Genomic DNA, 58,064 nt, shown 5'->3' with positions numbered 1-58,064 from the left:
GACATACAAATAACCATAATAATTTTACAGCTGATATATGCACTAAAATTCACTATAAATATAATTTAGCATAATAATAAAAAGTAGAGAAATAAATCGTTCACAATCGACGTAAAAATCATTTTAAAATCTCATTATGCATTTATATTTTATACATATTAACATGCTTCATGCATGAAAATGCAACTTAAAAAAACACTTTCATGAAAGAGGAACGGTACAGCTAGTAAACACATAAGTGCATGGATGGAGGCATGGGGAATCATATGTTGAGTGAGATAACTTCTATAATAAAGAAGAAGAAGAAAAGCTTATTTGTGCAATCATGTATGCGTCACACGTATGGATGCATTGTGAAATGATGAGTGTAAATGCATGGTTGGTGGGTGGGTGCACGTACCTTTTAAAATAATAAAAAAAAGTGAAACCCCAAAACCAAACATCAAAAGGGCTGAAAGTTGAAGGTCAAACAATGATTACAATTTACATGTTTTTATTTGAAAAAAAAGACTGCTTTCTTCCTCATTTCACTTTATCTCTAATCCCTTTTAGAAAACTAAATCCATTAAAGATAAAAAAGATTTGATAAAGTTTCATACATTTTAAATAAAGTTCAAGTTGAAGCTTTGTCGATAGAAATATATATATATATATATTTAAAAAGTTATATTAGAAAAAGAGTGGTTGGCAATTTTAAATTTAACTAGAATTTATGACTAATGATTAGGGATGGATATGGGTCAGGGTGGGTCGGGTTTTTGGTCCATCCGACCCGACTCGAGAACAAGAAATATTCCACCCGAGATCCGACCAAAACAAGATTCCACCCGACCCGAACCTGACCCGATATATAACTTAAAAACCCAACCCGACCCGACCAAAAATAATAAAAAATATTATTTTTATTCAATAAAAATAGTGACTTAATCGAAAAATATATATAGAGGGATATTATTGTAATTATTTCTAATATATAAGGTAAAATTATATTTTTTTTCGGGTCGGTCAGGTATTTTTTACCATAAACCCGAACCTAACCCGAACATCACATTAAAAAAACCCAACCCGAACCCATTTTTTTAAAAACTCAACCCAATCGAGTCAGGTCGGATCGAAACCCGTCGAATTCGGGTCTCATGCCCATCCACTAATGATGAGCTTAACTTAGAACTGCCATATTATTATATATATATATATATATATGAAGTTTATAATGGCATAATTTTCTTCCAACGGTTTTATGACTAATGATGAGCTTATTAACTTAGAACTGTCATTTAATCATAAATATACAACACTGCAATGATTACACCATATAATATAACTAATTAATTTTAAAAATTTTTTTAATTATCAATATTCGATCTATTAAACGATTAATGTGAATTAAATATTATAAAGATTTATTATAAGTGGATCCTCCCGATTTAATTATAAAGACTCATTATTGATCCATAAGTTTATTTAAAGAATATAATATTTTATGTTTGATAGGAAATCATTTTTCTTATAGTAATAGCCACAACATATTTTATGTTTGAAAAAGAAGATTAGGATTTGAACTTCAAACCGAGCAAAAGAAGAGTCAACCAGCAGAAGCCATGGACTTAAACTTCTGTCCGAATCAGACAAGCTTAAGAACTCAGAAGAAAACAGATTAAAAACATACTAAAATGAAGGAAAAGAACAGCATCGTTGTTTGTTGTTAAACAAAACGATGCACCAGTTATCGATGGGAACTGACAGACATGCCTGTGGTTGAATTGGAAGAAAAGAGAGTGGGGGCTTCGTTTATTGTGTTGTTTAACCTAAAACCAACAAAATCCCACCAACTTCGAAGACGTTAATGGAGATTTAGGTGGTGTTTGATTTTGTAGAGGTAAAAAGTCTGCAGTCTGCGGGCCTTATCTGTAGCAGAAGAGATGAACCAAAAGTCTGCAGTCTGCAAGAAGAAGACTGTTTGTTTTTTAACGTCTGCAGACTGCTAAAATGAACTGAAATATAAATAAACTGATTTTTTAAATTTAAAAGAGTTTTGCAATACTGAGATTTAAATAATTTTAGTTTTACAATACTGAAATTTAAATAATCTATACAACTACAATAATAAATTATTTAAAATAAATCAATCCATATTTTAAAATAAATCAATCCATACTAATAAATTATTTAAAATAAATCAATCCATAAAACTACAATAATAAATCAATCCATATTTTAAAATAAATCAATCTATACAAATAAATTATTTAAAATAAATCAGTCTATACTAATAAATTATTTAAAATAAATCAATCCATATTTTAAAATAAATCAATCCATACTAATAAATTATTTAAAATAAATCAATCCATATTTTAAAATAAATCAATCCATACTAATAAATTATTTAAAATAAATTATTTTAAAATAAATCAATCCATATTTTATAATAATTTATTTTAAAATAATTTATTTTAAAATAATTAAAATAAATTATTTTATAATAAATTATTTTAAAATAAATTATTTTAAAATAAATAACCTTATTAAATTATTTAAAATTATTTTAATAAATAACTATATTTTATAATTGTTCTTTAAGATGTTTGAAGACCTTTGAAGACATAAAACCAAGTTTGCACCAAGAAGAGCTCGCACAGACGTTTGAAGAGCTTCTGTATTCTAAAAAACAAACAGTCTGCGAAACCTAATGTCTGCGCGTGGTCTGCGCGACGCAGACATAAGTGGTTTGAAGAGGTTGCACAGTGAAAACAAACACCACCTTAGTGCACTAAAATTTTAGACATGTTTTTGAAAAACATGAGGGACTAGAAGATGCTCCGTCTCTTCAGGATTCAGGGTTTTGTAATGTAAATTAAACATGATCCGTGGTATCTTCTCTAGATTAGTGTCATTAACTCGAAGGTCAACCAACACCTTGAAAAAGAACCTCTCAACCATTAAAAGATAAAATTATATCGTCATAAAAATAGAATTTGTACCCTTTAAGGACAATGGCATGGCATGTAAGTTATGGTTGAAAATTTCTTTTAAAGGATTTGATGTGTTCGAGTCTTCTAAACATCCTTTGTTCTCTAAATACACATCAATTCTTTAATTAGGACCGTAAAAGAGTTGAATTAAGTTCGAGTATTGTTGAGCTTCACTTGACTTAAAAAATTTAAAATTGAATTCGACTCGACTAAAAAACTTGCGAGTTTAAAATTGTTAAGCTCACGAGCTTAAAATGTTCAAGTTTAACTCGAGGTAAAAAACTTAAGCTCTAAACATTTTCAGACTTAACATGATTGAAGTTTAAACTTGAGCTCGAATCTAAAACTTAAGTACATGAAAGTCTTTTGTTGTATTTAAAACAACATATAAATGTTAATATTATTTGTAATTTAATTTAAAATTTAAAAGTTTATATATTATTTTTTTAAGTTATTCACGAACTTTTTGAGTCGGATATCAAGTAGCTGGTTTCGATTTGTTAAGAATTCGAGTCAAGTTCGAGCTCGAGTTTGAGTCGATTCCATTCAATTCGAGTGTTAACCGTAGACCGAATCAATATCAAAGAACTCATAATCTATCTCGTCTCACTTATAACCCTACTCATCAAGTCTTCTAAATCTTCTAGAATCATAAATTAAGTTTTTATTATCGTCAAACTTTTAATTGGATCATCACTTGACATCTTGATATCGAGAAATAAATTACGATAAACATTCTACTAATGATAATGATAAGAGCAAAACAACACGGAGTTATCTGTTGGTTTCTCAGCTCTTCTTCATATGTTGTTGTCTATTACATTGAGACAAGGAATCATCTTGTCCAATTTGAAAATTGGTAGACATTCTAGTCCAACATTTCTTATGAATTTATGAGCAGGACGAGAAGCCTGAGTTTTTGTGCTTGGGGTTTTCGATGCCATGGTCTTGGTTTACTTAGTAGGTTTCCAAAGCATTATCAATACATTTCACTCCAAAAAAAAGCTTCTCTTGCTGGTTTCATCTCATTATCATATTATCTCGTTCAACAAACTTCAGTTCGAATCAATTTTTTTGCTCTATTTGTATTTATTTAAGCATCGATATTTGAATTATCGACCGATCAATTTAGACTATATATTATAAAAATTCATTATGGGATAATCCTCTCAATCCCCGGTTAAAAATCTGGCCTAGGATAGGTCTACTTTAAAACTCACTTATATGTCACACTTGAAATATTTTGTATCTTCTAATTGATACGAAATAAATTATTTTATTTGATTCAATTAATTAATGTAACAATTCAATATTTTATATGTTTAACAACTTTTATAATATCATATAATTATTTAAATCTAGGTCTATAATTTATAATTTACATGTAAAGTTCAAAAATTCAAATTATCATTGAAAGAAAAATTATTAAAATTAAAATTAAAATATAATTATATTTCAAAGTTAAAATAAATATTTTAAAAAGTAATTTAGAATGTTAATGTGAAATAATTTAAAATATTAAGAATTTAGAATGTTATGGTGACAAAATTTAAGAAATCAGAAATTTAGAATGTTAGAGTGAAATAATTGAAAATTATAATAAAAATAATAAAATATATAATATATAATATATATATATATATATATATATAATAAATTGGCTACTAGGTCAGCGAGTATCCAGTTAAGCAAGATTTTATGACCCGGGTCTGACCCAGAACCCAAAAAATTTTGCGGGTCAGGTACTCAACTCAAAAATAGAATATTTTCAATACCTGATATCTTTTAACTGGACCGGAGGGTCCATGGGTCGAATTAACCGAGTTGAGTATTTTTGAACACACCTACATAAATCTACAAAGATAATAATAATTAAATCAAGTTAATAAACTTACCTTTTATGAATCAACTAAACCATCGAAATACATATGAGTAATTAATCATATAAAAATTATACCATGATAATGATTACTATTCTCCGATTATTTAATACAAAAAAAAACAAACTTGCCTCAAAATCTTTGAGGACTAAATTCATAGGTTAAAAATATATTTTTATGAGAGTTAAAAAATAAGAGTGATGTTCTCTTTCGGTCATCTTAGCGTTGATGATCACCTAGCACTTCATTATTGTGTAAACAATGTATTGTTTACTAACATCAAATACTCAACTAGATGACCGAAAGAGAACATCAAACACTTTAAAATAAGAGTGAAAAATAAATTGAGAGTACAAAAATATATATTTACCAACAACTAGGTGAGTAAACAATAAGAGCGAGTTCAACATCAAAAAGGATGATAATTTCATTAGCCCTTATTGTTTACTAGCTTGGGAAAATATTCTCTTATGGCCACCCTAGTGTTGATGATATTGTCGATCATTACCTTGGTTATGACTAGTAGCAGATTCAGAAATTTAAGAGTGGGGTTCAAAATTTTAATTTTCTTTTCTTTAAAATAATGGGTATGCAAAATTGTATTTTTTTCTTCCTTAACACATTAAACTAAATTTAACCACATTTCCAAAATAATGGGGATGCACTTGGCCCCTATGGGGGCTTAGTGCATAGGGACCAAGTGCATCCACCACTGGTTGTGACACACTAAATACTTTAAAAATTTTATAGCTCATCAAAGCTTATCGTAATGCCAACATTCGTGAATTCAATATGCTACTTACTTAGGCATTGTTTATATTATTTCATTTTCTGCTCTTTTTTATTGAATAAGATTATGTATATGGTGCACGATTGATTTGTATCAGGTGACGAGTCAGTTAGAAGTTGGAAAGAGGCGTGGTGAAGATCTTAACCAGATGAACAAATTAAGCAAACCAAATATGTAAACATCTTATTCGATGTCTTTTATGTGACGCTCTAAATTTCGGACTAGTAGTTTTTGGTTTGTCCGAGAGGCATATGGACCTTGTATAATTTATAATTAAAGTCATTGGGCCATGTTTGGGCTTAACTGGGTTGAACTTGGGCCCATTTAGCCATAAAAAGGAGAATTTTAAAAATGAGACAAAATGCGAAGGACTAAAAGTGAAATTAGACCATTGAAGAAAAACAAACTGATTTTTGGAGTTTTATACCTAGTTTGGGCCTGGGTTCTCCCACTTGGTCTTCTCTTCTTCCTTTCTTCCTTCCTTTTTCATCTTTCTTCTCCATACCAAGTGCCTAACTTGTGGTAAGTGTTGGGGTTCTCCTTATTCCTTAGGTTTCTTACTCCCTATGATAATCCATGCATCTCTGGTTAGTGAAAAGAGAGAGAAATCAACCAAATCTTTGAGCTGTTATAATTTATTATCTTTTGCATAAATTAAATTAGTTCCTTCTATGTAAACATATATGGAAGCAACATACCATACAATAAATATGTAACTGTTGCCAAAATATCTACATTGTCTTAGTTCATTTAGGTGTGTAATGCCTAAAATTTTGAAGTTTGAGACTCAATTGAAAAAAATTGTAAAATTTATGTGATTTAATAGAATTTAATATGGTGACTTAATTAAATGAATTGGTGAAAATTTAGGGATTAAATTGAATGCAAGTTGAAATTATATTTCTGTTTTGAAAAGAATAAAAGTTTATGGACATTTTTTTTCAATTATTTCATTTTCTTTGTCTGGTAAAAATAAGGGAAAAAATAGATTAATATGAGCTGTGCCTTCAGAGAGGCTCGAAGGCGTTACCCTCTATTATTCTGCAACCATGTAAAGGATAAACTTTAAAAAATTATTATTAGGTGAGCTAAAAACCTATGTACGAATAGAAATTTTCAACCTAAAGACTCATATCCAAGAGGAAAAAGAAAGTTGCATCGCCGACTCCTCCCGCGCCATCTCCCTATACACCACATCCCTTCCCACGAGGTTAGTAAAACGTGATAAGTAAGCGAAGAAGAAAATTTTTTTAGACGTTTTTTGAAAGGTGGAGATAAATATACAGTTTCTTGAGGTAATTCGAAAAGTACAGTAATATGCCAGATTCTTGAAAGATCTTTGCACAACCATAATGAGACCGAGAATGAAAAGGTAAACTTAGGCGAGAACATCTAAGTTGTTTTTCAAAGTCTTGAAAATGTTTTGGTAATGGTAAATGAGTTAATTTTTCCAGCGGATTTCTATGTCATCGACACTAAAAACGGCTGAACTAACACTTCATTTGAAATCCTTCTTGGTCGCCCATTCTTAAGCACTCCATATACCAAAATTGACGTTGAGAGTGAAATTCTTACTATAAAATTTGATGGTGAGGTTGTCAAGTTTGATGCTTACAAAGCAATGAAGTATACAAATAATGTTGTAAGCATTAATTTCGTTGATGTTATTGAACCTTTGATAGATGATTTTTTGAAACTAATTTTTGTAGTGAATTAGAAAATTACGATAAAAAATAATCGAGATAGAAAATATTTTTCTATTCAATCTAATTTGTACCTTACTCCGTCCGAATCTTAACTTTTACCTTCAATTTTGCGAGCACCACAAATTGAGCTAGAGTAATTACCAGACCATCTTAAATACGTATTTTTAGGAGATAACACCACTCTCCCATTTATTATCTCAAATAAGCTTTCAAAGGATGAGGAAGAGGACTTAGTGATGGTTTTGCACGCCTACAAGGAAGCAATCGGATGGACTATAGCCAACATTAAAGGGCTTAGTCCATGACATACATGCATAAGATTCAAATTAAAGAAGGCGCAAAACCATCTCAAGAGGGCCAAAGGCGTTTGAATCTTCTAATGATGGAAAAAAGAAATTCGAAAACTCTTAGACGCCGACATCATGTACCCGATATCAGTAATTGGGTAAGTCCGATCCATTTGGTTCCTAAGAAAACTAGAGTGACATTAATTGAAAATTTTGAAGGTGAATCAGTTCCACACGAGTTCAAAACGGGTAGACAGTTTGCATCGATTACAGGAAGTTGAACTCACTTACTCGAAAAAGATCATTTTCCACTTCCTTCATTGATCAGATAATAGAACGATTAATGATAAATCTTACTATTGTTGTTTAAATGGTTTTTTCAGGTTTCTTCCAAATCCTAGTGACGTCAGAAGATCAAAAAAAAATGATGTTATATGTTCTTCGTACTTTCGCTTATCGACGAATGTCGTTCGGGCTTTGTAAAACCCCTGTTACGTTCTAGAGATGTATGCTTAGCATATTTTTCGATTATGTAGAGAAGAAATTAAAGTTTTCATAGACGATTTTACGGTATACAATAATTTTTTATAAATATCTGAATTTAACTAATTCGTTGAGTCATTTACGAAAAAAAAATTTAAAAAGATTGGTTCGTGATATGTAAGTTAATTTATTAATTTGGTTCACAAAACTATTATCTATGTTAGATTTGGATAATTATGATCTTCTTGTAAGATTATTGATCGCTTGTTGAATGTTTATATATATATGGAATAATTGAATTTTATAAAACAATTTATGATATGTAAGTATACAAATGGTCCGACTATAAGATATTGCTTTATTGAGTTCATCGATTAATGAAAATTACAAAATGATCCTCTGACTATAGGGAGTTGTTTTATTGAGTCATTCGACTATTAAAAGTTACAAAATGGTCACCCAACTATTCATTATATTCCAAAGTCATCCTTTTACGTTAAAAAATTTAAGATCATCTAAGTTGGACATTAACATGTTGACTAAGATATGATAGTCGTTTGTGATTATGAGATTGGATTTTATCATATCTCAATCAACAAGTTAACTTACAGCTCAGACCGTCGTCAAATTTTTAACAGAAAATAATGAGTTTGGAACATAAAGAATAGTTGGATGACCGCTTTGTAACTTTTAATAGTCCAGAGACTCAACAAATAACCTCCCTATAGTCGAAGGACCATTTTATAACTTTAATAGTTATGGGACTTAATAAAGCAATATCCTATAGTCAAGGGACCATTCATGTACTTTACCCAAAAAATTAATAAATTTTTAGATTATGATTATAGAATGTAAGATTTAATGTATATAATATATCAAGTAGGGACTTTTAAATTTATGTTTCACATATAATTAAAAGTTACGATCATCTAAGTTGGACGTTAACATGTTTACTAAGATATATTCGTTTGAGATTATGAGATTGTATTTTATCTCAATCAATATGTTAACTTACAACTCATACCGTCGTCAAATTTTTAACGGAAAATGATGAGTTTAGAACATAATGAATAGTTAGGTGACCGTTTTGTAACTTTTAATAGTCCAGAGACTCAACAAAGAACCTCCCTATAGTCGAAGTTACGATCATCTAAGTTGGACGTTAACATGTTTCTAAGATATGATATTCGTTTGATTAGAATTGTATTTTATCATCTCAATCAATAGTTAACTTACACTCATACCGTCGTCAATTTTAACGAAAATGATGAGTTTAGAACATAATGAATAGTTAGGTGACCGTTTTGTAACTTTTAATAGTCCAGAGACTCAACAAAGAACCTCCCTATAGTCGAAGGACCATTTTATAACTTTTAATAGTCAGGGGACTTAATAAAGCAATATCTATAATCAAGGGACCATTCATTTTTTTTTCCAAAAAATTAATAATTTTTAGATTATGATTATAGAATGTAAATTTAATGTATATATATATCAGTAGGGACTTTTAAATTTATGTTTCACATATAATTAAAAGAACTATCCTATAGACAAGGCAAAGAAGAGAGAAAGAAAAGGGTATATTGAAATTCATAAATAATCATCGGCTGTTAGTGATTTCCTAAAGTTGGCAACAAGGCCTACCTTTTGGCGTCCCTAGCGTCAATACTGTTATCGATCGTTATCTCGGTCGCAACCCGTCGGAAAGTTCGATAATCGCGAGGCTCACCGTGAGTCTGATGCCATCAGCTCAACATGGAGCATGCACAGGTTTAATTATATCTTTCATTCCGCTTTGTTTAATTGAATAAGATTATGAATTGCTCACAAGTAGTTCGTCAGGTGTATGGGCCAATTAGAAGGCCGAAAGAAGTGTTGTAGCTCAAGAAAATAGAGAAACAAACCAACAGCAATACTGGTTCCAGTCACCAGTTAGCAATTGATCTCTCTCAACTCGGGCAACTCAAATCTGCCATGTATGGGCTGAAAAACAATGTGGAAGAACATAAGGCAGCTATTCTGAATACGAATCACCATAAGTTTTTCTTAGGGAATTCAAGCCGAGGGCTGATTCATGATTATAACAACAATATGATGGCTGGGGCATACAATCCTGTACAAGAATACAGTATCAATCCTGCAGACGGATATAGTGTAAACTTTCAGGAAAACGATATCCTTGATCTTCTTGAATTTCGTCCTCAAGGATTTCAAGGTGAATTTTTTTAGTTAATTGTTGTGTTAAACAAAGAAAAGTAGCAACAACCACAAGGGTTTCTCTATGATTATTTCTATGTATTTGGTGTTTTAGTTAAGTTTTTGCATATAAATTTATTGATTTAGTTCACATATTATTATTCTATTAATTTTTTTATTAATCTGGACTGGGTAAGCTTGGGTAAGTACAAAGTAGTATATTCAAAAGCTTTCGACATTGAACGCTCATACCCCAGCATTTACTGTGCTCGAATATGAGTCCCTCAAGTATAATTATTTTTGATAGAATATTTGTAGTTTATCAGGTACGAAACTGCAATAAAATGGTTGGTGAATGAAATAAAATAAATTTAATTTGGGTGTATAATAACAGTAAATGGCAGTAAATTGTTATTGGCTGTTTGGTGAATTGATGGCATTCCCATGTATTAACCTTATCATTATTATAAAGCTTATCCTATTACATTTCAGCCTTATAAAGTACATCCACCTATAATTAGATTTTAATACTTTGAACTGTTCAAATTAATTGTATTATGCTTGAATTAAATTATTATTTTTATTAATAATTAAATTATTTATATATATATATGCTTTCACTTATCATTTTCTTTATCTCATCTTTTTCACTCTAAAACCATCAAACAGAAGAAACAACAAGAGAGGGTGATTGGTATTTTAGGACTCAATTGAAAACGATTGTAAAAGTTCACGAGATTTAATTGAATTAAATATGGTGCCTAATTATAAGGAATTGATGAAAAATTGTGGATTGAATTGAATGTGGGTTGCAAAGAGATATTTGTTTTGAAAAGCCTTAAATTTTAAAGACCTATGATCAATTTTACCATTCTTCCTTCTCGAAATATGAATAATATGTGTTGTTATTGTGTTGTGGAAGCAACAGGTTTGTGGCGGTTCGAAGTCATCGACGAATAAACTTTTGACGGGTGCAGTTGTTCCTCCACCTCCGACGGTTGCTGGTGATGATGGATCGGAGGTTAAGAATGAAGAATTTGAGGTGTTTATGGCTCAGAACAGCACACTTGCGTCATGGCTGTTGTCCACAGCCCGTCGTTATTGTCGCATTTAGTGGGTGTCGATTCTACTGCTCAGGTGTGGTCGTTGGTAAACAAAATCTTGCCTGCAAGAGTGTCATGGCTATCATGAATCTCCATTACCAGCTCAAAGCCATTCGTCAAGGAGAGCTGGGGATGTGTGAGTATATATATCAGGTAAAGGAGATCGACGATGCGTTGGCTGTTGCGGAACACAGCTATCGGATAGAACAAAATTGCAACTGATAATTGAGAAAATAAAAATGAAGATAAGAAGACACAATTTTATGTGAAAACCCCCTAAATAATAGATAAAACCACGGGCAACGGTAGAAAGAATTTCACTATGAGAAAATAGGAATTACAACTTTTCTCGATCTACCAAGGAGAAAACAATGATAATTCTCTCTATAAAAAGGAGAAAACAACTCTCAAGAAAACTCTAAATTCTCTAGTATTGGGAGAAAGCTAGAATGATTTGGGATGGTTTTGAAGCTAAATGAGCTAGGGTATTTATACTTGAAGCTTAAGGACTAATTTGTAAATACCCTAAATTACAATGACTAAAATTGAGATTTTACCATTTTCCAAAATTCAACAAAAAACCAACCTTTTGATAATTTTTTTGGTGGAATTTTTTATTATCACATTTCGGTGCTTGCCAAGACTTTTCAACATTGGCGTCTTCTAGTAGGCTAGTTGCTGAGCTTGCGCATATTGCTACAATCCTGAATTGTTTGGCTGTTGAATGTCGGTCGATCGTGACGGTTTCATCTTCTAAAAGAGATACGTTGACTCTCGAGGGTGTTGTTTTCATTCTTATTGATGCGAAAACTCAGCAGAAGAATTATCTGTGTTTGGATAATTTTACTATTTCTCTTAATGTTTCACAAGTCAAGAATATTGGTTCTAACCAAGTTGCTCAGCAATCTCAGTTCAAGTTGGAGCGATCTACGTCCTATGGTGGTGCCGAAGGCGTGGGCGTGGCAAGATCCAACGCCAACTGTGTGGTAAGAATGGACATCTGGTCAGTTGGTGTTGGCAGGGATTTAAATAGCGGTCCGCGACCGTAATAGCGCCTGCGATATATCGGTAGCGGTGCCCTCCGAAACCGTTATTATATGACCGTGAAATCTGCAATCCCCGCAATAGTGCATGTTATGTCCGTAATCGCGACAAATGCTACACGACTACGATCACTATTTGAATCCTTGGGTGTTGGTATCGTTTCGATAAGACGTTTGCTGGCTCGTAGTTCAAGGAAAGAGAAGGCACATGCTACAAATATATGTATTCGTATAATGCTTGTTCTTTTGTAGGGAAATCAAGCACTCATGTTTTAGTAGAAAATGAGCGTGAATCATTCAATCCTGCTGATGTGGCAGTTGTGAATATGCCATTGTTGTTTGTTGATTCGGGAGCCTCTCATCCGTTATTGCTGATGAAAACGATTAACACTACTATGAGCTAAATTATTTTCAGTGATAAACTTTTAGTTTGTTTTAATTGTTAGTGTGACACTAAGATAATTAACTCAACCCTCGAATTGTTTTCATGGACAGGTCGTAGATCGAGAGTTCGAGGAAGTAGGTAGATCAAGGTCCAGACCCAGTGCAGATTCAAAGTACGTCTCCGTAATTTTTGAAGGACATGTATATTTTATAAACCCTATTATTTAGTTAAGTAGTAATTTTATTAAGAGTTGGTCTGTAATATTTTAATTGTAAATATTAGTTTGGGAGTTCCCTAATATAAAGTTTTAAATTATATTATTTTATGAATGTTTATTTGTGTAAATGATAGTTTTATAGTACAATAAAAGAGTAAGATATTGGTCAGTCACTTTGGTGGTTTCGTGTGGTATCCTACATCAGTTGATTGTGTGTCGTATTGGTTTAGGGTGTTACAAAATCAGTCTACTCCAGTTGTGGTGCAGGAAATTGTGCCTCAAAATTTATCTGGTGTTGGTTTGCAACCCTCGACTCTTGTTGTGGATGAAGTTCAGGCTACAAATAATGGTAGTTTCGCTTCTGGTTTAGTAGTAGGTGAGTTAAATTAGTTGGATGGGTTTGTTTCATGCGCTTATCCTGCTCCTTCTTTACTTGGAGCTGATCACGACATTCCTATAGATACTTTGGAAGTTCCTGAGGTTAGGCACGAGATTGGGCCTTCAGTTGGGCATCCGATGATCGCTCACAGTAAACGATGAATCTTCAAGCTGATAACCTTTCTTGCTCAAAAGTAGTTGGTTGATGAAGAACCAAGCTTGGTTACTCAGGCTCTTCAACGTCCACTATAGAAGGAGGAAATGCTTATAGAATATGATGCACAATTGTATAAAACAGCGCATGGGTGCTAGAACCACTACCAACATGTCGTACTGTCGTTGGGTGTAAGTGGTTGTTTACAGCAAAACGATATGCAGATGGATCAGTTGCGAGGTACAAGGCTCGTCTTGTTCTCAAATTCCTTACTATGATTTTAAGGACATGTTTAGCTCGGTAGTTAAGACTGTTGGAAGTCAAGAAGTGTGGCTTCTTTGCACCGAATTCAATAAGATGAATGGTTTTCAAAAATGGGGGCATCGAATTCGGTGCCCCAATTTTTAATTATAATTAAATAGGATTAATTATAAGATTAGTCCCTTAGCTTCAACTATAAATACCTTAGCCCATTTAGCTTCAAAATCATCCCAAAATCTTCCACTTCTCTCTCAAGGGTGTTTTGTAAACACCTGTAATTTTATATCTTAGTAAAAGATATGCAGCAGTCCGGAGACGTAAGCATAATTGGCTGAACTCCGTTATCAATTTTTCGGGTATTATTTTTCTGCTTTTATTTCACATTCTCACTAATCTGGTTATAGGGAAATTACTTGTTACTCGGTTTATTCCCCAACAACTGGTATCAGAGCTTTTGGTTGTGAATTTTGTCAATTTTGTGAGGTTACTATTTATTACTGTTCACTCGAATAGTAAATTTTGTGAATAGTGAAATTTTGTCAGTGATACGAATTATCGACGGAGGTGTTCTATACGGTGGTTCGCAAGAATTTTCAGAACGATCCAAACGAATCCAGATTCGAGTGGGAGCGATGGCTGCAGACGAAGGGAAAGTGAAAATTGAAAAGTTCGATGGTGCGGACTTTGGCTTTTGGAAGATGCAGATTGAAGAATTTTTGTACCAGAAAAATCTATATCAACCCCTCTCAGGAAAGCAACCAGAGGGCATGAAGAATGAAGATTGGGCTCTTCTCGATAGACAAGCCCTCGGAGTTATCCGACTGACGTTATCCCGCAATGTTGCTTTCAACATAGCAAAGGAAAAGACCACGGCAGGTCTTATGGCGACTCTCCAGTATGTATGAGAAGCCATCAGCCTCAACAAAGTTCACTTGATGAGGCGATTATTCAATTTGCGGATGGCGGAAGGGGCATCAATGGCTCAATACCTAAATGAACTCAACACTATCACAACCCAATTGAGTTCCGTGGAAATTGAATTCGATGATGAAATTCGAGCTTTAATTCTCTTATCATCTCTACCAGACAGTTGGAATGCTACTGTTATAGCAGTCAGCAGCTCGTCAGGAAACAGCAAATTAAAATCCGACGATGTTAGAGATCTGGTCTTGAGTGAAGAAATTCGACGAAGAGAATCAGGTGAAGCATCAACCTCCTCAGCCTTGCACACGGAGTCTAGAGGGAGAACTTCATAAAGAAATTCAAATCGTGGCAGATCAAAATCCAGAAGGGGAAAATCAATAACGGGAAAGAAAGATTTTACATGTTATAACTGCGGCAAGAAGGGTCACTTTAAAAGAGATTGCCGAGCACTGAAGAAAAATACCGGCGCACAGGATTCTGCTAACGTGACAGAGGAGATAGGTGATGCCATGATTCTAAGCGTCAACAGTCCGATTGAATCATGGATCTTGGATTCAGGGGCATCTTTTCACTCCACCCCATGCCAAGAAATCATGGAGAACTATGTCAGTGGTGTTTTTGGGAAGGTTCATCTAGCTGATGATGAAACCTTGAAGATCGTCGGAAGAGGAGAGATACGACTAAAGTTGCCAAACCAGACCACCTGGACGCTGAAAGGTATGAGACATATTCCTGGTCTCAAAAGAAATTTGATTTCTGTTGGACAGCTTGATGGAGAAGGATATAACATAACTTTTTCAGACTATGAATGGAAGATTACCAAAGGAGCACTCGTCATTGCTCGTGGTAAGAAAACTGGTACTCTCTATGTAACCTCAAATTTAGAGAATATCATTGCAGCCGCAGATGCTGATGGAAAATCAAACCTATGGCACCAAAGACTTGGCCATATGAGCGAGAAAGGGATGAAGACGCTTTTGTCAAAAGGGAAGCTGCCGGATCTAAAGAATGTAGATCTCGGACTATGCGAGGATTGCATCTTTGGTAAACAAAAGAAAGTCAGCTTTGCAAAGATTGGTAAGACACCCAAGGCTGAAAAGTTAGAGTTGGTTCATACTGATGTATGGGGACCATCTCCAGTTCCATCTCTTGCAGGCTCACGTATGGGGACCATCTCCAGTTCCATCTCTTGCAGGCTCACTATATTATGTCACCTTCATCGATGATTCTACAAGGAATGTGTGGGTTTATTTTCTGAAGAAAAAAATCAGAAGTATTTGATACCTTCAGAAAATAGAAGGCCATGGTGGAAAATGAGACTGGTCTGAAAGTCAAGCGGTTGAGGTCTGACAATGGAGGAGAGTACAGAAACAGGAGATTCAGAGACTTCTGCGCAAACAATGGGATCACGATGGAGACAACAATTCCCATGACACCGCAGCAGAATGGTGTAGCAGAGCGTATGAACAGAACTCTGAATGAACGTGCCAGAAGCATGAGGATACATGCCGGATTGCCCAAATTTCTATGGGCTGAAGCTATCAACACTGCAGCTTACCTGATCAACCGTGGGCCCTCAGTTCTTTTGGATGGCAGAATACCAGAGGAAGTTGGAGCAAGAAAGAAATAAACCTTTCACACTTAAGAGTTTTGGGTGTATTTCTATGTACACATAGACTCTGCTGAAAGAAGTAAACTTGATGCTAAGTCCAACAAATGTGCCTTTGTTGGTTACGGCGGTGAGTTCGGTTACCGGTTTGGGACTATGAAAATCGGAAGATCATCAGAAGCAGAGATGTCATTTTCAATGAGAATGGATGTACAAAGACAAGTAAACTATAGAATCAAGCAACTCCAATACCAAAGCTGAAACAAAGGAATTTGCTGAGTTCGAGGAGATTTCTAAAATGACGTTCAGATCAGTCCTGAAGCAGTTCAAGAAGAACCAGGCACACCGGAACTAAGACGCTCCTCCAGAATTCCTAAACCAACCCAACTGTATTCTTCTTCTTTGCACTACTTGTTGCTGACTGACAATGGTGAACCAGAGTGCTATGATGAGAAGCAATGCAAGTGGAGGATTCAGTCAAGTGGGAGTCTTCCATGAAAGATGAGATGGGACTCGCTTATGTCAAATCAGACGTGAGAATTAGCTGAATTATCACCAGACAAGAAAGCGCTTCACAACAAGTGGATTTACAGGATCAAAGAAGAACGCGATGGGAGCAAACGTTACAAAGCGAGATTGGTTGTCAAAGGTTTTCAGCAAAAAGAAGGTATTGACTACAATGAAATTTTCTCTCCAATTGTAAAACTGTCTACAATCAGACTGGTGTTGAAAATTGTAGCTGCAGAAAATTTACATCTTGAGCAGTTAGATGTAAAGACAATTTTCCTTCATGGTGATTTGGGAAGAAATCTATATGAGGCAACCAGAAGGCTTTATAGAAGCAGGCAAGAAAAACCTGGTATGCAGGTTGAAGAAGAGCTTGTATGGTTTAAAACAAGCTCCTAGACAGTGGTACAAGAAGTTCGATAGCTTCATGAGTAGCAGTGGTTTTACCAGATGCCAAGCAGATCATTGTTGCTACATCAAGAGGTTCGACAACAGCTTCATTATTTATTGTTGTATGTTGATGGCATGCTCGTTGCAGGCTCAGACATGCAAGAGATTATAAACTTAAAGCAAAATTATCGAAGCAGTTTTCTATGAAGGATCTGGGTGCTGCAAAGCATTCTTGGGATGGGGATCAAGAGAGACACAAAGTCGGGACTTTGATGTTATCACAGGCTGAGTACATCAACAAAGTACTCTCCAGGTTCATGCAAGATGCTAAACCAGTAAGTACACCTTTAGGTGTTCATTTTAGACTCTCCAAAGAACAGTCACCAAAGACGGAGGAAGAACTTGCACACATGGTGAATGTGTCGTATGCCTCAGCAATTGGAAGTCTGATGTATGCCATGGTTTGTACCAGACCAGATATTGCTCATGCAGTGGGAGCTGTTAGCAGGTACATGAATAATCCGGGCAAAATACACTGGGAAGCTGTCAAATGGATCCTCAGATATCTGTGGGGTACTACAAACAAAGCACTTTGTTTCAAAGGTGGAGATACGCTACTGACAGGCTATGTAGATGCTGACTTAGCCGAAAATATTGACATCAGAATGAGCACTACAGGGTATGTCTATACTCTAGGTGGTACTGCAGTAAGTTGGGTTTCTCAACTACAGAAGATAGTTGCTCTCTCCACCACTGAAGCAGAATATGTCGCTGTTACGGAAGCCAACAAGGAGATGGTTTGGCTCTAAAGTTTCTTGGAAGAGTTAGGCAAGAACAAGAAAACAATTTCTTGTATTGTGATGTCAAAGTGTTATCCATCTAGCGAAGAATCCGTCTTTTCATTCCAGGACGAAGCACATACAATTATGGTATCATTTTATCCGGTCTCTTCTGGAAGATGGGATTTTGAAACTTGAAAAGATTAGTGGAGCTCAAAATCCGGCAGACATGTTAACAAAGACGGTGACCACTGACAAACTGAAGTTGTGTTCAACTTCAGTTGGCATGCTAGAGTAACAAGACCAGAAATGATGCTGCATTGATCGAGGTGTGAAGACAGATTAAAATCAGTCTTTAAGTGGGAGATTGTTGGAAGTCAAAAAGTGTGGCTTCTTTGGCTTTTTTGCACCGAATTCAACAAGAATGAATGGGGTTTTCAAAAATGGGGGGCATCGAATTCGGTGCCCTAATTTTAATTATAATTAAAATATGATTAATTCAAGATTAGTCCCTTAGCTTCAACTATAAATACCCTAAACCCATTTAGCTTCAAAATCATCCCAAAATCTTCCACTTCTCTCTCAAGTGTGTTTGTAAACACCTGTAATTTTATCTCTTAGTAAAAGATCTGCAGCAGTCCGGAGACGTAAGCACAATTGGTTGAACTCCGTTATCAATTTTTCGGGTATTATTTTCCGCTTTTATTTCGCATTCTCACTAATCTGTTATAGGGAATTACTTGTTACTCGGTTTATTCCCAACAAGACGGCCACAGTAACATGGTCCTTTTGTTAGTTGTTGCTCGATGATGGAGTTTATGTTAGGTCAACGTAAAACGCTTTCCTTAATGGGGAGCTCAGTGAGGTATGTTCATGGCTCAGCTGTTGAGTTTTGAAAGTGTTGCTAATGATGGGTCGTGTGTGTGCGTTTAGGAAGGCGTTATATGGGTTGCGTTAAGCCCTCGCACGTGGTACTCTAGACTGGGCAGTTTTGTTGAGTCTAGGATTTCATGGGGCTTCAGCTGATGCATCGTTGTTTGTTCGGCTGATATGTGGAGCTCATAAATTTGCTGTGTTTACGTAGATGACAACATTATCACTGGAGAATCTAAAGAAGTCATAGAGGAGGTTGTTCGATCGTTGGGTTAATAATTTTCCCTTAAAGATCTTGGTGAACTCAGTTATTTCCTGGGCATTGAATTTCAACGAGACGCTGATCAGTGTTTTACGTCAAAGACAATTTTTTGTGAGCTTCTGCAGCGTACGGGCATGTTAGGGCAAAGCCGCTATACTTCGATGATAGTGTCTCCAAGGCTGACTGTGATGTTGGGCAACCACTGTCTGATGCATTGTTTTATCGTAGCAACATTGGGTCGTTGCTATACCTCAACCACATAATACCAGACTTCGTTTTCAGCATTAATCACAGGCACAGTATATGCAATGTCCTTGTGAGGGGCATTGGTTTACTGTTAAGAATTTTACGGTACCTTTTTGGTACAATTGATCACGGCTTGGTGTTTCATTCAGCTGCTCTAATGGTGTGACGACAGTGACTGCTTTTGCTGATACTGATTGGGCCTGAAATGTTGATGATCGACAATCATTTTCTTGTTTTGTGTTTCTTGGTTCTAATCTAGTTTTATGGAGTGCTCAACGATGAAAGAGTGTTACAAGATCCACAACCGAGACAGAATATCAAAGTGTTGCTGATGCTGCGTCGGAGATCATTAGGATTAAGACGTTGTTGACTGACATGGGTGAGTCACATGAAGTTGCTCCTATTGTCTGGAGCGACAACACTAGTGCTATTGCATGAGTACAAACCCGATGTTTCATGCTCGCTACAAGCACATCGAGTTGGATATGCATTTTGTTTGGGAAAAGGTTCATGATAGAGTTGTTCATGTGAACTATGTTCCGGCAGAGTATCAGGTGGCCGATGGGTTGACCAAGCCCTTGTCACGGTCTTCTCATAGTTATTTCGCCAGAAAGTTCAGGTAACTGCTGTTGCAGAGGACGAGGAAGAAAGAAGCCAAGAGAATGTTAAAGTATGAATAATATAGGTGTTGTTATTATGTTGATGTCATTAACGTGTGAGCTGTGTGTCATAACCATTTTTGTAAAACAATTAAATATTATTTTAAAAACGATTATGACTTTAATTTGAAAATTTTGTGATTTTGGAATTAATTTGGAATAAATTGAATAGAGTCGCCATCGACCTTTAGGTTAGGTAGATCGAATACCTAAAACATCTTTTCAAAACAATTTTAAGAAAAATCATTTTTTAAGACAAAATTCGGTCTGCGTTACCAAAGATTCATTTAAATGGATTCGGGAGTCGGTTACGCGTGGGGAAGGGTAAGCACTCCCACAACGCCCAAAATTGGTACTGTGTCGCTTACACGTTGTCGTAAATGGTGGAAAAGATGAAGCGAATATAAAGCTACAAGATGATCTGTTTATTGAACATTGATTAATTTACTTCAAATTAATTAATTAGAAAAAAATTCTTTAACTTGAAAAGAAATCTCGAAATTAACAATCCTCCATCGGGAAAGCTAACTTGACTATCCCTTATCCATAAAGAATATTTCCCTCTTGATAAAATGTGAATCGAATGAATTGAAAATCGATATTAACATAAAATAAAATACCACAAAACAAATGTATTGAATTTTGATAAACAAGATTTAATTGGTAAAATGAACTATTTATTTCAAGTTCACATTTGTTAAAATGTCGTATCGATCGCATCACTTCGACCAAGTGATACTTCCACGCTCATTCTACGCATATGTGTTCTTAAAATAAAAGTCCAATATTTCATCTATAATAATGTAATGGAAATAAATACAAATACAAATATGCACAATAAAAGATTTACAACCAATAGAGTTAGGCATTTTATTTACATTTGATACGAATGATTACATAACACGAAATATGTACATACATATTGAAATAAATACAAATGAATATTACAACCCAAAATAAAATAGTCATAAAGTAAGTATTTAATAATTACAATGATTAACATGGTAATAACAACTTAAAGGGCAAAAACAGTAAATAGAAAATTAAATACTAAAATGACAAAAACAGAAATGTAGGAACTAAAATAGTAATTAAACCGAATGCAAACTAGTGACTCAAATAAAAAGATTTACAAATCTTAGAGTCAAAATCGAAAATCAGCCAATATATAACATACAAAATCAGTGACTAAAATGAAAACTAATACAAACATTGTGGCCAAAGTAAAATATGACTATATAACATTACATTTAATAATAGGACTAAAATAAAATATATATAACTGCAGAATACAATGTACAAATTTATAAAAATATTAGCAACAGAAGATCTCTAGTGACCAAAATACAAACTATATGAACATGGTATACAAAATACAAAATACATAAACTGTAAGAGTGACCAAATGTAACATGCATAAATATTAAGGCCAAATTAAAATATCAACAGAAACATAGAGGGCCGAACAGTAATTAAATCAAATAATAAACAGTGACTAAAAGGGAATAATCATAAATTCATGGGCCAAATTTGAATATCAGCCAAAATCACACAACACATGTAATAAGTGACTAAAATACAATTATTATAAATATCATAGCCTAAATTAAAAACTAATGAAATTGAAATAAATAACCAAATATGGACTGAAATGAAACAAATCTAAACTCTAAGGCGTAAAATCAAATAATTACACAAACCATGCAAATGAGGACTAAAACAATTTCACAGAAATACGGAGGATCAAAAAGTAATTAAACAAAATGTCGGACAGTGACCAAAATAGAACATTTGCAAAGATGATGGCTAAACTCAAACACCCACAAAATATCATAACACAAGAAATTAGGACTAAATGAAACTATTACAAACATTGTGGCCAGAGTTCAACATTAACAAATAATAATATAACAATAGTAACAGGACTAAAATAGAAATACAGAAACATAAGTGCTCAAAATAATAAAGAAAACTTTCAGTATATGATTGAAATAAATAAATTACAACTGCAAGGGACCTAAGGTGCTATTTACCCTTTTACTTGAAAACACGGAAGCCCTGACCCCTCTAAACGGCGTCGTTTTTGAAACTGGGATATAATCTGTTCGATCGTTGGGTTAATAATTTCCCTAAAGATCTTGGTGAACTCGTTATTTTCCTGGGCATTGAATTTCAACGAGACGCTGATCAGCTTGTTTTACGTCAAAGAAAATTTGTTTGTGAGCTTCTGCAGCGTACGGGCATGTTAGGGCAAAGCCAGCATATACTTCGATGATAGTGTCTCCAAAGCTGACTCGTGATGTTGGGCAACCACTGTCTGATGCTTGTTTTATCGTAGCAACATTGGGTCGTTGCTATACTCAACCACATAATACCAGACATCGTTTTGCATTAATCACATTGCACAGTATATGCAATGTCCTTGTGAGGGGCATTGGTTTACTGTTAAAAGAATTTTACGGTACCTTTTTTGGTACAATTGATCACGGCTTGGTGTTTCATTCAGCTGCTTCTAATGGTGTGACGACAGTGACTGCTTTTGCTGATACTGATTGGGCCTGAAATGTTGATGATCGACAATCATTTTCTTGTTTTGTGTTTCTTGGTTCTAATCTAGTTTTATGGAGTGCTCAACGATGAAAGAGTGTTACAAGATCCACAACCGAGACAGAATATCAAAGTGTTGCTGATGCTGCGTCGGAGATCATTAGGATTAAGACGTGTTGACTGACATGGGTGAGTCACATGAAGTTGCTCCTATTGTCTGGAGCGACAACACTAGTGCTATTGCATGAGTACAAACCCAATGTTTCATGCTCGCTACAAGCACATCGAGTTGGATGCTTTTGTTTGGGAAAAGGTTCATGATAGAGGTTTCATGTGAACTATGTTCCGGCAGAGTATCAGGTGGCCGATGGGTTGACCAAGCCCTTGTCACGGTCTTCTCTAAGTTATTTCGCCAGAAAGTTCAGGTAACTGCTGTGCAGAGGACGGGAAGAAAGAAGCCAGAGAATGTTGAAGTATGATAATATAGGTGTTGTTATTATGTTGATGTCATTAACGTGTGAGCTGTGCATTATACGTGAGTTTGTTACAGGTTGTGTGCTATAAAACCTACACTCTAGTCATTTCACAAATACCTTTCTACATGAGTAAGAACTATGTTTTCTATATTTCTACCAAGTTTAACATCCTCGTAACAGAAAATAAGAAAAAGTTTGGTTGAGATTTTTTTTTGATTAAGTATGAGGCAGTATCTATTTAAGAAATCTTAACCATTTAACATTTAACGCTCACATCTCTAGCAGCTTACGCAGGTTTGGTCATATCTTTTCATTTTCTGCTTTATTTTATCGAAAGATCATGTATTCACGAGTCATTTTGTATCGGGTGATGGACCAATTAGAAACAAAAAGGAAGCATGGTGAAGAGCTTCACCAAATGGAGAAAGCACACCATATGATAGTTCCACCATCCGGATATAATTTCAATCCTCTAGAAGAATACAATCTCAATCATGTGTTTCAATCCTTGGAAGGATACAGTGTCAATCCTATACAAAGATATAATATTAATCCTGCCAACGGATATAATAGATATTCCCAAGAGACCGATATTCTTGGTCACGAATTTGAAGGAAGATACAATGTTAACCCCTCAAGGAAGTGATGTTCTTAATCCTCCTAATTCATCTGATTAGAAACCGGAAGAAGCAGCATAACACAGAATCGCTCCTTGAATAAACAAAGAAAAGTAGCTACAACCACATAATAAGAATTGTAATGCACCAATGAATGAGGGTTGAGGGCCAGCATGAGTTTGTTCTGTTAATTCCATATAAATACATAACTAAAGCAAAACACAATCCAAGAAATAACCTAAACACTGTAAATATGTACAGCTCAGAGGGGTTAAAACCTAATCCTCAAAGTCTATATAAATGCTTTATTATACCAATTACTTGTCCCATTCCAAAACATACCCATCACTGTCCCTGTACTGCTTTTTGTTCTTTGTTGGTTTTTAACGATGGAGAGAAGAAACCTAGGAAGACAAAAGATAGAGATGACAAAGATGACAACGAAAGCAACCTTCAAGTCACCTTCTCAAAACGAAGGGCTGGTCTGTTCAAAAGGCCAGTGAAATCAGCACCCTTTGTGGCGTTGAGGTCGCACTGTTGTCTTCTCGCCGGGCAACAAGGCCTTCTCTTTCGGCGTCCCTAGTGTTGATACTATTATTGATCGTTATCTCGGCCGCAACCAGCCGGAAAGTTCGATAACGTCACAGATCGTCGAGGCTCACCGTGAGTCTAACGTCCATCAGCTCAACATGGAGCTTACGCAGGTTTGGTCATATCTTTTCATTTTCTGCTTTGTTTCATTGAATAAGATTATATATTGTGCACCGGTCATTTTTGTATCAGTTGATGGAGCAATTAGAAACCAAAAAGAAGCTTGGTGAAGAGCTTCACCAAAGGGAGAAAGCTAACCAACGGCAGTACTGGTGCCAGAAACCAGTAGAGGAACTCGATCTATCTCATCTGCAGCAACTAAAATCCGCCATGGATGGGTTCAAAAGAAGTGTTCAAGCGCAGAAGGTAGCTATTCTTAATGTAAATCCCCATCAATCATTCTTGGGGAGTTCAAGCCAAGGGCTAAATCCAATTCACGATTTCAACAACATGATGGATGGGGGATACTTCGTTCCGCACATGAGTGTTCCACCATCGGGATACAATCTCAATCATGTTCAAGGGTACAGTGCCAATCCTTTGGAAGGATTCAATCTCAATCCTGTACAAAGATACAATGTTAACCCTGATAACAGATACAACACAAACTCCCAAGAAATCAATATTCTTGGTCATGGATTTGGAGGTACAATGTTAACCCACAAGGGAATGATGTTCTTCTCCTTTTTGGTCCTCAAGGATTTGGTGGTGGATTTTCTAGTTTGTTAAGTACTTTGTATTGAATAAACAGATAAAGGTGTGGTTATTTTTATGTACTTTGATGTTTTAGTTTATTATTGATATGAAAATTTGTTGATCGGTTCACATATTATTATCGTTTTAGATTTGAATAATTACGATGACAAATCAAATGAAACAATTCGTTTCATATCAATTTGAAATTACAAAATTTTCTAATGAATTATTAAATTAATTATAAGATGCAAACTTTATTGTATATAATATATAGTATATTGTATATGTTCAAAACTTTAAAAGATTAATTGTGTTTTCGGTAGAAAAAAAATAAAGAGAAAAGAAAAAGACGTACTAATTTTATGAATAGTCATAAACTCCGACGGTTGTTTATTTGAAAATTCGTTAGGACGTATCTTTTCGAAGCGTCCTAATTTTAAACAACCGTTAAAAGATATCATAAAAGAGGGGAAATGGCGCGAAAAAATTTAAATAATTTTATGTATCTGAAAAATGATTAAATGTATTTTAAAATCGAAAGTTTTTTCTTTTTTGAAATGTGAAAATCGAAAGGTTATATATATAAACTTTCTTTGGATTTCATACCAATTTGGCCGATAATAATAAAGGCAGGTGAATTGTTATCAGTATTTGGTGAAATTATGACATTTCCATGTATTAACCTAGACATTATCACAAAGCTTATCCTAATATTATATCTGTCTTATTGTGTTACATCTACATATGCTTCTATGATTTTAATTAGAACTTAAAATCATAAAATTTTATTATTATGATTATAAAATTTTGCCTATAACATATATAATTACGTTATAGAAATTCAATTAAAACTTAAAGATGTTATTCTGAACGTGAATCCTAATAAAATGATGATTTTTAACGTTGATTTAAATATAATGGAAATACTATATTTTCATCTTTAAAAAAATTGATGTTGGATCGAGTCATTCATTTTTCGAAACTTCCCAGTGGGTCATCCATCCTTGGATTACTCTAATTCAAGCACACTTAACTACAGAGTTTCTGAAACGAATGATCACCATTACTTCTTAAAACTAATTGGGTGATAAGTAGTGGGTCATTTTAACCTCATATCTTTGTAGCGTGTGATCACTTGTTCTCCCAAACCAATGTGGATTCTTGTGGGGCATCCCCACAATTCACCACGGCATTGCAGAGCCCCGCATCTATAGCGTGTTGTGAGCAGGCCTACGGGCTTCGCAAGGCACACGTGGGCCTCGACAGATTGGCCTGTCAAGCCTGATATCGCGCCCATACATGATAGAATCCCTCAGGGTGATCGCAGGACCCCATAACCCAACATTGACAATTTTCTATTAAAAAATCATGACGAAAAAAAAATCAAAATTTCTCTCGAATGCATGCTTCAACTTTCAAAAAGTTTAAAATTTATAGTAATCTTCTTGTTTCTGTTTGGATCAAGACGCAATATTGATTTAGACGTGAAGATATAAAAAACCAATATGATAGATTACTCCGTAAACTATCTGAATACATCGATAAACCGTCATAAAATTGAGATATAATTATATGAAATCATTGATATTTCCTTATTAGAAGGTGTGTCATGATGAACGTAACACAAATATCAAAATTATCATAACGATAGATAAAATTATACCATAAAAGCAAAAGAACAATCATGCTAAAGATATAAAAAATAAATGCTTTAAGAATATGAAAAAAGAAAGAAAATAAAAGAGGAAATGCGTATTTAGATATAAATCGAAAGAAAATTAAACAAACAGGAAGAAAAAAATAAAAGCAGCACACTTGGTTGCCATCAAAGACGATATATTAAAAAAAAATTAAAGAATCACTTTAGACAGAAAATTAAGAGGGGTTCACAAACAGTAGGCTTAAGGTTGAGAATTCGACCGAGTCGAGTCAAGTAAATTTTTTTGTATTATTCGAGTTGACAAATTCTATTTAATAACCTGAAGTTGACTTGAAATTTTTTTGGTCGAATTGAATTTTTTAGTTTCTGTTTAAATTTAGTTATAAATATTTAAATATATTATATTATTTGATTTCAATTTAAATGGTATATATTTCACATGTGATATACATATATCATATAAAGTCGATGACTCGACTCAAACTTGAAAATTAATCCACTGATTACTATAAATATTTAGTTATTCGAGTTGTATTTTTACAACTTGATTTGAACTTAAATTTTTTAGTCAAGTTTATGAAATTATAACTCGAAATCAATTTGAGTCAAATTTCAAATCAAATCAAAGAAAAAATATTTTTTTTAAAAATCGAATCTTGCTCATCCGCCCATTAATCACCAATCACAACACATTTTAATTTGAACACCGATCACAAGTTGCATCATTAAAATGACACTTACAAGTTGCATCATTAAATGACAGTTCCAATTTTATGTTAATGGTAATTGATGTGTCAAACAACAAACGTGTTCACATTTATTATATGTCAATGTCGCGAAAAAGAATTTCAAATTATAGTATCATCCACCGTCGTTATTACTTTAAAAACTCAAAAATTAATTATTTTGAATAGTACCTCCCAAATCAGATTTATTAAAAAGAATTTAAACTAAACAGATTACCTCGCATCTTAAGAAAAACGAGTGCATGCCTCGTGTTTTACAAGGCGAGAGGTTTATCTAACGTGGATACATTTTCAGAAAATACAATTTAATATTTCAATTGATGACTTCGTGTTACACAGAACGCGAGTTCATGAGACATCAACAAATTATCACGTTCTCAAAGATTTGAAATTTGATTCCACAACCTCGCATCCTAAATAGCACGAGGTTCTTCTACGCGTCTTTTCAACATACATCGAGCTTTATACAACACTGGTTTTCTTTTACCTCGCTTCGTGAGGGGTGCGGGGAATTCTATAAATTGTTAAGATTTAAATATTTTATTTCATATTTATTAATCATTGGAAGTTCTAGTTGTTGGTGGGTTTGACCGAGTCTTTAGGAATTTGTTATTAATTCGTAGCATAATTAGTGTCTTAGTTGTGGTGCTACTTTATAGGAGTCGTGATTAGTGTTATGATGTAAAGCCTATTTATAGGCCTTTCTTTTCTTTTATCAATATGAAGAAATAGAGCTTTCCTTTTCAATAAGTCTTTTTGTTTTTCTTCACTTTGTACTAATGTTCTTTCTGTTTTTTCTCTACTTTTGTATCAATGGTATCAGAGTATGTTCTGGGGAAAAAAAATATGAATTTGATGGCTTCCGACAGTTTTGTACAACCATCCATTCCACGCTTTGATGGTCACTATGATAATTGGAGCATGCTCATGGAGAACTTTTTGAGGTCTAAAGATTATTGGACAGTTGTGTTTCTAGAGTAACAGAACCAACAGAATGTGTGTGCTGACAGATGCCCAGAAAACAGAGTTGGAAGGGAGAAAGCTAAAAGATTTGAAGGCAAAAAATAAATTTTTTCAGGCAATTAATCGTCTCATCTTGGAAACAATTTAGCAAAGAAACTTCTAAAGATATTTAGGATTTCATGAAGAAAAAAATATCAAGGCTCTGCTAGAGTGAAGCATGCACAACTGCAGTTTTGAGAAGAGATTTTGAGACTCTACAAATGAAGGATGGGGAATCTGTTACCAGCTATTGTATCAGGACTATGGAGATCAGTAACAAAACGTGATTTCATGGTGAGAAGATGGAAGATGTCACCATTGTGGAGAAAATTGCGTTCCCTGACACCCATTTTTGATTGTTGTGTTCAATGAAGAATTGAAAATATATGCATTTTCTCTTGATGAATTGCAGAGCTCCTTGCTGGTCCATGAACAGAAGATGAACCAAAGTTCAACTTCAGATGAGCAAGCTTTGAAGGCTTCTACCTTTACTCATTTCTCAAACTCTAGAGGAAGGGGTAGAGGAAGGGGATCTCGGGAAATAGAGATGACAGCAGATATTTCAAATCCAATGATGATCAATTTTCGAGCAAAGGTAGAGAACGAGATCAAAATTTTGACAAATCCAATGTAAAGTGCTTTAGATGTCATAAATTTGACCATTGTCGTTTTGAATGTTATACTAAGCTGCCTAAACAAAGAAAATGAAGAGCAAACAAATTTTACTGAAAAGAAGAAAGTAGAAACTTTGTTAATGTCTGTTCAAGCTAATCAGGAATCTGAGTATGATGTTTCGTATGTGGATACGGGCTGCAATAACCACATGTGTGGAAGTAAGTCTTATTTTTCTTATTTTTCTTATTTAAATGAAGGTTTTCATTCTACAGTAATTTTGATGATTGTTCAACTGTGAGGGTGATGGGAAATAGTGATATTGAGATAAGAACCAAGAATGGTTTTGTAGAAATAATTCTAATGTCCTTTATGTTCCTGATTTAAAAAGTAATTTGTTAAATGCTGGTCAATTGCAAGAAAAAGGTTATGTAATCACTATTTAAAAAGGTGTTTGTGAGATTTATGATCCCACTAGGAGCTATTGTTGTCATGCAAATGAGTTCAAACAGGTTGTTTCCATTGAAGATTGAAAGTGTGCAATCTTGTTTGGTAATTGAAGTAAATGACCCTTCTTGGTTGTGGCATTTTTGTTATGTCCACTTGAGTTTTGGTGGATTGAAGACCCTCCAACAAAAAAATACGGTGATAGGTCTTCATCAGATTAGTATTCCTTCCCAAGTTTGTGAAGAATGTGTTGTTGGCAAACAACATCGTTCTCAATTTCCCAAAGGAAGTCATGGCGAGCAAAACGAGTTTTGGAGCTAATTCATTCCGATATTTGTGGCCAGATAACACCATTTTCTAATGGAGGTAAAAGATACTAAATTACCTTCATTGATGATTATACTCGAAAAACTTGAGTTTATTTTTTACAAAAAAAAAATCAAAATCTTTTTGTGCAATTAAAGCTTCAAGGCTCGTATGGAAAATGAAACAGAAAAGACCATTAAGACCCTTTGAATAGATCATGGTAAAGAATATGCTTAATAGAATTTGAAAGTTTTTGTGAAGTTTATGGAATTCGAAGAGAGCTGACAACTGTTATACACCACAATAAAATGGTGTATCAGAGAGGAAAAAACAGAACCATCTATAGATTATTTTAAAAATTTTGGTTGCATCACTTATATACATATTCCAGATGAGAAAAGGAAAAAACTTGATAAAATGTGTTTTTTTGGTGTTAGTGAAACATCCAAAGCATATAAATTGGAGTATCCACATCTTGAACAGAAGTCCTACATTTGTTGTTCAAAAATGACACCGATGAGGCTTGGAGTGGAAGGATACCATCTATAGATTATTTTAAAATTTGGTTGCATCACTTATGTACATATTCCAGATGAGAAAAGGAAAAAAACTTGATAAAATGTGTTTTTCTTGGTGTTAGTGAAACATCCAAAGCATATAAATTGTTTAATCTACTAACCCAGAAGATTGGACCAGCCGAGACGTTGTCTTTGATGAGGAAAACACTTGGGATTGGAATGGGCAGGAACCAACTCAAGTTCTTTTGGACAATGATTCTGAAACCGGACCAACTCCAACAATCTATATGCTTGAAAAATCATTAGAAGAAACTCCAACAGCTGCTGAAATTTTTCCAACGGCAACATAAGCTACTGATGCAACAATTCGATCTCTTCCTCGTATTCGAAAAAGGCCCACATGGATGAAAAACTATGAGGTAACTGAAATTGAAGATCCAATCACTCACTTTGCTTTATTTTCATATTGTGATTCTACAATCTTTGAAAATGCTGTCAAAGAAGATAAAATGGAGGAAGGCGATAGATAATGAAATTGATGCCATTGAAAGAAATAATACTTGGGAGCTGACTGATCTTCCGAAAGGGCAAAACCATTGGTGTAAAGTGGGCCTTCAAAACAAAACTAAAGAAAATGGTGAAATTGACAAGTGTAAGGCGTGTTTGGTAGCTAAGGGATATAAACAAGAATATGGGATCGATTATACAGAAGTTTTTGCTCCCGTTGCAAGACATGATACAATCATATTGGTGATCACATTGGCAGCACAGAACTCATGGCCTATTTTTCAACTAGATGGAAAATCGACATTCTTGTATGAAAACTTGGAGGAACATGTATTTGTAGAACAACCTCTTGGTCATATTAAGATCGGAAATGAGAATAAATGTATAGATTAAAGAAAGCTCTTTATGGCTTAAAACAGCTCCATGAGCTTGATATAGTCGCATTGAGGCTTATTTTTTGAAAGAAGACTTTCACAAATGTCCATATGAGCACACACTTTTGCTAAAATTGGAGATAAGGGGAAACTGATCATTGTTTGCTTATATGTAGACGATCTTATATTTACTGGAAATGATGGTGTCATGTTTAAAGAATTCAAGAAATCTATGAAGATTAAATTTGAAATGCCTGACCTTGGTATGATGCATTACTTCCTTGGCATATAAGTAGTGCAATCAACTAATGGGATCTTTATTTATCAAAAGAAGTATGTGCAAGATATTTTGGATAGGTTTCAAATGAAGGCTTGTAATTCTGTAAGCACTCCAACTAAGTTTGGCTTGAAGCTAAACATAGATCATAAAGAGAAAAAGGTGGACATCACACTTTACAAGCAAATTGTTGGCAGTTTGATGTATTTAACTGCAACAAGACCAGACATAATGTATTATATGAGCTTAATAAGTAGGTATATAGAGAATCCAATAGAAATGCATTTATTAACTACCAAGAGAATCTTTCGTTACTTGCAAGGAACAAGAGATTTTGGGTTGTTCTACAAGAAATGTGAGAAGCTAGAACTGTTCAAGTTTATTGATAGTGATTATGCAGGAGATAAAGATGATAGAATGAGCACTTCGGGCTATGTTTTTATGTTGGGCACAGGGGCTATTTCGTGGTCTTCTAAGAAGCAATAAATTGTCACCTTGTCAACTACAGAAGCTGAATTTACTGCTGCAACAGCTTGTGCTTGTCAAGCTTTCTGGTTGAGAAGAATTCTTGAAGAGCTACAGTTTAAGCAAGTGGAAGTTACTACATTTTTTTGTGATAACAACTCAACAATTAAACTCTCCAAAAATCCTGTGCTACATGGAAGAATCAAGCATATCGATGTGAACTATTTTTTAAGAGATCTCAGCAATGATGGAATAATCAAACCGGTTTATTGTCGAAGTGAAGACCAAGTTGCAGATATACAGACCAAGCCTCTCAAGTTGGCTACATTTGTGAAGTTATGTGGTCTACTTGGAGTTGTTCATATGCTGCTCTAAAGGAGGATTTTGTAGAGGGTTAATTATTTCTTTTAAACTGATATATGCAGATATCAATTTAAGGGAGGGTGTTAAGATTTAAATATTTTATTTCATATTATTAATATTCATTGAAAGTTCTAGTTGTTGGTGGTTTGACCGAGCCTTTATGAATTTGTTATTTAATTCGTAGCAGAGTTAGTGTCTTAGTTATGGTGCTACTTTATAGGAATCGTGGTTAGTGTGTTATGATGTAAAGCATATTTATAGGCTCTTCTTTTCTTTTATCAATATGAAGAAAGAAATGTTTCATTTTCAACACGTCTTTTTGTTTTTCTTCACTTTGTACCGATGCTCTTTCTGTTTTTTCTCTACTTTGCATCATAAATAAGGTCCCCAAAACTGAATTCCTCACACCTTTCTTCCAAAATATCTTTCTCATATTTTCTATCTTATCTATCCCATTACGATTATTATGGCATGATTACTGAAGCTTGGTCGAAGGCATGTATTCGATTAAGGGAAGATAAATTCGGAGGTAATTTTTATTTATTTATATATTTTGAATAATTTATTATTTATTTCAAATTTTTATTTATGCATATATTTATTTTGAATAATTTATTATTATGTTGAATAATTTATTTATTTATTTATTTGAAGGGATATGAACATTCGTTGACGTGTTATATCAATATTTCACGGACCCCGATAAAGATATTTTTCCGTATTTATATGAAGCCGATTTTAGTTACGTTAGCACTATAATTAGTGGTACGAAGTTGCATCCTCCAATGATAAATGCATTGCAAGAACGGTGGAAACCGGAGACACATACATTTCATTTTTATTGTGGGGAGACAACTATTACTCTTCAAGATATTGCATTCCATCTTGGACTGCCAGTTGACAAAATGCCTATTACCAGTATTGCTCATGGGTACTGGGTCGGCTTGTGTGAGGAACTACTCAGACTTACTCTGACAAATGACGATATGGATGGAAGGAATATCAAGATTAAATTTTTGGACGACAATTTTTTGCATCTACTTTCCAATACTGCTCCAGTAATTAAGGAGGTAATTTTTGAAATCCACGTTTATTTATTTTAATTTTTCATTTATAATATTAAATTTTTATTTTAGTTTATGTTATTGTAATTTTTTATGATAATTTTTAATTTATTCGCACCATTTTTATTTTGCAGTGATTTGCTCGTAGTCATATTTTACGAGTTATTGAGGGATCTTGATGTCTGATAAATCCCGTAACAAAGTGCATCTAATGTGGTTATACCATCTACACATTTTATGAGATTTTAAATATAAGAGTTAAGGATTGACAATATTGGCCTTTTTGTTCTGGGAGTTATGTAAAACTATTGATCCGGACAAACAAGTAATTGAAGGTTATTTGATGTTGTTACAATCGTGAGCTTGATTTCGAATGTCATTTTTACAGTCGGTTCCTACACAGTCGACCCCATTTGAATTTATACTACTTCAGAAGTAATTAAAAATAAACTATATTATATTTAGATTATTATATTTTTAGGGTTTTACAAAAATTATATTTTTATATGAATAATAGGTAGACTGTTACACTAACTCATGCCCACCTACTAAGAACTCTCCGTGATTTTATATTGTTGATCGATTAGATGACAAACGAGGTAATCGATTTATTTTTTGTAACTTAAAATAAATTTTAAATTTGAGTTTATCTAACTTAGTTTAAAAATATTTGTATAGTTCTATGGACGTCGTACAATGATCATGCTATTAGATCGTGTACTCCGATTGAAGTAGGTCTCAGTTTGGGCGTTTGCATGTCGATGGTCCTGTTAATAGTATATGAGATAGTCGAGTTGCATCATATCGATCACATGTTGCGGCAATTTAACAGTGTCCAAACAATTCCATTACCACTACTAGACTTGAGCGCCTTACATCACGTAAAGCTATAGGGGGAGACGTATGTTAACAAGGAGATGCATCATGCGAAATGGGTGATGCAATTGATGGATAGATTACATGGGCGGCCTGTTTGTCAACCCATATTTGACTACAGTGTTTCAAATGATTACATGTTGTGGTATGAACAATATAAGAAGTCGTATATACTAACCAATGAGGAACGAGCACGAGAAATTTATGTGCCTCCCCAAAACCATCTGCCAATGCAATGTGCTGCTAGAGGTGAAGGAGACTCAAGTTGAAGTAGAAGAAGACACGATCTAGCCTCATCATCGGGAACGACACATGCACCTGCACGTCAGTAGCAGAGTATCAAATACCGCTGACTCCACCTGCATTTACTCACTCGAATCAGTCATCATTTTAGCATATGACCCCTCCGACTGATGGTTTTTTCACTGAGGTATTTTATTCCTATTCGATTATGGTTTTTCGTTCCCATTGCCTTTCTACACTAGTTGAACCATATTATTTGTCATTTCCATCTGTATCTATTTCACCATTGGTAACAGACTTCGGCTCCGGTAGTGTTGAGCATATGTCGTTGTAGAGCATGTTCTACACTAGTCTTGATCCCATTGCCAGTAGTGGTACTGGACATGTAGATGACAATGATGATGGTAATGGTGGTGGTGATGGTGATGATGTTGATGATGGTGATGGTGATGATGATGATGATGCTGATGAAGATATTGATTTGTTGGAATCCACATCGGACCCGTCATCCACCACAATGCAATATGGGTGGGCATAAGCATCATTAGTTGTTGTTTTTTTAAATGAAAAATATATAATGTTTAAAAACCTTATTTTATTTTTTAGTTAATCGAACTCTAGTTTCTTTTTTAAATACTATTCAAATATAATGTAGGGCATTTTAGTCATTTTGATTCTCAAAGAAATTTTGGTAATACGACTTAATAAGAATCAACGATGGTTTAATATTCAAGATTTCTAACAACTTATTCGGTTCCCAAGTCAAATCAAACCAAACAGATCCCATCACTGTGGTACTTATCAAGAATTATGATAGGAACGCTTCACGGATGTCGATTCCTTAATACCAACTATATTATGAAGTTGATCAATTCACCTTCACAAATCTTTCTTAAATGAATCCCAAAGTGATGCAAATGTATTCATATGATATTTATCCTTATTCTCATATTGTAAGAGTATTAGAAAAAATCAGCGTACTTGGGTTTTACTCCATAATCTTTATGGCCATTACATTTAAATCTTCACCGGTATTTTCAAAACTTATCCAAAGACATTCAATTAATCTAAGTCACTAGGGTATTTAGGTCATTCTAGAACACGAGGGTATTTTGGTTATTTTAATAAATTCAGTCATATAGAGTACTTTTGGTAAAATAGTCTTTAGGTGTTGCTCAAAAAGCATAAATTTTATATCATGTGCCTTCTCAGAGACTAGAGACTGACTGTCAGAATTTTCCAAACAGATCAGGAATTTAACAGGTAAATCAATAGTCTTATCGGACATAATCTTAATTATTAGGTTAATTCCACCATTAGAGGCAAATCTATGTCCTTTTTAAACCTTAAGGGTATTTTTATCATTTCTCATCAAAATATTTATGGTATAAACTCTTAACTGGAAAAAATCAAAATTTATGGTTTAGATGTTACTTTACTCAACTTAAAATTATTATTGGTCCACTAGTTCCTTATATGGGTCATTTGAGTCTTAGTCAGTTTAGTAACATTATATCGAAATCAGAGTATGTTTAGAATAATTGACCATAAAATACTCAACTCATATTCAATCATGCACTAACCAATTACCAACATGTACTGTAAGCGTGCATAAGATAGTAAAGTATTACTTCGATTTTATGCTACAGTGGTCGATCATTTAACCCCACTCGATCACTCTTGAACTTGAATTTGACGTCCCATAATATCTCGGATACATGGCAAATAGAATTGCATCAAAACAGACCTTAAACGCGGAAATAAGATCAACTCAAAAAATAAAATGCTGAAAAATAGCTTACCGAGTTTGAATTTGGTAAAACAAACCACAAAAACAAAATTAAGACGTCAAAAAAAATCAAGATAGGTGGTCTTGAAAAAAGTCAACATCGATCAACAATCAAAGTTAACGCCAGCCAATAATCAACAACGATGTTTAACGACGGTCAATGGGGTCAACGTTCAACGGCTCGACTCGACGCAACTCAATTAAACCAAATCGGTTGGTTTGATTGGGCCAGTTCAATTTGGGCTGAAGCAATTTGGGCCAGACCGGTCAGGCGGGTCAGGTTGGATACGGGTCAGCGGGTCGAGCTGACCCGCTTCTAGATAGTTTGTTAGGCGGTGGACAAGCCCCACATGCAGCGGCGACAAGTGGGGGAACGTGTGAGGGCAATTTGAGTCGAAAAAACTACAGAAAAATTCTAAATATTATTTTGAAGGGTTTTGAGACATTTACAAAGCTCGATTCACAACGATGAATGATGGAGAGCTCGATTACGCTACATCGGAAACTTGTTATTGCTCACCCCTCCACACGCCGACGACGTTCAAGATTCTGAGGACACCGATTGACTCCTCACAACTTCAAGAACACCATAGTGTCGACAGTGTCGATAACGGATGCTAAAACGGCGACAAAATGAGGTTGAAAGATTCTTGAAACAAAAAAGAAACTATAGGGGAGAGAGAGATATGAAATCTTTCCAAAAATAGAAAGTTTCCAGATTTCGGGTGTTTTTAAACCCAACATTTTAGAAAATGACAAAATTATTCGATAGGTCATTCAACCTTTGATACTTTTTGAATTTATTCCAAATTTAATTAAAAATTCATTTTGGTCTCTGGATTTAACTAGAATTTCAATTTAATCCTCAGAATAAGTTTAAGAAAAATTTAACCCTTAAATTAGGGTGTGACAATTATAAGTTGTTTCATGACTTTCTCACAAATAAAATACAAATTAAGATCCATATGTTTGATTTAAACACTATATCCAAAAATAGTACAAGACTACGGCTAAACACGATTTAAAATTTAATTAATTTATTTTTAAATCTTAATCCTTAGTATTTATTTATAGGATTAAATTTATTGTTTACAAAGGAAACTTGTATAGAAAGAAATCTACTCAAACTAAGTTTTCATCAACGCGTAAAGGAAAAAAAGTAATAAAAGATTTAACTGTAGGACCAAATGTACCCATAAAGTCACAATCTGGAATCCGTGACGCATATCCTATCTGTTGATTTAGTAATTTGGATTTTGTTTCACCTTGAACAACCATTTATATCCAACGGGCTTTCGATTGAACTGCAACTCAACTAGTTGTCATGTGCCACATGTCATGACTGTTGCACACCATTCAGGATGCTGCAGGGCTTCATACTCATCAAGTGGAACCTCATCATGTTGAATCTGATAGATCTACCTTGCTTTTGGTGACCATGGAATAGATCTCTTTGATCTACATTGTATAATCTCTCTTCAGTAGGAGAAGTCTGCAATGCTTATGCATCACCTTCATTAATATTAAAAAAAACAATTTTTAAAAGTTTGAAATTAATGTTTAGTTCGTTGAATTTATCATATGCATAGAATAGAATGAAAGAAAATTAATGCACATTTATCGTCAAGACAGTCATTGGGGAATCTTATTAGTTAGGTGTGAAACCATAATTAAGAGTTCCTCATATTTTAAATATTTTAAATATGGTTTTATATTTAATATACTGAAAGTGTATACTTTTACGTATCATCGTTGAATAAAGTTTGGTTTTCCTATATAAACCCTTTAAGCCCACTGATTTCACAGTAGGAACACAATCCATTTTCGTTTTCTTTCCCTTTCCTGATGAAAATCAACATTTTCCAATGGGTTCTTTACCTAAACAAGAGCAGGTGGGATGGTAAGATCCAAAAGTACAATCTTTTTTCAATCTTTAATCATGTCGACAAAGGTGATGGCTTTTTGCATGCTTTTAGAGTTGTGTTAATTTTATGTCTAATATATTATTCAATGTTCAACCTTGTTTGTATAATCCATTTGAAAGCTGACCAAATGGTTACAAGTAATTGAATTCGATTGGCATTGTTTGTTTGGGGTCTTTTTATTATTATTTTGTTGATGATTTTGTGAAGTTGAATCCTTTGGTGTAACAGCAGGGAGAAGGCTGAGTATGCGAATGTGAAATGGGATGAACTTGGATTTGCTCTAACCAAGACTGATTACATGTACGTTATGAGCTTCAATCAAGATGAACAACAGTTTTCCCATTGAACCATAACTTGCTTCGGCAACATTGAGCTGTGCCCTTCCTCTGGGATATTGAACTATGGCCTGGTTACATCTCATAAATTGGTGGCATCAGGGGCTATTCGAGGGACTAAAGGCGTATAGGAAGAAAGACGAGGGGATTCTCTTCTTCCGGCCGGAAGAGAATGCTCTGAGGATGAAGATGAGTGCGGATAGAATGTGCATGACATCACCAACGGTGGAGCAATTCATCGACGCTGTCAAAAAGACTGTCCTGGCCAACAAGCGATGGGTATTCAACTTAAGACTTTACAACCTCATTGCCAAAGAATTTGTGCAGCAACTAGTAAAACAGTAATATTTGTATGATACAGTTACCGCCGCATGGGAGAGGATCATTATATATCAGGCCTTTGCTTATCGGAACTGGTCAAAACCTTGGATTGAAACCATCATCCGAGTACACATTCTTAGTGTATGCTTCCCCAGTTGGCATTTTTAACAAGGTAGGCTGCTGTCAGATGCTTCGTTGAAGGTCAAGAAACCATGGGAGTTTGCTTATAAAATGCAATGAAATCAGGATGTTAAGTATAGTGCTTTGATTTTTGAAGGGTGAACTGAACTTGAAGGTTGAAAACAAAGTCCATAGAGCTACTCCGGGTGGTACAGGAGGCGTTAAAGCTGTCACGAATTATTCACCGGTAAGTACTCGTTTTGGAGTATGATTTGAATCACGTTTTGACCAATGTTTTTTATTGTACATGCAGGTTTACAAGCCATTAACTGAAGCAAAAGCTGAAGGGTTCTCAGACGTCTTATTTCTGGATGCATTGACTAGAAGCAACATTGAAGAAGGTTCTGTTTGTAACATCTTCGTTCTCAAGGTAGAACCGATACGAATCGGACTAGTTAGTAGATTGAATAGTGAAGGACATAGACACAATCATGTGTGTTCAAACGCAGGGAAATGTTATCTCAACTCCAAGAGCCGATAGGACAATTTTTCCCAGAATCACAAGAAAAAGCATCATGGAACTTGCATCAGGTTTTGGATACCAGGTAACTGATCAGAAATTACTACCAGTTTCTCCCCAGTTTGAATCATAAAAAAGTTGTGCTCGTATTAATTCGATTGCTATTAACTCTGAAGTGTGGATCTCTGGTTGTCAGGTTGAGGAACAAGCAATTCCGATCGACGAGGTATTTGATGCTGAAGAAGTATTTTGCACCGGAACAGCTATGGTCGTCAAGTCCGTTGCAAGCATAACGTACCAGGGCAAAACGTAAGGATAAATCTTAGAACCATTTATTTGCACAATCTGTCAAAATGATGATTGACTGCAAATGTTTCAATTAAACATTCGCAGCAGCTGCATTTACGCTACAATTTCATGTTCGTTACAGTTTTCGTTCTAGTTGCTATTTCGATGTCGATTTTTCTTATTGATCATATTAATGCAGGACTGAATACAAACTGGGAGAAGAAACAGTGGCTCGGAGATTGTATGCAACACTAACAGGGATTCAAACTGGTCTGATGGAGGACAAGCTGGGATGGACCTTGGCCATTGATTAACCCCCTATATAATATGTTTGGTTTCTTTACTTCCAATCAATAAATGTTGTCTACTTTCAGACACAAGGTGAAAACCACAGAATAATAACACCGATGCATTCGTAATTCCAACTACATCAGTTTCTAATTTTAGGACGGTTAAGATGGGCTACAAACAGGTCATTCCATGTATCCGTAATTCCAGGTAAGCACCAATGCATGCAATCATTGCGTCTTTCCTCCGGTTGTAGAAGGATGGGCATCTGCTCTGAACTCACTCATGCGCGTAATATCTAACATTCAGAAATTTGATTCCTTCAGAGCATTGTATAGGTGTAGATTCACAAGACGTGCCTCCACATTCGTTCCATTATTCATCAATGAGAAGAGTTATTCCACCTAAAAATGGATCTAAACCTGTCAAACCTTTTAAACTCGATTCCGAGTGTAAACAAACCAACACACACGAGTAGTTTCTTCCTCAAAATAGATAAAAGCAGTTCAGCTTGTAATAAGATGCAAATCAAAGTTTAGTTAACCAATTATAATGTTCAGTACGACTAGAAAATAGTAGTAATAATTCAAAGAGACTCACTTCTTCTGGTAATAAAGGATTTAACCGATGACACGAACCACCCTGGTCCCAGTCACCTCCTTCAAAATGCCTGGGTGATTGTGTACGGAAAAATTTAACAGCACCTGGTTGCGTCGTTTTCTCCACAAATTGTCTCTGCGATCAACAATATAACAAATTCTGAGAGGGTAAACACACTGACGTACAAATATAATCAGGATGTTCACACCATAAGAGTATATTTTTATTTCTGAAGTACTCAAAACCAAAGGAAAAATAGCAGGGAAAAAGTGTAATCTAGGCAAAATACTATGCCCCTTAGAGGACAAGGTATAGGATCATTTAGCCAGTTCAAGTTTGATCAGAGTTTGTCCAGGCAGCACCGCAGCAGCAACTAAATAAGCTTTGTTTTATAAAGCACCCAGTGTGAATGTTATTAAACGAGTAAATTCCAGTAAACACCTTGTACTATAACATACCATGTGTTTTAAAACCTTCTCAAACCCAACATTGGGAGGTATGGGAGGGATCAAGGGCAGACCCTTTTCAAAGAAAAGCATGGGTGACTTGATTGGATCAAATTTTGAAGGAGCCCACCACCTGTTGAAGAAGAATCAAAATGGTAAATTATACTAACACATTCACAAATTACATAACCACTGCCAAAATGCTCTGATGATTGCATATATCTTGATATATTGACATCCAACCTCGGCAACAATTTAGAATGCATTAGGATTTAACTTTTGGCATTTTCGTTTAACACGAACATAGGGTACCAAAAAGGAACCCTCAGGACCAGCAAACAAGAGCATAACATAGGTTACCATATCATCAACAGTATATAATATATCAAAATGGGAAAAAGGAAATACCAGTGCCCTGTGTTAAAGATCAGTATATCATGGAAGCTTGGAGCCTTTTCCCACGTGCCTTCCGGAATATCAATATCAACTCCATAACCCTGTTTATATCCAAGAGCTTCCAACTTACCACCATTACTATTAGCTGACCACCTGCATTAGACAACGAAGAATGAACTGCATTAAAGGCAACGAAAATAAAGCAGTTGACGCTCTGGTAACACAAAGCAAAATACCTTACTAATCACTATGGTAAGAAATGCTTGAAACAGCTTACCTACCATAACGTGCCAAAAGATTAGTCCGATGATATGCAATGGTAAGATTATAGTCGAGAAAAGTAAAGCAACGATCAGCTCCTACAGGACGCCACTTCTTTTAGATAACAGAGGTACAGAACCCTAATTGCTGCAATTAACTCCTAAAACATACTAACAAGCAACTCAATTATGCTGGAGAGAGAGAGAGAGAAGTATCAATATTAGTATCTCTGTAAGTGTGAAGAAGCTTAAGCGGATCGAACGGAGGAAGATGACAGTTGCGAGGTTTCCATAGCCACTTAACGATATCTCGACCGTTAGATTTTTTGTTCAGAACGCAATTCCATTCTTTGAATATTTCCTTACAACTACCGTCATATCGATCGAATCTCGCATCCGAGTCGTAGATCCACGACCAGTCGGAGTAATCGCATGAAGAGCCGCTCGACGCATCGGAGTCGGACCCGGTAGTGGCATTGGCCTCGATGTTACCGGTGACGACGGCAGGTCTTAAACTTAAGTGAGTGAGTGTGAGTGAGTTAGAGGAGAGGAAAATGCAGCTTTTCTGGAAAGAGGGAGAAGAGTGAAGGCAAAGGATTGAGATGAAACTGATGAGAGAAAGTTGTTACCATGGCGGCCATCGTTTGGCAAATTACATCAAATGTCCCTGTATTATATATTTTTGATACATTTTGTCACTTTTTCTGCTTAATTATGTATTTAGTCATCTAACTATTTTTATGATTCTGTTTTGGTCATCCAACTATTTTTATTAAAATCATCACTAAACTTATGTTCTTGTCTCATTTTAATCACCCGTCCACTATCGCTAAAAAAAACTAATTGTGATGCTGATATATCATTATAAAGTAATGTGAGTCGGGAGTCATTAATGGAAAAAAAATTGAAAAATGTCATTAGGACATCAACCAAACTCATTTATTAATACGGTTGTGCTGATTTTCAGCGATTAACATCGTCATATTAAAAACCTTATCGCTATAAAAACAGTTCTTAGTTGAAATGTCAATAAATTCTCAGTCAACTGGAGGAGGAGCTCTGTAATATGCTGGAACAGTTACAGGGAAAAACATTTGTCGTACCCCTTCGGCCTTTATAATGGGGAAAATGATGCCTGCTGCACCCTGCAAAATGTTCACATATTATAAACAAATGTATGTATGTATGTATGTATGCATGCATGCATGTATGTATGATGACATGATACAGACCGAAATCAATCGAGCCCCAATCCATATGCGTGCGGGAGAAGGAAACGGAAGTAACAACCGGCCAACACCATATATCGCCACCGCAAAGAAATGCACCAAGAGGCTAATCGGTCGGGGGTTTAGACCGGAGAGTAGAGATACCGGTCCATTCGAAAATACGCCTCCGAGGCTTAAATAGTCAAAACATGCTTGCCGTATTTCCTTCCTTGCCGGATCAGGGGAAGCACTGAATACCTTGTATAGTGCCCCCGGCCAATGTGTTTATTGTCGATGCCACTGGCTGCAAATCACAATCTGAGTATCAATTGATACACATGTCCACCAAGATTCAACACTGCATTTTTAATCTGACCTTCCTCAAGGTGTAAAAGGACTCGAGATATTCGCAAAGGGCGGATGCATCATGTAGATCGCGCACAGGTCGAAGAAGGTCCCGAAGAACGACGATATCAGATAATGCAACAGTCATTCCCCCTCCGGTTAAAGGGTGACGCATATTGAACGCGTCACCCATTAAAAGTGCACCGGGATTTGGGTGCAGAGCTGCAGGCATGGTCCTATTCGGCATCGCTCTTATGTTGCCCTTGTCGATCGCTGAGATAAAGGCGTCGTACAGTTCAGTCGGGATCTGATATCCATAACAAATTATCTCAAAACCCCATAATTTTTCATCACTTATAAATCAAAACAGATGTAGGAAAGTACCTGGGGAGCCACCACAGTTTTCAAGTAAAGGGCCATTTCACCATTGGAGACGGAAGGTACTTTTCGTCCCGGTACATCAACCAAGCAACGAATCTCGGTGCTGCTAATCGGATAAAACAATATAGGTGAAGGATCTGCCAATATGACATGTCCATGATTTGAATATGGAAGCTCACAGTTCTCCAGAACTAAACCAACAAAACAAGAGGGCACATCGACCTGCGTAAAAATTGACAAAACGAACATCTTTTATGCTGTCTCAAAGCCTTATTGATTATGTTCGATATTCGACAGAGTAAGCTAAGAATCTTTAACCTTAGGGTCACATAGAGAGCGTCGCAGATTCGAGAAACAACCGTCGCATACGATCGTAAGGGGAGCATAGGCTATCGACACTTGACCGCCCTTAGTTTTGTACTCAACTCCTTTGATAGTCCCATTTTCTTCCAGCAGAGATGTCACCGTCCCTTGTTCGATACTTACACTGCATCATGGCAAAGGAATTAGAGAACAAGAACTGAACTTAACGTTAGATTTGTGATGGGAAAGAAAACTACTTCGGAAGAGAACCAGCTTTGTCCCGCATCCGTTGTACGAAACGTCCGTTATGAAAGCTTCTTCCAGTGACATCGGATCGAAAGTCCTCTACACGATACGGCAACCTGCAGTTCTTCCCATCCTTGTACAAAGCATAACCGAAGACACGCTGAGCATCGATCCGATCGTCGACACAATCTGCAGCAATTTGGCTTTAAAATCGACATCCAAAAGGGTACATAAACACAAAGATCACGTCAAGAAGTGTCACTTAAAGAGATTCCAGCATACCTTCAAGACCCAATTCAAGTAACTTGAGGTATCCCCCTGGTTGTAGAAGCTCTCCGACGATTCTATCGGGCTCGTTTAAGTCTCTCTCGATCACGAGCACTCGCCGTCCGTCCTGAAACATGTAGGCAAAGGAGATGTTGCCATTAAAGTGGCCAACACTATTAATCAAATACCGATTTAGATGATTTAATGTGACCTTTCCAAGGGTACAAGCAAGAGCAGAACCAGCAACTCCGGCACCAACTATGATAATATCTGTTGTACTTCCATCAATCTCTGCATTTCTCGTTTTCTTTAAGCAAGTTTCTCCTGGAAACACCATTGAAGAAGAAGAAGAAGAAGTATTTGTCTTTTTGAATAATTTTCTTAGTAAAGTGTTGTAAAAGAAAACAAGCGCCATTAGAGAAGCTATCACTCCTTCAAACAAAAAATTGTAAGCCATAATTTGATGAACAAAAAATGGGAAAACAATTGAATCGAGAGAAAGATGCAATCCTTTTATGACTTCATCGACTGTGTCCTGTTTTAAGTTTTGCTGCCAAGCATAGGCCCCGCTTAAATACAGTTGGGCAGTGGGTGGTTGCCAAATTGCCTATGACAATATAATTAAGTTTAACATAAACTATACCACTAGTCACTAAATTTTAGGGATGTTTTGTTTTGGTCATTAATTATTAAAAAATTAATTTTTTTATTAAACTTTTTGAATTAAATTTTTATCACTAGATCGTCGTTGTCAAACATAGGCGTTCTCCAATATCTTTTGCGATCATTCTAGATACTAATAAATTTTTTTGATTGTATTCTATCAATTTAATTTTTTTTAAATCTCTTTAAAACTAGTGAAATTAAATGCAAAAATATATTATTTTATGAGATTTAAGGGGTCTTGTTGTATTAATCGAAAAAATAAAATAGCGAGAAGCATTCTTTTAAAAAACAATCAACATATCTAAGAGAAAATTAAAGCATTATAATGTCAAAGCTTTGATATATTTTCATCGATTTTAGTGAATTACGTAGAAAATCAAATCAATGAGGAGAAAGAGGACGAAAAATATAAACGGTTTAGTATTGATTTTATCACAAATAACAATGGACGATTGAAGTAGTTTTACAATCACATCATTGCGTCATTGATGCTTTAATGGTCTAATAAAAAAATCAATTCAAAAAGTTTAATGATAAAATTAAAAAAAATTGTATAATTCAATGACCAAAACAAGATAACACCTAAAATTTTATCACTAATGACATAGTTTATCCTTAAGTTTCAACTATGGTATTTGTAGATACCCATTTTTGTCTGAGTTTTAAATTATTATTATTTTTATTATTATTATCCTTAAATTGTTTAAAAAAAAGTTACTAAAATGATTAAATTAATAAACCATTTAGGTTGATAATTACCCATTCTAATGCAGTGTGCTTTTAATAAAAAATAAATAATGCAGTGTGCTTTGTTAAAGCAACATAGTTTTATGTTTGGGTGCACGAATTAATTTACCTCAGTGATTAAAGGAATCGTGATTATTCTTAGAGGTCACAGGTTCGAACATCGGTAATTATAATAGGGTGATTGAACATTAATTATCAAATGGTTGAGAGTATTTAGAATAAATATTACTTTGTAATTAACTTAGTTTAATAAAAAAATATATAATTTTACCTTTGGGTAAATTACATAAATACTATCCCAATTATATGATTTTTTTGTTGAATCCTCCGACTTAAAAAGGTTATAAAATGGCCATCCAACTTAAATAAAACAACAAGTTAGTCCTTTATGTATGTTATGATTGTAGCATTTTGTCCCAAAAAGATAGCATTTGTTGTATACATATGTCCTCGAAGGATTACATCATGTTCTTGAGAGACAACTGGTGCAAATATATTACAAGGAGGAAGAAGAAAAACACCTACATACTTGTTGATTTTATAGCCTGCTATTGGTACCTAGCTTTCTTCTGCAACTACACTCGAAACTCGAAAATTAACCTTTCTCTCTTTTATGAGCCAATGAAAAAGAAAAAAGGAGCTTCCTAGTGTCACTCAAGGTTCTGAAGATCAATCTCGAATCGTTACTGGATGACGAATTCAAGAGCTTTAGACTAACTTGCCATTGTTCTTCCACTCCTCAGTGGGGCTACAGTCACCTTTTTTATGAACAATGATATCAGTAAGTTTACAAGGTTCTGCTTCCTCTAGCATTTGAACCACCTTCCTCATGCTAGGTCGATGCGTTGGAATCCTCGCCGTGCAGTGGACCGCGATTCTTAACACCTTGATGGCATCTTCTTTTGATGCCGTTGAGATGTTAGAATCCACTACCTCAGCCAAAGTTTCTTTGGTCCTGAGTTTAGTATAGATCCAGTGAACTATGTCCTTGTTCTCTTCAAATTCAGGTTCGACTGGCCTTTTTCCCGTGACCAGCTCCATCAACACAACTCCGAAGCTATAAACATCGCTCTTCTCGTTTATGTTGCTTGTGTATGCATACTCTGCCAGAAAATTATGCAGCAATTAAAACCAAATCAGAAGTCTTTTCAATGAAAGTTGCTTGAATCATATGAACAAAAAAATAAGAAACTTACCAGGAGCCATGTAACCATGAGTTCCAGCTATAAAATTAGTCCATTCCCCTCCACCACTGTCCTGCACGATCTTTGCTAGTCCGAAGTCGGCAATCCTTGGCTTCCACTCTTCATCTAACAAAATATTGCTCGACTTCACATCACGGTGTATAACCGGTCTGTCGCATCCGTGATGCAAATACTCTAACCCTCTAGCAGCTCCTAATGTGATGGTATATCTCGTCTCCCAGTTCATCTCCATCTTATGGCATGAATGCAGCCTGTCCCACAGGCTCCCATTTGGTAGATACTCATAAACCAGCAGATTGCTATCCTCGCTCGTGATGCTACAGTACAGATTCACCACATTCACATGCTAATGGCACTCAATGCTGCCACCTCCGCATTGTATTCTAGTGACCGGAAGCTCCTTGGTGTTAGCATAGCCGTACTACTGTGGTAGATTCTGCGATTGCTGGAATCTGAGGTCCAAATATGCTTCACGGCCAGTTCTTTGCCATCTCCCAGTTCAATTTTATAGACATTCCCTGATCCCCCTTTACCTATCAAATTCTGCGGTTTGACAGCATCGATGATATCCTTTTCGGTGAAACTTAGCATGCGATATGATATCATGTTCCAAGACCCTTGCTTCAATGGACGATCAAGATTACTCCGTTTTGCCCTCACGAACATGTAACATCCTAGTGATACAAGCAGGACTAATATTCCAGCTATGAAACAGGATAAAATCATTCGAAGATGACTCGATCTAGTACCGGCATTTGATGAACACGGCTGAAAGTTAAGATCCGAGCTGCATAGGCCTGGATTCCCCTCAAAGCCATCTTTGAAAGCCTGAATAGATAAAGATTTCGGTATGGGACCAACCATCCCGTTGTTCGACAAATCAAGAAGGCTTAATCTTGAAGATGACAAACTGGCTGGTATCTCACCGGAGAGTTTGTTTTCAGATAAATTCAAAGAGTTAAGGTTACGTAAATATCCTATACTCTCAGGAATGTTCCCAGAAAGTGAATTACCAGCAAGGTTTAATTCATTCAAAGAAACACAAGAGCCTAATGAATCTGGTAGTACACCAGAAAACATGTTACCATTCAAATAAAGGCTGCCTAGGCGTTTTAATTCTCCAATAGCTTCTGGAATTTGACCGGTAAATCTATTCGAAGTAAGCTGAACCGAGACTAACGATGAAGCTTGAGAGATCGAAGCAGGTAATTCACCTGAAAACTGATTATTGGCCAAGAATAGTTGTGCAAGAGACTTGGAATTACCAATATCACCAGTTATTGGACCTTCAAATCGATTCATGGTAAGATCAATTATGGAGAGATTTGGCAGACTCCATATTCCAGCAGGGACGGTCCCCGACAACGAATTGTTGTTCACTCGTAATCGAACCAACGACTTACAGTTCGCGTAGCTCTCCGGCAGAGTGCCAGTGAAGTTGTTCTGCAGAAGAAGAAGCTCATGATCTTGCCATTCTTGCACATATCTGGTGGTATAGGACCTGTCAAAAAATTCTCTGAAACATCTATGAAATGAAGATCAGACCATGACCCAATTTTCTGTGGAAGCTGACCAGTAAGTTTGTTCCTGTATAGTGACAGCCCTTCAAGGTGTTTGAATTCACCAAACTCAGCTGGAAACTCTCCTGAAAATTGGTTTTCAAGGAGCTGCAACGAAGCAAGATTCTTCAACGATCGTAACTCCGATAAGTCGCCTTCGAGCATGTTCATCGACGCATCAAAGTTCTTAAGATTCGTAAGGTTTCCGAATCCAACAGGTAATTTTCCAGACAATGAGTTGTTGTAAAGCTCAAGCTGCCAAAGCTGGTTGAGTTTCCCAATTCCAGCTGGGATTGGACCATACAATCTGTTATCCGAGAGTTCAAGATTTTGCAGCAGACTGAGATTCTGAATTCCCTCAGGAATCTGCCCTGTGATGCTGCAATTTGTGAGATAAAGCCAATACAATTTCTCAAGCTTCAGAACTTCAAGAGGAAATGGACTTTCATCGAACGGATTGTCACCAAGGCTTAAGAAAGCCAATTCCGTGAGATTTTCCAACGATTTCCACGGGAAAATCCCGGAAAACCCACTGTTGTTCAAATTCAAGAACTTCAATCCATCTAAAGAAGACAAGTTCGGCACTTCCCCAGAAATAGCATTGACTCCCAAATCCAAGTATCGCAGGCGAGTGCATTTCTTCAGGTCATCTGAAACTTTCCCATGGAAAGAGTTGTTCCCGACATCAATCTTCTCCAGTGATTGCAACTCGCAGATTGAATCAAAAGGAACATAACCCCGAATTCGTTGTTGGGGAAGATTGATCTCGGTGACGAACCCATTCGAATTGCAAACAACTCCACTGAAGTTACATGCAGAGTTCCCTTGTTTCCATGAACTGAAAACATTCGAAGCGGAGCTTTCTACAGTTGATTTAAACTTGAGCAATATCTCCACTTCATCAGACTTTGCACGAGAAATAAGAAAGATGAATGAAAGGGAAAAGACGATCACAGGAGGTGGCCATTGACGGAAGCTTCGCCGGACCGACATGGCGGTCGGTGAAGGGTGGTGGAGAGGCTACTGAGAATGAGAAAGCGTGGAAAATGGGAACGCAATAGAGAGCATGGCATATTCCATGGAGGAGGCTTTATTTGTTAGAAAATTTGTACTGGATTCACGTGTAGAGATATGGAGACAAGATGATCTGCCATTAAAATGAAAATTAAGATACGTAAGCTCACAGAAAATTAGAAGGGGGAAAATGATCTGCCAGACATATTTTATTCAAATATTATCGATCTAGCATCATTTTTGATAAAATACAGAACATGAGGTATTCTTTTGCATGATTTTTTTGAGCTGGTGCCACGATAAAAAAACATGAATCATAATTTGATTCTTTACAAGTTTTATCCAAACTAACACCACGGTGGTAAAGTACGAATCATGAAGCACATTTTTACTAGGAATAAGACACATGGCTAAAGGTGTAGATTATAATCTGCACCTTGTTTTTAAATCTCAACTGTCCTGCTTTAAATACCGTCCAACCCCAGTCCCCTCCCTCTATAAAAACACCCTCATTTAACACTCATACCATACAAAAACACTCTATTTCTTTCTTCTATATATTATTCTATCAAGTTTTAAGTATAATTATTATTTTTAGAAACTAAATTTTTTATTATATTATAATCATTTAATAGTTTATTATTTTATTATATTTTATTATACTAATTTTTTATTACTTTTTGCAGTTATAAAATGGCAGGCGAGTTGTTGCGTTTAGATGAGAATCATATATCGAATCATTTTGTTGATACGGTAATAATTTTAAATTCTGTTATTTTCTTTATTGTGAATGGTTTATTCATTTATTTTTTTAGTATTAGTTTATATTTTAATTTGTATATTATTTATTTAATTAGGTGAATAATCGTATATCAGATTCATTTATTCATAACGCTAAATTAGATATACATAGTCATGTTTGGCCATATTTAACTGAGGCTAGTCTTAGTTACATAGAGAAGTATGAAGGGCATTATAACCTTGGATTCAACCTTATTTCTGTACTGATTGAGAGGTAGAGAATAGAGATACACACATTCCATCTTCCGTGTAGGGACTGCAATATTACGGTAGATGATGTTTTCTTACATTTAGGGCTTCCGATAGATGAGGATGTTATTTCTGGTGTGGCGGATGGTAATTGGCATTCCTTGTGCGATGAGTATCTTGGAGGTATCCTGCTTTATTTCAACGGTAGTCCAATACTATTATCATGGTTGGCTGTAAATTTTCGACGGTTGAGCGACAACTGTTTCGAGGAACAGACTCAAATATTTGCCCAGGCTTACAAATTACAACTCATAGGAGGGATCTTGATGCCCGATAAATCTCGCAACCAAATTCATTGTATGTGGTTGTGTCATCTTGCAGATATTTGAGTTGTCGACTCATTTAGTTGGGGCTCCACGGTTTTGGCATCTCTATATAGAGAAATGTGTTGAGCAACTGATTATCAAAAAATGTTATCGGCGGATGTCTCCTTCTACAATCATGGGTATGGTATCGCATCCCCTTTCTATGTTCGATCGTGAAAACCCTTTAGTCTTCTCGTTATTGTTAAGGTAATTTCAATACTGAGTTTGTATAAAATATTTTTTTAGTGTATAATGAAATTATTTTACACTGAATAGGTGGTCATCTATAAGGAAATATCACCGTGATATACCAGATAAATTGGAAGAAATTCAATTTCTCATTGATCAAATGGCTGGTATAATGGTATGTATTTAAATTTTATTATTTACCTTTAATATCATTATATAATTATAATATTATTTTGATAAGAATATATATATATATATATATATATATATATATATATTAGTTTCAATGGGCTCCTTATTCTATTGAAGAAATGAGGCATTGTATCACACCTCACTTGAGTGGCCAATTAGATGTATGAATGGCGGTGGTCCACCTGATATGTTATGTTATTGTCGAATAGCATCCTATTGATCGCTTGCTCCTCCAATTTAGTTTAGTACAATATATTCTTGAAGCATCTAGGATTCTCGACAATATGCATAACATCGATAGACGGGGCAAAAAAGAAGCAACTAGTTGATGAAGCACAACGAGTGGGTAATGATCTGGGAGGATCGACGTGGATGTATTCCTCGTAGGGAGCCGATTTATGTGGATCATTATTCGGTTGTGGATTACTATTATCAGTGGTTCAACATGAACAGAAATTTGTTCCTACTTTCCGAGGAATCACAAGGCGGGAGCATTCATCGACGGCGAGAAAAATATCCATCGTCATAGTATCATCGTCCCCTGACTCATTGATAGAGAGCAGACGCTTCAGGCACGTCCTCAACTGCAACACCAGAACCATCATAGCAGCCACCGATTTATATTTTGCAGTTGTTTTAGATGTCATCGCGGTTATTTCTGATGCAACCACAACCATTTCAGATGCAACCACAACCATTTCAGATGCCACCGTAAGGTTTTATGACACCCCTAGAGGATATACTCTCATGCTTATAGATCCAGCGTGATCTTTATATGTTGCTTATTTGGCGGGTGATGCTTCACCAGAGACACAGACACCTTCAGCTTAGTTTTTGCATTCATCGATGTCAATGTTTTTTTGCAATTTTTACAGTTTTCTATGAGTAGTGGGATGGTTAGTCATACACCTCCAGGTTCCTTATTTTATGGAGGTATTATATTATCATCCATTCCTCATCAACAAAATATAGATGCCACTGATGCTACTGCTACTAATGATGATGATGAGAGTGAGGAGGAAGAGCAATTTATACGAAGAAAACCTCATCAAAATAGACAACCACCTCCCTATGGAACATATTCAAGACGCGGACATTGATAAACTTGTTTTTATTTATTTTGTTTCTTAATGTTTTTATTTAATTATTGACTTTTTTATTTATTTTATTTCTTAATGTTTTTATTTAATTATGGAATTTTTTATTTATTTTATTTCTTAATGTTTTTATTATTTACTTATGGACTTTTTATTTATTTTGTTTCTTAATGTTTTTATTATTTAATTATTTGAATTGTAACGTTTGTATTTAATGTTTCTATTTAATTTTTTATTTTTATATTTAGTTTGTAATGTTTTTATTTAATTTTCACTTGAGTAGCTCATCACTTGAGTAACACATTAATTAAAAGTAAACAAAAATGAAATAACACAAATTGGGGCTTTATAAACAACAATTACATTGTCACAGCATCAACAATTACGTGATGATAAAAGAGATGGACATTTTTCCTATTATGGCCTAGGTTTCTACAATGCTCACATATTTTGTTTTCTTCAGACGTCTCTCGAATATCCATATTACAATGAATTCGATTGGATTTTGGATGACCTACCTCCCTTAATAAGGACGGATCTGGTACAATTGGAAGCTAATTTTGAACCTCATATAGGTTTTTCTCATTACATATGGGGGGAATCAAATTCATATACCTTAAATACTTTTGAAAGTCGGTATACGATATCCAAAAAATGGTTATAATCTTGATGGGTATAAGAGCGAGCTGCTATGACATGGGAGCATAGATATTTTAGAGCTTGAAAAAACCCACAGTCACACCACGTGTCTTGTAGATTAACTCTAAATGAGTTAGTTTCAATCCCTTGAAGAGGTCGTGTCATTTATTTGACACAAAATGATTCATGGGTTCGTAAGAGATGCAACAATTTTTTTTGTAGATCTGCAACTAATCTTGGGTGATACGATTAATCATTTTTCATCCAAGTTAGAGGTTGTCCCCCGAGCTTTGTAAAAAGTGATCCTCAAACAAAATAAGTCATTTTAACAAAAGTTGTTACTGGTAAATAGAGCGCCCCCTTTAAGGTTGAATTGATAGCCTCAACCAAGTTAGTCGTTATGTGTCCATATCGATATCCATCATCGTATGCATTTTTACATATTTCTTTGTTGATGAGGCTGATGTAATTGTACCCTTGCTCATTTTTTCCTCGTAAATCTTAAAGCATGGACTCAAACGTTTGAGTAAATAGTTCGTAACTTGAGCATCAAATGTAGTACTTACTGTTAAGTTTCCATAAAAAATGAAAATGATTGAGAAATGAAATTAGACATTGTGACATACCCATGCATACAAGTAATTGACACTCATCATTCTTCTTGAGATTTCCGTGATAATTTGCAGCAATATGTCGTATACAATACCGATGTTGGATATAGGGCGCCTGCCACATTGGACCCAAAGACTCTATTGTTGCTTTGATCCCAGCTCTGCGATTTGAAATGACATAGATTTTTTTCCTCTTGACAACATGTAAGCGCAAGTTTTTTAGGAAAAAAGCCCAAGAATCTGTATCTTTTCCTTCAACAAGGGCAAAAGCAACTGGAAGAATGTTGCGATTACCATCTTGGACAACTGTCAATAACAAAACTTGCTTGTATTTTTCATACAAGAATGCCCCATCAATTTAAACCACGAGCTTACAGTATTTCATAACATTAATGCACTGTGGGTAAGTAAAAAAACCAGTAGAATTGGCATCGATTGTGAAGCACTCGATCATTGTGGTATGCATGGCAAGTTTCGAAGTCCACTATTGTCCCAGGATTCAGTCTGCGCACTACCCTAAACCAACTTGGTAGTTCGTTGTAAGATAAATCTCACTCACCGTGAAGTTTTTAATGACATTATTATTTTCCTTCCATGATTTCCTATAGGAGACGTGTACCCATATTAAGAATGTATAGCTGAAATCAGCACCGTAATAGCTATATAGGAGTTTGCTTTGACCATGGGTATGATGGCTTGGCATATAATGTCAGAGTCCAAGTTGGGATGGTCTTGGTTGATCTCTCTAGCACAGCATGTATGAGGACCTTTGTATATTGTTAGTTCCCATATTTTTCTTTTCCTCTTCTTTTTCGATACACGAACTATCCAATTACATTTGTTATCATATTAGACGCAGTAACAAACATATTTTTCAGTGGTGGATCAGTTGACTCTGAAGTAAACAGAATTCTGAATGTTGTAATTCTTAATTGAAATCATCGCTTCTTCTTTGGATGAAAACTACATTCCGATATATAACTCACCATCATTTACTAATTAGTTAAATCTATAGTCACCAATATTAGGCATATCTGTAAATTATGATCCATACATTTCATTATAGTCAGCTTCATACATGTGTGTTGGAGGTTCCGTGTGTATCGTATTTATGGGAAGATTATTTATATCATCATTATCGGAGTCCATGTTGAACTGCGGTGATTCTGGCTCAATGAACAGTAAAATCTTAACATCATCCGCACTTGGATCACATAGAGGTTCCTCTGTGATGCCCATATTTAGGTCGAACAAGCTGGTAGTTTAATGTCTTCCCTTTGAACTTAAAGGCATCGTGTCGTACGAGTTTTGAACTAAGTGTTATGTCGCATGAATCTCCATATTAAAGTCGGAGAAGCTCGCAGTTGAATGTCTCCCCTGGAACTTGTAGGCATCGTGTCAAATGAGTACTGAATAGATTTTTATTTAGAGTGCATCTCCATATTCAGGTCGATGAATGTCTTCCTCGTGAACTGAAAGAGATGTTGCGATATGAATTGTTCGTGGAGCCACTTCAGTGGAGATCGTACCAAGTTACTGATGAATGTCTCCTCATTGAACTTAATGAGATGGTACTAGGTTGTGGCTTTCCTATTAATGAGTTAAAATCATTACACATTACTTGAGTTGGGTTGTCAACTTGATCAACTTGTTGAGCCAACCATAGTGGAAACATAATGACATACCACGAACCGCAAACACTTCAACAAATGTAGCATACATTTGTGTATCAACGTCTGAATTTTGATTATGAACATCAACCATCATAGCAGCATCGTCATCATTGGAGAGTTCGAACGATGTAGAAGTTAATGGAAATAGTATAGTTAGAAATCTGCACTGAAGTGAGAACATTCTTCTAGTACTTCCAACATGAACCTTCCTTGAAATTTTAGTGATCAACTCCTCAAGAATGATGTTTCTCTTGAAGGATATTATGATTGAATGATTTGATGCGAAGACAATGTTGGTTTCATCTTCCCGAATTTCTCTATCATAGTAAACAATAGCTGAAATACACCTCATTTTGAGAGTTTGAGAGTTTGAAATATTGAGAGTCATATATTTGTAAAAAAAATAGCTGAAATACATCTAATTAAATAAATAATATATGAATTAAATTATAAACTAATGCTAAAAAATATAAAAAAGTGACAATTATTTAAATAACATAATTTAATATTGTTACTGTATCGACAAAATGTCTCCAGATATGATATCGCCTTCTATTTTACAACCGTAAAAAATAATACAAAATAATTAGTACAATAAAATTTAGTCAAATAATTAAATATATAATAAATATAATATAATAAAAAATAATTTTACCTTCTAAAAACTATAACAAAATATATTTATCTTGATAGAAGGAAGAATATGAAAGTAATTTTGGTGTGATTTAATGTTTGTATTCGGGGTATTTATAAGGGAGGGGGAAGGGTGAATAACCAAGAGAGCTTAGCTCAGGTAATCATGGAGTGCGTAATTATTCGTGAATAATGGGAGGCGAGCCTCATGATCCACGTTTTCCCTGCACGCGTAAGATTACTCAGCAAATGTGCGCTTCATGATCTGCACCTTTGCTACGTGCCTCCAGCTCGGACAGAACCCCACGAAGGTGCACTTCATAATCCGCACTTTTCCACTGTGGCGCCAGCTCGGACAAAACCCTGAGAAGGCGCGCCCTCATGATTAACACTTTGTCAGAAAGAATGCTAGATCGGTAATATTTGGAGAAAGAGTGTCTAACATGTAATATTTTGTTGTTAGGGTGTTATTTGGGTAAAATTGCCACACACAAAAAAAAACCAGTTAGGTACATATATAATCAAGGTTTTCACCACGTTTAGTAGGGAAAAAATGGGTTCATCTCATAATTTTTTTAACAAATGTCTAATTGTACCCCCACCATTTTACTCTTCACACTTTTAAAACTTGTTCAATTTTATTTTCGTTTTAAGAATTTAGTCGTTACTTATTTGATTTAAGTATTATTAATTGGGTTTTGATTTTAAAATCACGAAATCGAATATTATAATGTAACATACTTAAATCTAACGAAATTCCATTCAAAATGTTATCAACTAAAGTTCAGACAAGCCAAAGTCTCAAAGAGGTTTAAATCCTGAAAAATAAAAGCTGAGACTAAATTTGAATTCCTTAAAGAGTATAGGGATCTGGAGGCAGAATTAAACCTAGAAATATGCAAATGAAGTTATTGGTCAACAATTTACACTGGTCAACGAGTAGAAATGGTGCATGCAGTCAGCATAGAGATGCGTGAAGTTGCCAGTCGGTTTCCTACTTCCATCAGAAGTGGACTTTGAGTATCTCTTGTTTGTTTTATTTGAGTTATCGTCGTTGTAGTTAGTATGGTAATTTAATCTCAAATTGACTGATTTTAATTTGGTTAGATTTAATAGTATTATATATATATATATATATATATATTTAAATCAAATTCGGGTTTGATTAGATCTTTTAAAGAAGTGTTGTTTGGTCGGATCGGATTCAGGTGAAAAGTGAAAAAACTCTTACTTGAATTGACTTAGAGATAATAATATAATTTCTTTAGAAAATATTTATTATTATTTTAATTAAGTCTTTATTTTATATTGAATTGGGTTGGATCAAGACAAATTTATATTCTAAAAATTTTAGTCGGGTTGAAATATGGTGAATGCTATATATTTTTCGAGTTAAATTAGATCGAATATATAATTTTCAGATCAAGTAAGATAAAAGATATATACTTCTGAGATTTTATCGAATTGACTAAAAACTCTGCTAAATGGTATATGAGATTGGATCGAATATATTTTATGTATGTCTCATATAAATTTTTTTATTATTAATATATATGTACTCATTTTTTAAAAAAATATTTTTAAATCCACTGTGATAGTGTATCTCGAAAAAGAGAGGAAAAAAAAAACAGAAACAACAAAAGCTAATGATATGATGGTCATAGGAGAAGACGGTTACTTGTTTCTCGTTCATTTAGAATGATAATATTCGTATTTGATTTTTGTAAATTGTTTTTATTATAATTTCAAATGATTTTATATTGTATTGCAGATTTGTTTATGAATCAGAACACGGCCTATTGGGACTATTTTGTGAATAATGAGAAAGTGTGGAGTCAAAAGTCATGGGAAACAAAGGTCAAAACAAGAAGTGGAAAAACAATGGCCGCCGCGTTTGATCGATCGAGGTCTCAACGACTGCCGTATGGAGTTTAGAAAAATAATTGACCAAC

The 58,064-nt window shown here is 35.0% G+C and overlaps 1 protein-coding gene and 4 pseudogenes across 1 annotated transcript; 2 read left to right on the top strand and 3 right to left on the bottom strand.

Annotated features, from left to right (window-relative positions):
• Nucleotides 1-24,136: 24,136 nt before the first annotated feature.
• Nucleotides 24,137-25,067, top strand: LOC120211307 (annotated as a pseudogene).
• A 13,034-nt stretch (nt 25,068-38,101) lies between these two features.
• On the top strand, nt 38,102-39,525 carry LOC120211306 (branched-chain-amino-acid aminotransferase 6-like). Its single transcript, XM_039209878.1, has 5 exons — nt 38,102-38,183; nt 38,437-38,822; nt 38,905-39,036; nt 39,142-39,231; nt 39,298-39,525. Exons 2-5 carry the CDS (start codon nt 38,610-38,612, stop codon nt 39,523-39,525), a joined length of 663 nt encoding a protein of 220 aa, XP_039065809.1. The 5' UTR covers nt 38,102-38,183; nt 38,437-38,609.
• A 462-nt stretch (nt 39,526-39,987) lies between these two features.
• Nucleotides 39,988-42,765, bottom strand: LOC120211305 (annotated as a pseudogene).
• A 45-nt stretch (nt 42,766-42,810) lies between these two features.
• LOC120211436 lies at nt 42,811-50,255 on the bottom strand (annotated as a pseudogene).
• Nucleotides 46,406-49,892, bottom strand: LOC120211435 (annotated as a pseudogene).
• Nucleotides 50,256-58,064: the final 7,809 nt, after the last annotated feature.

This window comes from Hibiscus syriacus, unplaced genomic scaffold (genome assembly GCF_006381635.1).
Source record: "Hibiscus syriacus cultivar Baekdansim isolate YM2019G1 unplaced genomic scaffold, ASM638163v2 tig00109972_pilon, whole genome shotgun sequence".
NCBI lineage: Eukaryota > Viridiplantae > Streptophyta > Magnoliopsida > Malvales > Malvaceae > Hibiscus > Hibiscus syriacus.
This window is presented reverse-complemented; position numbering and strand designations above follow the sequence as displayed.

What these genes read in the sequence shown, in the direction of transcription:
- LOC120211306 (XM_039209878.1), top strand. Translation starts at nt 38,610, where the DNA reads ATGGCCTGGTTACATCTCATAAATTGGTGGCATCAGGGGCTATTCGAG. An exon ending in TCCTGGCCAACAAGCGATGG is followed by an intron (nt 38,823 to 38,904) that starts GTATTCAACTTA and finishes TGTATGATACAG; the next exon opens with TTACCGCCGCATGGGAGAGG. An exon ending in CAGTTGGCATTTTTAACAAG is followed by an intron (nt 39,037 to 39,141) that starts GTAGGCTGCTGT and finishes TGATTTTTGAAG; the next exon opens with GGTGAACTGAACTTGAAGGT.